The 72,089-nt window shown below is 42.9% G+C and overlaps 1 protein-coding gene across 1 annotated transcript; it reads left to right on the plus strand.

Moving 5' to 3' along the window:
* Nucleotides 1-1,978: 1,978 nt before the first annotated feature.
* On the plus strand, nucleotides 1,979-5,038 carry LOC309830546 (frataxin, mitochondrial-like; the record flags this gene model as incomplete). The annotated part of the gene is given in 4 exon segments (XM_082667136.1): nucleotides 1,979-2,004; nucleotides 4,473-4,525; nucleotides 4,528-4,536; nucleotides 4,539-5,038. Coding segments are annotated over 4 exon segments (588 nt in total).
* Between the last annotated feature and the right edge of the window lie 67,051 nt (nucleotides 5,039-72,089).

The following is a 72,089-nucleotide window of genomic DNA, read 5'->3' on the forward strand; positions in this document are numbered from 1 at the left end:
TTTTTTTTTTTTTTTTTTTTTTTTGCGGTACACGGGCCTCTCACTATTGTGGCCTCTCCCGTTGCAGAGCACAGGCTTCGGATGCGCAGGCTCAGCGGCCATGGCTCACGGGCCCAGCCGCTCCGGGGCATGTGGGATCTTCCCGGACCTGGGCACGAACCTGTGTCCCCTGCATCGGCAGGCGGACTCCCAACCACTGCGCCACCAGGGAAGCCCTCCATCCATATTTTTAAAAATCACTTCCATAAACAAGAAATGGAAAGACAAATGAGAAGCTGGCAAAGGTATTCCTGACGAACTAGAATGAATAGTAATGACGCATAAGAGTTTTTTCTTTTAATGAGCAAATAAGGACACTAGAAACAGGTTAGATGGAAGGTGAGAAAACACAACAGGACAGACTGTTTTCGTAAAGGGAGACGCAGCAATGGCAAAGGCAAATGCAGTCACATAGTTGGCCTCAAACTAAAATGCAAACATTTTCGCTCATTGGGTTGGCTGTGAATTAGCAAGAATAGGGGCACACGGATCCTCTCCCACACTGCTCTTTGTAGTACATGTCGATTCAACCATCTTTGGAAACAATTCAACAGTTATGCTTCAAGAGCCTCCAGATATGTGCGTGTCACTTGGTGCAGTGTTTTGAATCTGTGTTAATTCCACATCAGTAAAGAACGTACATGAGAGCTGGTGGTCCAAGAAACTCTCACAGAACAAGAAAATCTAAACCCCTGGACTGAGCACCAGTGAGGATATGACCACGTACCTTTTGGCATGTCCAGAAAGTGGGATACCAAAAGGCCATTTAAAAATCATGTTTTTGACATGGGAAGAGGTTCACGATTTACCGTTAAGGAGAAACAGCAGAATAGAAAAGTGTGATCCTAGTTTTCCTTTTTTTAAGTGCACATATGAAAAAAATGCACATGAATGATGAGTTATTGCCAAGTCGTAGGATTACATGCGATTTTTATTTCCTCTGTATGCTTGCCTAGATCTTCCAAATATTCTGCAGTGAATGTGTATTATTTTTGTATTTAGAAAAAGAAAAACAATAAATGGTATTATTTTCCAAAAGAAATAACAATGAATAGTTGATGGGGAAGGATTCCAAGTCGCTTGGTTTTGTGAAGGGAAGGGTTAAGATGAATCCGAGCAAAGATGACAAGGCAGAGGGAGGGTTTTAAAGAATGGCTGAATGTCCCAGGTGCAAAGACTTTAAGAAAACAGGCAGTAGGGAGGAAAAAATGAAGAGTCCAGGAAATAATTCTTGGCACAACATCTAAGATGGATAAAGAGAGGATAGAATCAGAAGCACGGCGAAGGGTTAGCCTGAACAGGAGAAAGGGTGGCTCCTCCTCTGAGAGGACAAAGGTGTGGGAAGTGCAAACAGACATTTGTTCGATTGTTCGTTTGTAGACAAGTGGCAACTGGGGTGTGTTCTGGGTGGTGGCAGAAGTGACTACCGGGTGAGGGTGGTCCAGTTTGACCCACTGTTGTCATCACAGAACCGGAAGCCCGGGGGTTCATACTGCATCTGCCTACGTTGAGGTGGCCACGGCCGGCTGCAAGGCAGGTTGGGAGATGTAATCGTCAAGTGCCCAGAAATGTTCCCTGTTCCATGACCGAGGGAAGTGCAGAGAATGGAGGCTGAGGGCCAATGAGCAGATTTGAAAAATGTTTCAGCTGGGAAGCCCACAGAATTTGCTGCTGGGTTTGATACTGGAGTTTGAATGACAAAGAGGATGAAGAACAAAGTAGGTGTTTTAGGGGTTGTGGAAAGAAATATGGTCGGGGATCCAGAAAGAGATCTGAGTATATATTTTCCCAGCAGAGAATCAACTCTTTAGAAGGAATGACACTGATGTGCTCATGACTGTCGCCATAACAGGGTAGCAACACTAAATCCCTAGGGTCACAACCCGTGACACACCTGTTGCTTTCAGTCCAGCCTACAACCAGGGCTGTGCCCACAGGCATGGGTCTGGGGGACCCTGCTGACAGGTCAGCCACAAAGCCACAATCATGACCTCCACTGTTGTTCTAATGAATCCCCAAATTGGTCCAATTTCTCGAAACAAAGGGCACATCGATTCACAGGTGTGGACACAGTTCGTACCTGAGTTCTAAAAACTCCTTGTCTGATGGTTCTTTTTTTTAAATGTAATTTAACTTAATTTAATTTTATTCTATTCTATTTTATTTTTATTGAAGTAGAGTTGATTTACAATGTTTAAGGTGTACAGCAAAGTGATTCTATATATACCTATTCTTTTTCAGATTCTTTTCCATTATAGGTTATTACAAGATATTGAACATAGTGCTATGGGGTAGGACTTTGCTGTTTATCAACTTTATATGTAGTAGTGTGTATCTGTTAATCCCAAACTCCTAACTTATTCCTCCCCACACTTTCCCCTTTGGTAACCACAAGTTTGTTTTCTTTTTCTTTTCTTTTTTTTTTTGGCCACACTGCACAGCTTGTGGGATCCCAGGTCCCCGACCAGGGATTGAACCCAGCCCATGGAATCCTAACAACTAGACCAGCAGGGAACTCCCGTAAGTTTGTTTTCTATGTCTGTGAATCTGTTTCTTTTTATAAGTAAGTTCATTTGTATCATATTTTAAATTCCACATGTAAGTGATATCATATGGTATTTGTCTTTCTCTGTCTGACTTACTTCATTTAGTATGATAATCTCTAGGTCTATCCACGTTGCTGCAGATGGCATCATTTCATTTTTTTATGGCTGAGTAATATTCCATTGTATATATGGACCACATCTTCTTTATCCATTCATCTGCAGATGGACATTTAGGTTGCTTCCATGTCCTGGCTACTGTACTGATGGTTCTTTTCTACTGGAAGACTTAGAGGGAGGAGCTACAGGAGTGCCATCGTTTGCCCGCAGCCCTTTCCGCCCTGGTTAAAAGTGAGTCACACACTCACATGTCCTTAGGTGCTTTCCTTTCTCAGAATTACCTGGTGATGGATGGGGGCTCAGGTCTGGTTTTGGCAGCCCCGGGGCAAAGACTGTGCACCCAGGTGCCATGACTACAGAGGAAGGAGCTCCCCCAAGGCCGTGCCAACACCTTCAGGATGAAACCGGGGCCACTTAGGGGGGTGACGGGCTGCATGTGTCCCTCCCCTCACAACACAGAGGGTTGCCCCAATTCCATCCCTGTCCTCTCTTTCAGGACCACAGTGACCTGCTAACAGGATGAGTGACATTCATTCTGAGATGCGCTGAGACGTAAAGGCAAATCCTGGACCCTGCTTGGAAACATGACCACCGTCTCATTTCCCCCAAATGTTCACTTTTAGAAAGTGACATCTCATGACTAACTTTAGCATTTGGGGATGAACGCTGAGATTTTAAAAGGTTTCCTAGAAAAGCGATGGATTTGTGTGGTAGCACAAGCTCCATCCGTATCAGAAATCAGGTTTAGGTATCTCAGCAGGCAAGTGGGAGGACTTGTGAACATTCCTTGTTTCGGGGGGGGGGGTGAAACTGAATACGTAATTCTGTGCTGTGGGACATTCCAAGAAGGAGCCCAATGACGTGGAGACGTGTCCTTGCCCCAGTCACGGGATGAGGGTGATAATCGCCAGAATTATCACGTGAGCAGGTCACAAACACTAAAGGACACAGATACTCATTTTCAGGGTCTTCCCGAAAGTCCTGATGAGAAAAGCCTCCTGGAAATGAAATACACTTTATTCTGGCCGAAACACCGAATACTTTCCATCTACCTCACGGGAATATATGTTTTACAAGAGAGATGAATGTTATCTCATAACCTGCCACAATACCTAATATCTATCACATTTCAAAATGAACACGATTAGTGCCTAAATCTCAGCATTGGCAATTTTCCTCTCTCTCTGGAAAAGTTTTTTAATTGAAAGCATTTTAAGGGTTGAGAGAAAATGCACCATTTATTTCTGTTAGACACTCTAAGTGTATTTGGTTACTTGGGAATAAAGTAGTTCCCCCTTCAAAGGAAAAAAAAAAATCCTCTAGGCTTATGTGACAATTGTATTTGGTAGAACGATGAACTGGAGTTTCGGTGGCTAGAATTTACAGAATGAATGAGAGCACCATCTATAAAAGAAGATGCAGAATGAAATTCTCCAGTGACAGGAATTTCTTTTACAATTTTGAGAACAAAAGCATCATGTAGAAGAAAATCTACGTGGATGTACTTTGCTATTCATATTGTTATAGCCTTTCAGTGCTAGAAATCTTGAAATACTAATAAAATAAATTTCACCGTTAGCCATTAACTTCCTACATGAGAGCAACATTTCTGTTCAAGATTTAACCCCTGTTTTCTTTGATAAGGTTGGGCTGTTAGTACAGAATTACCCTAGATGCAAATGACAAATGAAGACAAGATCTGCAACAAACATGAAACTAAAGAGTTAACGTTCTGAGCACGTGGACGCTCGGACGCCCCGTGGCTGCCAGCCTCTTGCTCCTCTCGCTCGGCGCCGGGGCCCCGCGGCCAACGAAGGACCCCCGCTGTACGGCTGCCGGGGCTGCACTCTGGGACCGCTGCGGCCCGCGCACGCAGCCAGCCCAGTCTGAACTTCCGCTGCCTCAACCAGACCCTGAATGTCAAAAAGCAGAGCGTCTGCTGGATGAACTTGAAGACAACGGGAGCTTTGGGTGACGCTGGCCCTCAGGACAATACCGCCTGTGAAAGACTGGCCGAGGAGACGCTGGACTCCTTAGCAGAGTTTTTTGAAGACCTTGCAGACAAACCTTACACATTTGAAGGCGATGATGTCTCCTTTGGGAGTGGTGTTTTAGCAATTAAACTGCGCAGAGATCTAGGAACGTACGTGATCAACAAGCAAACCCCAAACAAGCAAATCTGGTTATCTTCACCATCCGGCGGCCTCAAGTGTTACAACTGGCCCGGGAAAAACTGGGTGTCCTCCCGCGATGGTGTGTCCCTCCACGAGCTGCTGGCCACAGAGCTGACTCAAGCCTTAAAACCCGAACTGGGGACTTCGCCGGTGGCCCAGTAGTTAAGAATCCACCTGCCAATGCAGGGCACACGGGTTCGAGCCCTGGTCCAGGAAGATCCCACATGCCGTGGAGCAGTTAAGCCCATGTGCATAACTACTGAGCCTGCGCTCTAGAGCCCATGAGCCACAACTACTGAAGCCCGTGAGCCACAACTACTGAAGCACCTAGAGCCCATGCTCCACAACAAGGGAAGCCACTGCAATGAGAAGTCAGCGCACCGCAACGAAGAGTAACCCCTGCTTGATGCAACTAGAGAAAGCCCACACACAGCAACGAATACCCAACACAGTCAAAAATAAATAAATTAAAACTTAAAAAAAAAAAACAACCCACAGAAATCCCAAACTGGACTTATCTTCTCTGGCCTACCCTGGAAAAGGTACTTGCTGCCCAGCCTAATGCTAAAGACATTAAACAAAGACCCCAGCTTTGTTCTGCAGCTGAATGGCTAGCTTTTTCCATTCATGCTTTTGAGGACAGTTGCGTGGTGTGTAACGGCTCTGTGAAAAGACTGTGTCACCTCCCGCCCTGCCGCTGGGTTCAGACTTTTAATTTCCATAGCTTTCTTTGGATTTATTGTCTGATTTCCTCCCTCACGTGATAGCCCTTATCTTTCGTAATGTCTGTATGCCCATACCTTTATATATAACCTCACGACAAAGAAAAAGAAGAGGACAAATTCCAGGAGGAGAAACGAATTGGCTTCACTATTCATTCTTTGAAAGACTTACTACAAAAACGGCCTGAAGAGCGTCTGGCCAACCTTGCCATCCTGTCTCAAAATGAGACTCATTAAAGGGAAACCTAAAACGTTCCTACTCCCCTTGAAAGTGTAAACACTTCTAAGCCCTTTGGTATTGAAGCATCAGTGGCAACTCGGGAATTCTCAAACCGAAGACCGTTTTCTCTTTGTGCTTTGTGACTGCAGGGTGTGGCCCGCATGGGGTGACACAGGGAGATGTGGTGCTGTGTCTTCCATATGTGCATATAGATGTACACACAGAGTTACACGTGTGTGTACATATATATTTTTAAAATTTAAGAATAAGCTATTGCAACACTGGTCTGAGGATGCAAAAAATCCCCCAAAAGCCACCTCTGTAAGCTCATGGATACGGTACAATAAATGAGGTCACGGAGCTCAGGAGGTGCTTGGCAAACTGTGAAAGGCCACATAAATGAAAAGATGTTGGTGTTAATGGAAGGAACCCGCTCTTACACTTGGCCCAGCCCAAAAGTAGTTGTCTGTCTCTGGGCAAGTTTCTCCAACTCCCTGGACCTCTGTTTTCCCCTGTTAACAGAGAGGGTTAACCTAGATGGAATATAGTTGATTCCCAATTTAGACATTTAGTGTTCCTGTCAGGCAACCTAACAGGCCCACTTTAATTCCCTCCAGTAGAGGAGATGACCGTGAACAGTTTTTTTTAAGCTATAGAGTAAGTATATGGTTTTGGGTTTTGCTTTACTTGAATTTCAGTTGAATTCATGTTCAAATAATCATCCTTTATTGTTCCATTACCGTGCTAAGCGGGGCTGTAGGCTGAATGTTAAGGTGTTAATCCTAACCCCCAATCACAGCCCTCATAAATGAGATCAGTGCCCTTAGAAGAGAGACCCCAGAGAGCTCGCTCATCCCCTTCACCATGTGAGTACACAGCTAGGAGACGGCTGTCCATGAACCAGGAAGCAGGCCTTCACCAGACAACCAGTCTACTGGGGCCTTTATCTTGGACATCCCAGTCTCCAGAACGGTGAGCAATAAATTTCTGTTTATAAGTCAAAAAAAAGGAAAGAGTTCACATCCTAACTCTGTAGATAGCAGTCCGCAGAGAAAACATTTTTATTCCTTTTTTTTTAAAGAGACATAAACAGATATTTAACTGAGGAAGAAAATAGAAATTTATCAATATGTAAAAAAATCCATTTTTTTGGTATACAAAAACGAAAATTAATAGGACATGCTGTTTAAACTTATCAAGTTGGCAAAGATAAGATAAGCTCTCAGCGTGCTTGCAGGGGGGATGGGCACTGCCCCACTTTGCTGCGAGGGGCAGGTCGCTGCTGCCCACCTGGAGATCTCGCTTGCTTGTGTGGTCAGAGCCCTGATGAACTGCACACCTGTGGATCCAGTAATCCCCCTTCTCAGGTACCCACTTCCTTTAGGCCTCTTGGCCACCCCATCAGGAGGAACTCTCTGCTCCATCTGCTGACATACAGCTTCCAGCCCTGTGGAAAGCACCTTCCACCAGCAACTATTCCTTAAAGACCCCGGAAAACCTGCACAAAAGCAAGTAAGAGCCACAGTTACAGTTACCATGGAGACCATAAAGCCTTCACCGTCTCCTGTGCTCAAGGGGCGTCTGGAGCTCTGCTCGCCACTCTTGGGCCTCACCTGCCGATGCGTCATCCACACCAGGCTTACGGTCTCCATGGGCTTCCAGCTCTGACCCTGAGGGGCACAGTGGCATCTGACTCTGGTGGCCCCTCTGTGTCTGGCATCTCCTGGAAGCCCTCCTGGAAACACTCTTCTCTTTTGACCACTGCCTTTCTCTTCTTGGAGGTCAGGGTCAAGTTCATGGGGTCAGGCAGACGGGCATCCTTCCCGGCCCTGTGGACTCCATTCCCAGAAATGTAACAGGGAAAACTTCTTCCTCCCTCTCATCCTCCACCCTGATCTCCTCCAGAAAACTGTTCTGGGGCCCTTGCCCACCTGGTCAGCAGGCTTGCCCACCTGAATCTGAATCTCAGTCCAGGCTCAGGCTCTGATGCCTGCCACGCAGGCCCCTGGTGGTTGGTTACAATGTCAGAAACAACAGATAAACCAAACGGCTGCCGCCATGGCACACGTGTATCCGTGTTCCTAATGCTGCATTTCCTTCTCTCTCCATCCTTCCGCATCTCCTTGCTCCCAGCTGAAGCTCTAGGGCTGAGCTGAGGACCTTGCACATAATGAACGATTACTAACCATCTGTTGACTAACCAGTGCATCCATGAGGAGGAGTGTTACACAGGATTAGGAGAGTGTTTTCAAATGATGTTTAATGATGCTCAAAATGAAATAAGTTTTAAAAGCAGAATAAATGGAAGCCACCTAAGTGTCCATCGACAGATGAATGGATAAAGAAGATGTGGCACATATATACAATGGAATATTACTCAGCCATAAAAAGAAACGAAATTGAGTTATTTGTAGTGAGGTGGATGGACCTAGAGTCTGTCATACAGAGTGAAGTAAGTCAGAAAGAGAAAAACAAATACCATATGCTAACACATATATATGCAATCTAAAAAACAAAAGGTTCTGAAGAACCTAAGGACAGGACAGGAATAAAGGTGCAGATGTAGAGAATGGACTTGAGGACACGGGGAGGGGGAAGGGTAAGCTGGGACGAAGTGAGAGAGTGGCATGGACATGTATACACTACCAAATGTAAAATAGATAGCTAGTGGGAAGCAGCCACATAGCACAGGGAGATCAGCTAGGTGCCTTGTGACCACCTAGAGGGGTGGGATAGGGAGGGTGGGAGGGAGACGCAAGAGGGAGGGGATATGGGGATATATGTGTATGTATAGCTGATTCACTTTGTTATAAAGCAGAAACTAACACACCATTGTAAAGCAATTATACCCTAATAAAGATGTTAAAAAAATTATTAGTAAAAGCAGAATAAAAACTATGTCCGGTGTTACACTAATTTCACGAAGAAAACCAAAAGTTGGTACGTGGAATAAGGACTAGAAGAAAACATACCGAAATGTTAAAAGTAATTATGTGGGGTTTCCCTGGTGGCACAGTGGTTGAGAGTCCGCCTGCCGATGCAGGGGACACGGGTTCGTGCCCCGGTCCGGGAGGATCCCACATGCCACGGAGCGGCTGGGCCTGTGAGCCATGGCCGCTGAGCCTGCGCGTCCGGAGCCTGTGCTCCGCAATGGGAGAGGCCACAACAGTGAGAGGCCTGCGTACCGCAAAAAAAAAAAAAGTAATTATGTGCAGTCAATGAAATTACAGGTTTTTAAATTGTATTGTTTGTAATTTTCTGGATTTCTTATTTAACAAGATGTATTACATTTACAGTTAGAGAGAATTCCATAGATATCTATATAAAGCATATCTATTTGTCAATAGAGTTTAAGGCATGTAGCTATGGTCACAGGTAAGTGGCAGACAAAGATCAGGTTATTCTTAGAGAGTTCTCTTTCTTCTACAAGAGGTGCCTTGTTCTCACTGAATCAGCTTCAGTGCCTCTAGACTCTTTGCCAGATCGGACCACAGTGGGCCTATTGCGCTGTCCTTCGTCTGCCTAAATGCTCCTGATCTGTAAAGAGAATTTTACATTCCTTCCAGGTCAACACTATCAATGATACTTTATTATGAAAGTCATTGTCTTTGTGCCTCAGTTTACTTCATGTTGTTCTCCAGTGCCTGGTACAATGCCGGATAGTCAGAAGCTGGCATGAGGAACCCCTTCTTGTCTTCCAGAGTTTACAATACGGGCAAAAGCACACACTAGAAATAGGCTCGTATATCAAAAGGGAGACATAATCTAGCTTACGATTCCTCCACCTCAGTGGCCTCTTTACATGATGTTTCCATGCCCATTATCTTATTATTTTTTGAGCTTTCCATAAAGTTATCCACACAATGTACATATCATTGTGATTTCATTCTCATCATAAACGGTTATATATTAATTTTGCATCAAATACTCCACACACGCTTTGTCATTCTAAGACTTCTCTTCCCGTGATCTCTCAGATGGTTTTTCTTTGCTCCCTTTGTAATAAACCCCATGATGCTGACATCTGAAATGGGGGGAGGTCTCCCCCTCTTCATCATTCTTCTTATTGAATCATTTTTTATTTCTTACTTTTTGAACAGGAATCTGTTCACCTTCCAAATGCCTCTGCCAATTTTTCTGGCTTCTGAAAAATTAATTTCAGCTGTTAGCATCATGTAAACAGAAAGGATGTCTCTCCCACCTTGCACATCTTGACTCTCCCTTCTGGCACATAAATCCTGTCAATGCCATTGGCTGCTTCCCTCTCTCTCTCACTAGAGTCCCAACTCTTCATCTCTGTATGCAGTTGCTTCTTTCCACCGGCAGCCCTAGAGATGGAGAGGAAAACGTTACAGCTAAGAGCCCACGGGCTGGTTAAGTCATCTTCTGCTAACTAGCTGCATAACCTCAACCACAGGGAGGCGGAATAAGAACCCTCAGCCTGCAAACCTTCCCTCCGATAAAGGAAAGACTTGCCGCCTACGGAGAGACCTGTCTACTGGTCCCCCCTTTATTCTTAGCTACCTGTGTACCCACTGCATTCTTTGTTCATCCACTCACGTGCTCAGCCCCTCTGCAAACATCTCTTGAACCAGGGATTATGGAGGGCACAGATACAGTGGAGAAGGCAGGCTGTACACATAGGCAAGCACAGCCCACGTTGACAATGCTCTAATGGAGTTGTCCTCAGCAGGCTGTGGGGCACAGGACGGAAGAAGGAGGTAATGGCTGAGCTGGATGGGGCCTTAGAGGGATGGGTAGGAGTTCACCATCAGAGAGTAGAAGTGTGTCCTGGTCAAGGAAAGTGTATGTACAAGTCATGCATGAGGGAAGTAGCACAGAACAATCAGTGGTACCCACAGGGTAAGAGGCAAACTCATGATCTCACCCACTTCCGGAACAGCAGACCCCCTTGCTAGAGTGCGTGCCCCATGAGCAAACAGGGTTCAGTGGGTCTCCCGTCCCTCACAATGGTCTGGGGTTCCCTGGTTCTCACCTCCTTTACCTGGAATGCCACTCCCTTTCTTCTCAAATTCCCACTTATCCCTCAAAATGCAGCCAGACATCAGCTGTGCACCGTCCCACCAGCCCAGCTGGGCAGCCAACCCTCACCTGACTCCTCTGTTTCTGCCTGTTCATTCGCCTGTCTGCCCCTCAGGCTGGGAGCCTGAAGAGGGTCCTTATTTCCCTGGCCCTTGGAGAGGGGTCAGTAAGTGCTGTTGAGTCACTAGCAGGTGTGATGGCCCCTGCGTGGAGGAAAGTGGATGGACCGGGAAAGGGCTGCACACGTCGGCCATGGGACAGGGCCACCTGCCAGGGGAGAGGGTTCTGACCAGCTCGTCCCACCTGCCTGTCTGTCCCTCAGATGCCCTTATGGTCAGCCCACTCCCTTTGATGCAAAGCTTCCGTTTCCATGGACACATCCACTTCCTTTTCTGGCCTCACCTGCTGCTTTAGTTTCCCAGAGCTGCTGAAACAAAGCATCATAGACTGGGCGGCTTGAACAACAGAAACGTGTTTCCTCGCATTTCTGGAGGCCAGGAGGCCAAGATCCAGGTGTCAGCGGGTAGTTTCTTCTGAGGTCCCTCTCCTAGGGTTGCAGACAGCTGTCTCCCCCCGTGTCCTCACATGGTCTCTCCTCTCTGTGCGTCCATGCCCTAATCTCCTCTTCTTATCAGAACATATTCAGACTGGATTAGGGTCCACCTGTATGACCTCATTTGACCTTGATTACCTCTTTCAAGACCATCTCTCCAAACGCACACCCTGAGGTCCTGAAAGTTAGGGCTTCTAGATATGGATTTGGCAGGGGGACAAAATTCAGCCTATCAGACCTGCCATTAGTTGGTTTTGCCTGTGCTGTTTCAGTTGTCCCTGTTCCTTGCTTTGTCCCTTTGAGGACTTCGGAGAAAGTAATTTCTTTTAGAGTTGCGCCTCCTTGAACCTCGCCTGTTATTTTGTGACGCCGCCCCGTGCTCGGCCACCGCCATGCTGCTTTTGTTTCTGTGTTTTCGGTCTACAGTCTCTATTTTCTCCTCACATCTCAGAATCCCTGCTTCACTGTTTTCTCTCCTTTTACGGCCCCAGGTGACTTCCTTTCATTTATTTATCTTGGCAGGTGTTACCAGCTTATTTCTTTTATTTCCCCTTTGCCTCTGGTACTTAACACCGGACCATCTGTGCCAATCTTACTTATTATTTATTCACCAAACGTTCCCCAGCCCCTACTATGTGTAAGTACGGCACCGGCAGGGCCCTGGTTCTTAAAGGTGAAGGAGTCCTCGCCACCGTCTTCCAGGGGCTGGAATTCCGCAGAGTGAGACTCAGGGCCGGGCCCACGGGAGGCCGTGCTGAGCGCAGCTCTGCGGCGCTCTTAGCATCTGGTCCTTGGACCTCGTGCATCAGTCTCACCCGGGGTGCTGAGGAAGCACCCGCCTGGCGCATTAGCAGTTCGAGGAGCTCAACCAGGCATCGGTACTCTGCACATGCCCTGCAGGGGTGGCCGTGCACAGTGAACGTTAACTACGGCTTTGCTGCCACAGCAAATGAGGGAACGATGGAGCAGTCGTCGTTACAGTGGTGAGCGGTGTAAGGTGGTGAAGAGAGGATGTGACTTGGAAGCGTGGCCTCGGGGGATGAGAGACGGCTCACCTGGGGGGACTCTGGGAGGAGAGACTCAGCAAGAACACGTGGGTGTGAAAATGCATGCAGGCTCTCGGACCAGTGCTGAGTCTAGAGCTAGAGAAGGCGGGGGGATGAGGAGGCCCTGGACTGAGCAGGCTGGGGGGATGCTGTGTGGTGTGAGCTGGGCGGCCAGTGGTCTCCCAGTTGAGGGGTGGCTGGGACGGGCATCAGGCACGTATTCCTGTGCAGGACTCAGACCCCGGCCTTCCTGCCCACAAGCCCCTCCCACCCACGATAGAATCGTCTGTGATACTTTTCAGAAAGCAGGACACACAGGAAGTTCTGACTCGGTGGGTGTCTGTCCGTGAGCATCCTTCACAGATGATGCTGGCAAGGAGCTGCAGCTGAGGACCACGAATGACGCAAATCCCACCAGCCGCTCCCCCATCTCTACCTCTTTTATCCCAACTGACACACAAGATTGGCCCTCAGAGGGATCTGTCTATTGTCCTCTGTCCTCCATGAAAACTGACCCCATTGTTTCTCTCTCCCTTCTCTCCTTTCCTGCTGCAGCCATGAGGAAGTAGTGTGATATAGTGAAAAACACATGGATGCTTGAATCAGAGAGATTTGGGCGCAAATCCCTGCTCCCCTGTGAAGGAAAGACACTCATCACCCTCCGGAGCCTCTGGTGCGTGGACAGTAACACTCATCTCAGAAGGTGACTGCTTCTCCCCCGCTCTGCTCCCTCTGTCCCCAGTATTCTTCATCGTGTCCCCGTCCTTCGGTATTCCCAGCAAAACTGGCTCATAAGCGCCCCCCTTCCCTGGCCATTCTGTCTTCCCTCCCACCTTCCCCAGGCCAGTTGCTGTTACTGCTGAAACCCCCTCAGTTCACCTCTGAGATCTACACGACAGGATCTCAGGCCATACGCTGCTCCCCCCTCGGCAAGCTTTCCACCCTCGGCTTCTCTGTGTGCTGCTGGCGTGAAGTTTGCAGCTCAGCCCCTGCACAGGAAACGCATGTGATCATCTCCTGCCCAGGAGAGAGGTACAGTAGCCAATACTCCTTCTTTTAACAGTGGAGAGACTGACTCAGTATAGTCAGCGGATCTCTCCAAGGTTGCACCATCCAATTCTCCCACTGTCTTCCCCAGTCTGGGCTTTCAGAGAAAACTTAGTGCTTTTCTGTCTTGTTTATGAATGGATTTCCAGAGCATTTGAGCCACTGGCATTGTTGCCAAAATGGAAATCGTGGCGGGGTGAGTGGGAGGGCTTGAGGGTATGTCTTTTCCTTTCTTGAAAAGAAAACTCACGTGATGAGCAGTGCATGAGAGCAGATGAGAGGCAGCGTTTTGTCAGGGTGGGGTCCGTTCACCCACAGCTAAGTTAGTGAACTCCCCCAGCCCCTCCGTCGGATACCTGGTTTCCTGGTGGTCCTTGCTGAGCCCCAAGAAGAGAGATGACCTCTCGGATGCACCGTTAGCCCACACACCTGACCCCGGCTCATTAGGAGAGAAAATGACTTACGAAGCGGGTGGGATTATCCCGTTGGAGGTGATGCATCTGGAGCTATACATTTCAGAACATCTGGAGAGTAGAGAAAAAAATCACCCAGAAGCAAGGCATTGGGAAAAGTCAGCTGTTTATTGACTTTCCTATTTGGGAGCAAAAGACTAAGCAAAACAACTGGAATTTGACTCTGAAAACCCACGGCTGGTGGCCGGGCGGCGGTGCAGGGGCCCTGTCTTGGGACGGGATGGGCACCACCCAGGAGGCTGAACATCTTCCGACCACTCTTCCTCGCCGTGCGAGCAATATGCATCCTGCCATAATGAACTCACTGCTATTGTTACACTAAACACCAACAGTGCGGGTTATTTTAATGGACATATTGCTTTAAATTGAGCGTTCACCATCTGTTCAGTCCCGCATTTTGAATGCAAAAAGAACATATTTCACAATTACATCTGTAAGTAATGATATAAGTAATTTAAATGCATGTATATGTTCACACAATGCAGGAGACAGCTGGGATATTTTCCCCTCACTCTTCATGTTTCAGGCACACATCAAGGGAGAATATTCACTCGCTCCTTATAGAGTGCATTTTCCCATTGACGCGAAGTGGTTTTTGCAGAAAACAAGGTTTCCTGCCCTCACTGTACCTAGGAGTTCAAGGCAGCTCCATAAACTAGATCACGAAGTCTTTTGTACAATGCTTGCCTTGTCTCCGTCCAAATCCCCCCTGGCTTGAATGACAGCTTGGCACATGCCATGCAGTAGATCCATCAGTTTCAATAGATGTTCACGAGGGACCAGCGTTTCTTTCACTGCCTCCCCTGGAGACAAGGCTGCGGGATGTGTCTCCAAAAAAGGAGGGATCTGAGGGCGGTCGGCATGCCCGCTGCACGGGACGTCCAAGACGGGGTGGCACAGAGACCCTGCCCAGGACAGCAGGTTGCTGAGCAGAGGCTCAACACAACGAAGGGAATGAGTGTTCGCTGGGCCTGGGGAAATGGTGGGAGAGGGGCTGGGGAGAAGGATGCTGGTAGCTGGTGATTAGGAGACATGGTACCAGAGACGGAGAGATAGACGCCCCAAGGCTCAGGAAGGCCATCGCCACATCTCTGGGTCCAAGTTCAGTGGCGGGGTCCAGAGGATGGCACCCCAGATGCCGAGTGACGTAATGTGACAAACACACAGGATTCCGGGGTGACTTCGACGGGGAATCTGCCAGATGGCAACTCTGATATCCACTTTTCTCTTTTGAAAACTCAGTCTTTGAATACCATGTTACAGATAACACAAACTCTGGTTGCTTTTTTGAAAAAAGATTTTTTTTTTAACCCATCACCAGTACAAACAAAAAATATTTGCTTTTGTGATGTCCCACGACCCTGTAAGAAGATAGAATTGTTTAAGGGCTTCTGTATTGTCCACATTCTAAGCAAGGAGAAGCTTATAAATCTTCCAGTGTGACATCATTGCCGTTTTATATCTATATACTCTATATTTACTGTGCCTGCTTTTTTTGGCATCTGTGACACAGCTGACAGCAGTGGATTTGCATGGGGACTTATGTTACCATTTGCAAAGACTCCCTATAGAGATGCTTCCTCGGCTTGCTGTAGTTTTGATTTTTTAACTGCTTGTCGGCAATGCATTTATTATTTTTTTCCTCAGACAAAGGTGCTAGCTTGAACTGATGGAAGGTTTATTTTTGGAACATTATTAGCAGCTTAAAATTTTGGAGATGTTGTGCCAAGGGATAAAACTATAGGAAGAATTCTAAATAATACATTTTTATTGACTGTTCGTCACAAAGACCCAGGAGAGTGGTCAACCCTATTGGCCTCAATTTAACAGATGTTATTGTGGACGGGTATTTAGATTACAAAAGACTATTTACAGTCTTTGACTATTTAAAGGCTACTTGTTTTTCCCCAATATTCGTTTATTTTGAAGAACTTTCCACTCTGATTTCATTCTTAATTTAGTGTCTATTCTAAATTGGATCAAAATTGCCGATGAATTGCGTCTTCAAAGAAATCTGGTTTACTGTCTAATTACACAGTCCACCTAAATGGGTTAAAACAAAATAGAGTCTAGGAAGTGGAAATGCAATCATTGTTCACTGTTCCTAAATCGAGCGGAAATTCAGCCCACAGTCAGGTGTCAGGAGTTTTCAACTCACAGTTGAAACTCACGATGATTAGAGAAATGCAGTAATAAAACACTGCTAAATTTTCAGCCTGTAGGAGGGAGCTGGAAGAACGTGTATTTTGCACAAACCTTAGTGATGTTTGAACTGCTGGTGAGGCCTTTAAAAGTGTAAACTTTTGCACCAGACTCTGGGTTGGTTAACCTCTTCTGCCTCAGTTTCCTTAGCTGCAGAATGGGGAGAAACGAGAACACAGACCTCGTTCATACCAAGTACCTAAAAAAGTACGTGCACGGAATGAGGGCGGCCTTCCTAAAAACTGATCATCTCTGGTTTCACATATTTGTGGTGAGGAGACTTTGATGCTTCCTCATGATTTCAAGGCTGACATTTTAAGGAATTTGCATCAAATCCCGAAGTTTGCCCTCCAGCTCAGACACAAAGAGGAAAAAAGGCTGTGACTCTGGCTTATCTGGGCTGCCATCGGTAACGGGCATAGCAGACACTTCCTGCTGCAGGACATTGGAATTCCATCTGGTTGAATGAGCTGTTGAAACGCAAGGTCCGTACACCGCAGACCCATGGGAGGAAATCACGCGTTTGCGTAGGATGGTTGTAAGGGCTGAGAGATTTGGACACCACGGCCAACATTCTGGAATTGTCACTCAGCATTCCCCAGCAAAAAAAAAAAATAAATAAATAAAAGGGCAAAAGCAATATAATCAAATTAAGGAAATGAGTAAAGCACCAGATGTGAATGGAGGTGGAGGAGAGACACAGAGCACGTTTCCTCTCTATATTTTAGGCAAGGAAAAGGTTTTTAAGACCTCATGAAACATGTCAGAAGGTCAGCGCTCAAGCGAGGCCCAGGCAAATCTAACACTGAACACCTAGAAGGTTTAGTGGTGTGGCCGAGTATTCTTTCAAATGAAACACAGATCAAACATCACATTAGGCCTTCCTGACGTCATGCTTTAGACTTCAAAAAAGGTACCAATGCTTTTAGCAAAGGGAAACAAGTAGGCGTCTTGCTTCATTTAATGGTGACTAGTTTACCAGTCTGTGGAGCAGATAAGCCCTCAACACCAACATAACTCAGAGCAAATGTCTGCCGTGTAGGGGAACTGATTTGTAAATGACACTACCTGTGGTGTATTTCAGGTTCTAGGTGTGAGTTACATGCTCTCTCTATTGTTGAAGTGAGATTTTTTTCCAATTCTAAAACATACAGAGAAGGTGAAAAGATTTTCTAAGCTGTTGGAAGAGGCAAATCCTAGAAATCCTTGCGACCTCTCCTGAAAACACATGGGATTTGTTGCTGGCTTTAGGCCATGCTGGTCGTGAGCAGATAAGAGTTTATCCGGACATTCTAGCTGTCTGGCCTTTTAAGCCAGTGACAACAGAGCACTTGGAGCGGGTGAAGTGTGAGTCCCTGAAGACAGCAGAGCAGCTGTGCTGCTTCCCCAGCGCCTCGCCTACCTACCGAGTGTGTCAGAGCTCGTGTCGAAGTCAGTGTGAGTGATAGATGACCTGCGTGGAGGGGGACCTGCAGAAGAACAGTGGCCTGGGCAAGGGCAAGGGCGAGGGCTCTTGGACCTGGGGAAGATTGGGGGAAAAACAAACCTGAAATAGATGTGGGGAGTTCGGGATTGAAAAGCACACTAAGAAACAGATAAAAACCCTCACTAAGACGCAATAACCCAAAGCTGGGAAGGTGACGGGGTGCCGCGCAGGCAGCAGCAAACCAGATGCGACTTTACCACTACAATGGGATCCTCACTGAGGAACCCCAGAGTCGAGCGTGATTGTCTGAGTTTACTAATTCAGCAGCCGTTAAGAACACCTACATTAAATAGTGGATTCCGTGTGGAAATCTGGAACTGCCTGCTACGGGCCAGCTTCTCATCTCCCATGGACGCATCCCCTCGTTTTCATATGGCAAACGGGAGAAATCCACGGGGCAGGACGCACACAGACACAGAGTTACAACCTACATCACGCTCCGTGTCGGTGCTGGTTTCAACACGAATATTTAGGACCATGGAGGGCCACTTGAATGATCGGCCCAAGGGTTTCAGTAAAGAGCTGTACAGAGAATCTTGGTCAGTTCTCCCCCCATAGACATATATTCAGATTGGACGTAATGACAATTTCACATACATAAAGGGAACAGACAATGGTGGTGATCTGATGGCGTTCTTCTTCTGATGGGGACACCCTACCGGTATCTTAATAATGAATGATTTTAATGATCCCTAAAGATCTCTTGAGTCCCCAATTCTTAACTTATTTAACAATCACTCTTGTAGATATATCGCATTTCATAATTTGAATATTGGTGAAAGAAAGAAAAAAATGACGTCAATAAAGTTTAAAGAATATTTTTTCTTTTAATCAAGGGAACAGTGCCATTTAGAACAGAAAGCGACACAGATGGATTCAAATGTTTATGCTTTAGTTCGTGGTGTAAAGAGATACTTTCAGATAATTTTCATGGTGCAAAAGAGATACTTTTAGATAATTTTGCCTTTATTTTAGGCTTTGGTCAAAAACTAGGTTTTATAGTTCATTCGTCATTCCAAAATGCAGGTATCTAGCTCCTGCCAAATTGAAATCAATTTGAATGTGTGTCCGGGGTGGGGGAGGGCAGAGATCCAGAGAAAAAATATCTTTACAAAAATTCAGTGGAAATTGTTCTGAGATGGAATATTCCCGGGTAGTTTGGGGAGCTCTAAATGCAGGAATATAACTACTTCACCCAAATATGACAAAATAATATTAGCAGGAAATAGAAAAGGAACAGATTGTTCCTGCCAAGGTGAGAAAAGCAAATAATTTTAAAAAATTATTGGTAAAGAGGAGAGCGATTTCAAATAATTCACTTTCTGAGCAACAGAGGGGCAGATGGCATATGCCAACCCCAAGGCCCCGTGTTGAATTCCGGCTCTGCCCTAGAAGAAGGGTTTGGGGAAGTGGACCTCTGAAGGCTTCCTAAATATTGTCTGCGAGTCCCCTTGGGGCTGCACGTACGCCGTCAGCTGTGGAGGTACTTGTTCTCTGATGGACAGCTGGATATCAGAAGGCTGTGATCAGGTTTTGAACATTATATTAGTACATTTTTTAAAATATCTGCTAGCTGCTACTCCAGCTTAAAAACATCACCGAGACCCAAACAGCCTCAGAGAAAGGCATCAAGTCTAGATATCCTTTAAACTCGACATTATCATTATACAGAACATGATGTATAGACACACCAACGTACATACAATATGTATGTGTTAACATTTTATAGATATTTAAAAACTTGCACTATAATTTTTCTGTGGCAGGCATAATTGTGGACGGTTCCCGGAGCACAGTTATGGAGCAAGCTCGCGCGTGAAGGGCCAGCCAGCGCTGGCGGCTTTTCCTCTGTGCACATCACCTGCGGGCCCCGCCCAGCCAGTCGGTACTGCAGGCAGCACTGGTACAAGGACCTTTTACGGATAAGGAAACTGAAGCCCAGAGATCTAAAGGAACTCCCCCAAGCTGAGAGTTGAATCCAGATTTCCGTGCTCGCGATCTGATCAGATTTTGAGGTCGGCCTCTGTCTGATGTGTTTACTATGGAGATGTTTAATCCCCAAGGGTAAGTCTTTAACCTATTGGTCTTGGCCAAGTAGTCAAACAAAGTAAACATTAAATATATTTTTTTGGGGGGTGGTTATTATAATTTGGGTCTTTGAAGGATACACTTGAGTATTTTATTATTATTATTATTTTTATTGGAGTATAGTTGATTTACAATGTTGTGTTGCTTTCTGCTGTATAGCAAAATGCATCAGTTATACATATACCTATAGCCACTCTTTTTTAGATTCTTTTCCCATATAGGTCGTTACAGAGCATTGAGTAGAGTTCTCTGTGCTACGCAGTAGGTCCTTATTAGTTATTTATCTTATATATAATAATGTGTGAGAATTTTAAAAATTGTCTTTACAGGGGACCCTGTACTATGTTCATATTGGCCAAAAAATAAAGAAATAAATAAAAAGTAACAATTTCAAAACAATGAGCAAAACAAACATTGGATAAAACACATTTCTGGCCTCCTGGCTTCCAATAACATATAACATATGTTATAACATAACATATAATATATAACGTAACATATAATCATTTAAAGAATATAAGGTCTGCAAGGGCAGGTTCTGCTTCCTTTCTTCACAAATATATCCCTTTCCATAGAAAAGCACCTGGCACACGGCCAGCCCTCGCTAAGCACTTGGTGAAGGAAGTGGTGGGTGTGAGGTTCCTCACATTCACTACACTATGAGGTGCATGAAGACATTTCCTATTTGTATTCAAAGGACTTCTCCCTCTAAGATGTGACTGGAGAGAATGGTTCCATCTTCTAATTTTTGACCTCTGAAAATCCAAATAGACCTGATGTTTCTTCTGCACCCAACTTACACTCTTAAAAATATTTAATTTTAAGGCATCCCACTATTTTCCAGTCATCACTCATTGAGACCTGCACCCCCTTATTCTATTTTCGGGAGGGGTCTCAAGCAGGCTTGAAGGAGCCCCAATAGGAATAATGGTCCCTGAGTCCTTCTCCAAGTCTCTGAGGTGGATGTAGGGGACATGGAGGATGGGGTGAGTGGAAGGCCTGCCTAGAATAGAAATTGAATCTAGGATCGGGGTCTCCAAGCTGGGACATGTTACGGCACTGGACAGCAGAGAGGGAACAGGCCCAGGACAAGGGAAGTGGCTGGGCTTTGGGGTTGCTTCTGAGCCAGGCTCCCAAGGAGACATAGGTGGCCCTGAGTTTCCCTTCCGTGTAAGTCATCCTAGCCTGTCTGGGTCAGGAAGAAAAGTCAGTCAGGGAATAAGCTTTGTCCAAGGAACATTTAGCAAGGAGATGTCGTGTTGTCATGTCCCCTCCAGACTGACCTTTGTGGTGAGAGCCTGGAAAAGCATGGAACTCTGATAACAGTGCACCCATCTTGCACATCTTTCTTCAGATTTATCCCTAAGTATTTCATATCTTCGATGTTATTGTAATTTTTTTCATTTTAATTTCCAATATCTATTGCTTGTACATAAAAATGCAAGCGATTTTGGTATATTTATTTTGTATCTTACAATCTAACTAAACTGACTTATTCTAGTAGTCTCTTTTTTTCGTTTTTCTTTTTTAGATTCTATAGAATTTTCTATATATACTGTCAATGTCATCTGCAACTAATGACATTCTTTCCAATTTGGTTGCCTTCTATTTCTTTCCATTGCTTTCTGACTACAATTTCCAGTATAATATTGAGTGGAAGTGATGAGAGTGGACATTCTTCCCTTGTTACTGATATTAAGGGGAAAGCATTCAGTCACTCCTGTTGTTAAGTCTAAGATTAGCTGTACTTTTTTTTTTTTTAGCTGTACTTTTTAAATAGATGTATTTATTAGTTTGAGGAAGTTCTCTTCTGTTCCTATTTTGTTTTATGTACCAGAATTTGGTCTCTCAGTAAATGTTTGTGTGTACTAGAAAGAATGTGTACTCTACTCTTGTTAATACCAATTAAGTCAACTTAATTGATAGTATTGGTCAAGTCTTCTATATATTTACTAATTTTTTGTCTACTTGTCCTATCAATTCATGAGATAGTGGTGTTGAAATCTCCAGCTATAATTGCAAATTTATCTATTTCTCCTTGAAGTTCTGTTAGTGTTTGTTTCATGTATTTGAAGCTGCGTTGCTACATATATAAACATTTAGGATTGTTATTTCTTCCTGATGAATTGATCCCTTTATTATAAAATGACTATCCCTGAGAACTCTTTTTTCTGACACCTACTTGTATCTGAAATCTGATATTAATATAGTCACTTGAGGTTTTAAGAAATAATGTTGTTATGGTGTATCTTTCTCCATTTTAAAACTTTTTTCCAATTTGTGTGTCTTTATATTTAAACTGTGCTACTTGTTGGCAGAATATAGTTTTTTTTTTAACATCCAATTTGACAATCTCTGTCTTTTCATTGGAGTGTTAAGATCATTTATATTTAATGTAATTATTGATATGTTTGAGCTTTAATCTACCAAGTTGCTATTTGTTTTCTATTACACCATCCATTCTTTTTTCCATTTTTGTCTTTTTCTGTATTCTTTTGGACCATTCCAGCATTTTTATCATTTTATTTTATCTCTTTTATTGGCTTATTAGTTATAACACTTTGTTATGTTTTAGTGGTTGCTGTAGAGTTTATGGTATCCGTCTTTAACTTATAAAAGTCTATTTTTATTCCTTCACATATAGCATAAGAATCTTATAAAAGTATAGTTTTATTTCTCCCCTCCTGGCCTTGTGCTATTGCTGTCATATATTATTTGAACACATGTTATAAATCTCTGACTACATTATTATTTTTGCCTAAACAGTCAATTATCTTTTAAAGAGATTTAAATAATAAGAAAACTGTCTTTTATATTTACCCACATACTTACCATTTCCAGTAGTCTTCATTTTTTGAGTTGATTAGTGACTCTTAACCAGAAAAATTTTGCTCCCTCCAGGGGACTATTGGCTATGTGTAGAGACTTTGGTGGTGACATCTGGGGTAGGGGGAGTATCCTAACGTCTAGTGGGTAGAGGCAAGGGATGCTGCAAAACATCCCACAGGGCACAGGAATCCCTCCACAACAGACTATTATCTAGCCCAAATATAAATAGTGCCACAGTTGAGCAACCCTAGGATATATCCAGATTTCCATCTGGAATTATTTTCCTTCTGCTTGAAGGACTCCCTTTAACATTATTGTATGCAGTTGAACTGAAGACGAATTCTTTCAGTTTATGCATGTCTGAAAAAGTCTTTCTTTCATCACTGTTTTTGAAAGCTATTTTCATTGGTACAGAGTGTAGGTTGACAGTTATTTATTTCTTTACTTTCCTCTTTAAAAAAATTTGGTTTGCTTTTCTATACTTTAAAGATGCTCTTCCACTACCTTCTGCCTGTATTGTTTCTGACAAGAAGTTACCTGTAGTTCTTATCTTTGTTCCTTGTACATCTGCGGTCCTGCAGCGCACCAATACTGTTCTCATTTTTTAAATAATTCTATTCTCTTTATGCATTTTATTTTGGATTTTTCTATTACTATGCCTTCAGGTTCACTCTTCTTTTCTTCTGCAATGTCTAATCTGCTGTTAATCCCATCCAATGTATTTTAATTTCAGACACTGTGCTTCTTATGCCTGGAAGTTTTATTTGGGCTTGTAATGTAATCTCAATGTCTCTATTTAATATGCCCAGTCTTTACCTAGCTTCTTAAGCATATGTGAAAATAAGCATACCCAGCTTCTTAAGCATAATATCTCTATCCACTAATTGTTTTTATCATTTATGCTGTTTTGAGTAAGTTTTGATCGAATGAAATTTCATCTTAATATTGGCCACATTATCCTGCTGTTTTGCTTGATTGGTAACTTTTCTATTGGATACGATATATTGTGAATTTCACTCTGTTGGGTGCTGGATAATACTGCATCCCTATAAACATTCTTTTTTTTTTTTTTTTTTGCTGTACGCGGGCCTCTCACCATTGTGGCCTCTCCCGCTGCGGAGCACAGGCTCCAGACGTGCAGGCTCAGCAGCCATGGCTCACGGGCCCAGCCGCTCCACGGCATGTGGGATCCTCCCGGACCGGGGCACGAACCCATGTACCCTGCATCGGCAGGCAGACTCGCAACCACTGCGTCACCAAGGAAGCCCCCCTATAAACATTCATGAGCTTTGTTCTTAATGCAGTAAAGTTATGTGGAAATAGTCTAATTCCTGCCTTTTTTGCATTTTATCTTTGTTAGGAAGGCTTAGATTAGCCTTTAGTCTACATTTTCCCCAATACTAATAAAAAATCCTTCTGAGAACTCTCCCAATGCACATCTGAAATCATGGATGCCAAGAGAAAGTAGAATAAAACTTTCCAACTGCTGAAAGAAGAGAACTGTGAAGCCAGAATCTTATATCCAGGAAAACCATCCTTTAGGAATGAGGGGAAAATAAAGACATTCTTAGAGAATAGAAAAACCAAAAGAATTTGTTGCTAGCAAGGCTACCCTTAAATATTGATGAAAAGAAGTTCTTCAAACAAAAAGGAAATAAAAAAAGAAGGGCTTGGACCATGTATAAGGAGGAATGAGCAACAGAAAGCAGAAATATGAACATACACAATAGATTACCCTTTTCCTTAAAGTTTTAAAAATCTTATTTTGTGGTTGAAACAAAAATTTTAAGACCATCTGTTACTCAACACAATGATATTTTAAAGTGTGGAAGGTTAAAGGGAACTTGGAGGTAAGATTTCCACACTTAAGGTGGTAAGATGTTGATACCAGTAGACTCTGGTAAGTCACATATGTATATTTTAATACCCAGAGCAACCCCTACAAAAACTAAACAAAGAGATAAAAAACAGTATAAATAAATCAATATAGATTTCTAAAAAAATGTATAACTTATAGGAAGTCAAGAAAAGAGAGGAACCAGAACCAGAGGAAGTAAATAGAAAACAAATAATAAAATGGCAGAGTTAAGTTCTAACATATCAATAATTACCTTAATGTATATGGATTGACTATTGTAATCAAAAGTCAGAAATTGATAGAGTGGATATGGAGTGTTATTCAAAGCTGGTTCATTTTTTGAAAACCAATCAAAGTATTCCACCATACTAATAAACTAAAAAAGAAAAATTGTGATTATTCAGTTGTCAATGGATGCAAAAAGAATATTTGACAAAATCTAGTACCATTCATGATTTAGAAGATACCCTCAGCAAGCTAGGAATAGAAGGGAATGTATAAAGAACATCTATAAAACCCCTACAGCTACCATAATACTTAATGGTGCCTTCACGCTTTCCCCCTAAGATCAGAAACAAGGCAAGGATGTTTGCTCTCACCACTCTCATTCTACCTAGTGCTGGCAGTACTCCCCATTGTGATAAGGCAAGAAAGAGAAACAATGCATACAGATTGGTAGAGAAGAAATTAAAGTGTCTCTATTTGGAGGTGAAATGATTGCCTATGTAGAAAATCTCAAGGAATTCATGCATGCATGTAAACATCTATAATAAGTGAATTCAGCAGGTTTGTAGGACACAAGATCAACACACATTTCTATATAATAGCAATAAACATGTGGCAACCTAAATTTAACACATAATACCAATTATAATTGCCCCAAAGACAATGAAATGCTAACGTTTCCACTTAACAAAACATGTACATGGTCTGTATGCTGCATATTAAAAAATGCTGATGAAAGAAATCAAAGAAGATCTAAATAAATGGAGAATTATACCATGTTGATGGATTAGTGGAGTCAACATAGTAAGATGTCATTTCTCTCTAAATTGATCCATAGGTTAATGCAATTCCTATTGAAATCTCAGCAAGATTCTTGAAGATATAGACAAAATTATTCTAAAATTTATGTGAAAAGACACAGGCTGGAGAATAGCCAAAATAATATTGACAAAGAAGAATAACATAAGAGGAATAGCTAGCTGATATCAAGGCTTACGGTGAATGGATAGACACATAGATACATGGAACAGAATAGAGAACCCAGTACAAGAACCTCAAACATATGCTCAACTTACTTTTGACAAGGTCAAAAAGCAATTCAGTGGAGGAACAATAGATTTTTCAAAACATTACTTGAGCAACTGGACAACCATAGGCCACATTTTTAAAAATAGACCTCAACCTAAGTCTCACACCCTATAAACAATTAACTCAAAAAGGATTCTAGAATTAAATGTAATACATAAAATTATAGACCGTTTAGAAAAAAAAGAGACAATCTTTAGAATCTAGATATAGGCAAAGAGTTCATAGACTTGACACTAAAAAGAAAAATTAATCGGACCTTATCAAAATAAAAACCTTTTCCTCTTCAAAAGCTCATGTGAAGAAGAGAAAAAAGCTACGGGCTGTTCGAAAATATTTGCAAACCACATATCCGACAAAGGACTAGCATCTAAAATGTATAAAGAACTTTCACAACTCAACAGGAAAAATGCAAACAACACAACTAGAAAATGGACAAAAGACATGAATAGACATTTCACTGCAGAGGAGATACAAATGGCAGATGAGCATATTAAATGATGTTTAACATTATTAGCCATCAGGTAAATGCAAATTAAAGCCACACCTAGCAATCACTGCCGGCCTGTGAGAAAGACCAACATGAAAAATAGTGACGGCGTCAAACCTGGTGAGGCTGTGACTCACTCAGGCATCGGTGGTGGGAATGGAATTGCAGTATTTTTAAGCTCCACATACAGTTTCCATGCAAATCAACAGTTGAAAATCTCAGCAGTTATCTCAGAGGCATGAAAAGATGTTCATCTAAAACATGTACAAAAATACTCATATTCCCTTTTTTTCAAAACTAGCCCCAACCTGGAAACAGCCCAGATATCCTCCAACAAGTTTACGGTTAAACAAAAAGTAGAACATCCGTACCATGGACTGTTACACCCCAATGAAATAAAAACTACTGATACACACAAGAACTTGGATGACGTCCAGGTAACTATGTGGAAAAAACATCCAACACCACAATTCAAAAGGCTCCGTACTGAGTGATTCCATCTACATAACATTCTTTAAAGTTCATTTAAATTATAATTTCTTATACATCTAATTCATGATAGTTAGCATAGTGTGTGTGTGTGTGTGTGTGTGTGTGTGTGTGTTTGGCCACGCTGCTTGATTTATGGGATCTTAGTTCCCTGACCAGGGATTGAACCCAGGCCCTTGGCAGTGAGACTGCAGAGTCCTAACCAGTGGACCACCAGGGAATTCTCCTACATAACATTTTTAAAAAGACAAAATTTTATAAAAGGATAACAGGTTAGTGGTTCTAGGGGTTTGATATTGGGGAAGGGCTGGGAGGAAGGTGGAAATAGGCACCTATACATGTGGTAAAAGTGTATAGAACTTAACATACACACAGAAATGAGTACAAGTAAAATTAGCTACGTTTGTGGTCATTTGTTATGAAAGAAACAGAAAACTAACACTATGCTACATGATTCTGCAAGAAGTTAAGAACAGGCAAAATGTTCGGACAGAAATCAGAACAGTAGTTGCCTGTGTGGATGGGCAGGGAGTGACCAGAATGTTTGGTGTGATGGACATTTTCTTTTTTAAATCTTGATAGAGCCTTGGGTTACACAGATGTATGCATTTGTCAAAACGTATCAAACTGTTCATATAAGATCTGTGCATTTCAGAAAATGTAAATTATACTTGAGCAAGAAATAATGGTATCTGATTATGATTTGAAAATTGGACGAAATTTTCTGAATATTTTGTAAATGAAGCTAAATGAAGTCTGGAAGAATGATTTCTCTAGCTCATCATGGATGTTAAGTTCAAATTTAAGGGCTTTCAGTCAATTGTTAATATTTGTGTAACAATCTCAGAGTACCAAACTATTAAAAATATAAATGAGAAATAGATCGTGGTAAAGACCAAATCCCTGCTCTCATTTGCTTTGTGATCCTTCAACTTATTGGCTCTTGGTTTTCAGCAATTTACTTAGTTTCTCTGAGACTCAGTTTCTGCCTTGACAAACAGGATATTAGTGTGAACTTTGCAAATTTATTATGAGGATACATGAGAATATATATATATATATAGTCAAAGCACTTAGTATATAGAAGCTGTTCAATAAGCTTGATGGCTCCTGCGTTTTCAAATTGCAGATATTTGTGATATGACATAAACATTGGTCGTAATCTAATGGAAATTTAGTGGGAAATAATAGTGGGAAAAAACCCTCTTGATTTTAGGGTTATATTCACCCTTCATTTTAAGATAGCACCTAATAGCAGGGATGGCTTCTCGCCAGCTATACCTTTCCATAGCCAATGGGATGCCTACTCAATCCATTTGGGGAGTTTGAAGCAGCTATGAAACCAAAGTGTTGGTGAATGCCAAAGTGACTTGCGGAAGTAAAGATGGGGTAGTTCAAATTCAGCATGTTACCCCTGCTGCGAACAACAGAATGGTTGCTGGGACTCCGATAGGAGACAGTAGGAAGCCCACAGCTGTTGTCAAGCAACTTGGAAGTAACAGTCGGGAGGATTTCAGCCATAGCCTTTGATATGAGAAAAGAAGCAGCTGTATTTTGCTGCTAGAGACTCTGCCTGGGTGCAGAGTGGCTGGGTCCTCCTAAGCTGGGCCTGCAAAAATGACCCCTCAGCATCCTCCCCATGGAATTGGGCCAAGCGTGATCGGAAAGCCAGGCCACGAGGAATTACCTTCCCTATTTCTTTGCCATCACGGTGTAATCATCAAACAGAACCATGGCGTACTAATTTTAATCTATATTTTATTCCAATTGTGTAGAAATGTGTCCTAATGTCTAAAACACCTGACTTATTTAGATGGGTTAGTCACGTCCCTCAAACAGGGCTGGTGCTTTCATGAATATCTTGGAGTTTCAAAAAGCCCACCAGCCTCACGGAAGAACAGCTTTTCTCGGTGGAAATTCGTTTGCAAACTCCCTGCTTTGCTGAGCCTGCGTGGACAGTGAATAAATATGCTGAAATGGAGAATTAAAATAAAAGGATTGGGGTAGAGAATTTTTTCCCCTCTATGTGAAATTAGGACTATAAAAGAATAAACAATGGCTATTTCTTGTACCATTAATTATCTATAGAATGGAGCGTCTCCAGCAGATGTGCCTGCAGGTCTAGCTCAACTTCGGTTTCGAGACTTCAATCAGAGTGTGACTCACAGTTAGTGAAAGAAAAACTGTTCGGGCCATTCAAGAGGAGCATAAATATTATGTGTCACTTGTTATCATAATTAACTGCATGCTTCAGATATTTCTTTCATGTCTGCTTTCACAATAGGTAATATAAGTTACCGTTAATAGGATTAAAATGTCTTTTTTTTAAATAAAAAAGGTAAATACTCCAGTGGTTTAAACTGTTTTCTCTTTGTTTTGTACTGATACATATTTTACCACAGGCAGTCTCTTTATACCCTGCAGAAGAAAATAATGAGGAAAATTGGACATAATTTATGCAGTCCAGAAGCAAAAGCTTTTCATGATTATTATTTTTGCTTTCACTCAATAATAAAGCAGTCTCTTTCTGTGAGGCATCAGGGGGAAAACATCCTGACTTCTAGGCTGTTGTACAATTTTAAAGATCTAAGGTAAAATAAGAAAAAAAAACCCAAACCATCACTGCATGAAGACAGGAAATTTACCCTGGAGAATTAATGCGAGCGGATCAGAAACCCCCAAACAGAAGAGCGCCCACGTTCAGGCTACTTTTCGAAACTGATAATTGAGAGAAAGGGAGGTTTGCTTAGATTCCTTTTTTAAAGGATGTTCCATTTTCTATCTCCCGTGGCGTACTCAACACACTGTCATGCAGGCTGACACAAACCAACGCGGGTTAGGAAACTCATTACAACTCTGAACTTGTGCAATGTTCAAACAGGTCAGAAATGAAAACCCATAACCTGTGGCATGATAACTCCTGAGAAGCTAAGTTTTAATTTTATCCACAAAGAGTGAGCCATGGTTGAACTAGGCAGATGTCTAAATAGAAGACGCCGTGCACTTTGATGTAGGTAAACACGGAGAGCTCTTAGGAGGGGACCGCTGTGCTGGGGGAGGGGAAGAGCATCGCATCACAGATCCAGAGAGAACATTCTGGTGAGCTAGCCTGCTCTCCTCTTCCTGCAGAAGACTTTCTCAAGGTCACTCAGCCGCCACGTGGCAGAGCCAGGGGCAGGTTTCCCATCTGCAGACACCCACGCTGGTGCTCTTCCTTTATCTGGTGCTGCGTCCAAGTGTCTCTCTGGAAGTGATCTCGTCTTTCCAGTCATTACAGCCAAGCGGAATTTGGCATCATCCACTGGGTGTGCTCACTTCACTGCCGATCTATCTATTGACGTTTCATTAGGGAGCCATGTGTATTTGCCAAGGATGAATGAGTTCATTAGCACTGAGACTAATAAACTTTAAAAAGTTAATAATGTGAATATGTTTGATTTGGAATTATGCACACAGGCTTGCAGAGTCACCAAAAATGGCTAGCTTCACATGCCCAGCTTTCTCTATAATTTCACTGGCGTGACAGGCTTGGATTTTCTGAAATCTCAGCGTAACACTCATTCTCCAGAAATACACATCACCTCCGCCCTCCATTTCCGCGGCAGTTTCTCCAATTAGCGCATGTCTTAAAACAACCAAAATTAACAACAAAAATAAATAATAGCAGCAACAAAACAATGCGATTATCTCAACTGTGATTTTCTTTCCGCATTTTTTGGGTACATATTCTTATTGGTTTCTACCCCTTCTTCTGTTTATTGATTCATTTAGTGAGGGAATGGGGCTAGAGGCGACGGGGTCTGCATCTAAATGGTCCTGTTGGTCTTTGCATGGTTAGGCGCTTTATAATACTGACTTGGATTCACCAGGACTCTTCTTCTGAAAGAGAGATCTAAAACATGGCACACTTTCCCCACCTCCAGTGAGAGCTCTGTACCGTTTCCCAGTGGATATGGCATTGGATTGATGATGTGCACTAAATATTCCGGATCTTCTGTGCTCTGCTTCCCGTACCTGGGTGGCAGGAGTGGCCCAGTGGGGAATCCAGGTGAAGCCCATGGCATTTGGTGTGGGGAGAAAAGAGGGGATCCTTGGGCCACAGGACTATCTTCTTGTGGATCCCAAAGAGATAACAAGTTTCATTTCCATAAACATAAATATCCCCTGCAACCAGTAATCTATTATAAAAAAGCTCTTTTTGCCCCCCTCTAGAATTGTTCTACCCATGTCGCCCTCTATAAGTAAAGGATCTGTGGATGTTCCTTCTAGAGTGGTTCTTGGGTATTGGGAAAACACATGCATTGATTGGAGAGGATTTAATAGAATCCCCAATTTTGTTTTTTTCTTGACATTCATCTTCCTCAACTGACTCACAGCTTCAACAGAAGGCAGACCTTGAAAGGGGAGAGATTAAGGAAACACAGGAGACACCCAACAGAGAAACGCAAATTATGATGGTTCAAGTGAAGATTATGATTAAGCAGGAGGCAAAGGGGACACAGGCTGCCTGAAAATCTATAGGGTAATGGAGACGGAGTGAGCGCCCCAAGACCAGGGCAGTTGTGCTGCTGGCCTTACAGGGTCTCCTGACACTGTGCCCATCACTTTTAACTGAGAGGCGGCTCTGTCTAGGGGCTCTGAGCGTGGGCTCTGATGTCAAGTTGAATCTGAGCTCTACCAGTTACTGGCTCTAGAAAAGAGGCAATTTCTTAACTTCTCAGAGACTGTGTGATGCTTTCTGAAGCAAGACTGAGATGTTGGTGGCCTGGCCAATGGTGGTGAGGTTGGAGCCAAGTGGATGGAGCCCAGATGTACATCCAAGGGGGAAGAAATCAGTCTGACTCCATGAACGACTGATTGATCAGACCTGGAGCGGGAAGGGGAGGGCGGTTCAGAAGCAATCCAAGGTTTGCAGCTTGGGCAACTGTGTGGCAGTGCCATGTAATGGCATATGGAACCCTGGGAAAGAACGTTTCAGGAAGGAAATGGTTAGTTCCATTTGTGGAAGTGTTGAATCTGTGGTGCCTATGAGACTTCCAAGTGTAGGTAACCAGCGGGCAGATGGATAAATGCACGTGAAGCCCAGTAGAGCGGTCTGAAGTAGGATTTATCAGCATAGATTCAATGATGTAGAAAATGTCACTGTTTTAACAGCTGTCCCCATAAGGCTTCTAAGCAAGGCACTGGGTTTATTTAGAAAGGTGTCTACCACAGAAGGGTAAAAACAAGTAAATAAAGAGCAAAATGTAATATTTCAGGTAGTGTAGGAGGCAAGGAGCAAACAAAGAGGGAAAGAGCTATGGGAGCAGCAGCTGGGGCGGTGGTCTCCTAGAAGACTCCTGAATGAAGCGAGGAAGTGACTTTTTCTGGGGATAGCAGAGCAGAGCCTTCCAGGAAGAAGAAGGAGTGCAAAAGCAATAGAGTGGGGGCCACTTGCAGATGTAACTGAAGCTGATGACATCATCACTCAGGAAGCATATAGGGGATGAGAAGCTTAGAAGGTCTCTAAGGTCAGAGAAGCTCTAAAATTAAAGAATGTGGAGAGGACTAAGAGGCATGAGAACATTACGTGGTGGTCCAGACAAGCAGAGAACACATGTGCTGGACATCTGGAGGCCACGGGAAGATGTGTGTGGAGCAGGGGGCAGACGAGGCATCAGTTGCAGAGCAGGCATCCCATAGAATAAGACAGGAAAAATGCCTCTCAGTCTTGGGAGCCTTCAAGCCATTTATTCTTCCCAAGAACACTGAATGGCAGGATAAGTTGAAATGTGTGACCAGAGGGTTGCAGGAACCTAACTCTGTATTTCCTTTAGGAGCAATGGCTCAGTGTTTGCTAATTCTGTGTTCAAGGTGACTTAGAGAACTCTGTGTAGATGTTGTAGGACCACCATGGATAATGAGTGTCAACTATATTTTGCTGTGTCCTCTATATTGTCTAATAGGTGCCCCATACAGGTGCTCAGGAAAGAGTTTCCATCAAGTAACGGAAGCGTGGGCAGGCACTGGCATCTACACGTGGCCCACAGGCCACGTACAACGTTGAGAAACGCAGATACGAATTGAAGCGGGAGAGAGAGGAGGACAGTGAGGGTAGCAGGTGCCAGCCCTGATGACCAACCTTCCAGTCCCCCCTCTGTCACTTACTCTGCTTGATCTCTGGCACAATAACCAAGCTTTCTGTGACACTGTTTCCTTGTCTGTGATACGGGCGGTGTATGTAACCAAAGCTGAGGACGTGATCCAGGAACTGAGACGCTCAGAAGAAGAACCTGCACCTCAGCTGGGGAATGAGGGCTTAGGAGAGAAGAGGTACTTGCACACTTAGCTCAGTGCCTGCCACGTAGCAAGGATGAACAAAAGCTAATGCCATTTAGGCCAGGTTCTCAGAAGGAGGGAGAGACAGGGTCAGCAGAAAAAGGAAAGAGAGTCTCTGGGTTTCTTTAGGGGAAAAATTCAGTTTAACGATGTGGGAAGGAGACCAAGACTCAGAGCAGATGCCAGTGCAAGATGAAGATCAAATAATTAGCTTGTGCTTCACCTTCCTGGATCTCCTAGGATCCAGGAAACCACCAGACAGATGGGGATGGAGCAACTCTTGAAACTTACTTTCAGTCATTAAAAACATCATGGCCCCCAGCCTCACTTTCCTGCAAGACAGTGTGTAATAAAGGATCTTAACTCCACGGTTTCTGAGCCTCGAATATTGTCTTTCCTGCCTGGAAACATTATCTTACCTGGGAACTCAGAACCATCAACTTTATATCGATCTATTGCCAATGAAGAGAACAAGGGGCATCATTTCTTTCTGTGTTGACCGGCAGTTCTCCTCGAATAAAACCATTTCTTCTGCAATCGACTATGTGCTCAGCATATAATCAGGTTTTTTCCTTTTAAAGAATAACTGTAATGTGATCAGAGATTGACAAAAAATTTTGTTTTACTGGGTCCCTTCCTTGTGGAAATGTAAGCTAACAGGAGCTGCACAAATCTTTAGTAGAGATGTATAGCCGATATTATTACAGTATTAAAAAAAACACATTTTTTCATATTGTCTGGGATCCTTTGTTGATTTAATTTCAGAAAACGGAACCATAGCTTAACTCCCCTATAGAAATGGCTAAGCCTTCAGAATCTACAAAGCTCAAAGTGTTGTTACAAACAACTGGATTTCCATCACATTCACTCCATTTACCAAATCGGACCTGCCAATGTTATTAAAATATTAGTGTTATGGTCCCAGTACTTACCAATCTTACTGTTAATACTTGTGGAAAGACTAAAAAAGGAATAATTTGAATCAGTGAGCTTGGGATGCAGTCAGCCAAGAAGCCTAGACCAGAAGGACTGACTGTCACTCTTGTTGTTGCTGTTTTATGTGTCTGTTCTCTGCCTTACTGCGTGCAGGTATGTGCGTTTGCATGTACACACATGTGTGGGTGTGTGCCTGTGCATGCCCGTTTGCACGTGCACACCTGTGCATGTCCGTTTGCACGTGCACACCTGTGCATGCGTGTGCAAAGGTTACTGGAGTTGGCAGAGCCAGTAAGGCAGAAATTGGATGTTGGCAACCTTAAAATCTCTGAATCACTGATTTTGCTGTGTTTCCCCTTCTATTTTTCAGTTCATTTGGGGCCTCTTATACAGTAAACACTGTTATAGGTTTCAAAGCTCAGTGCCTGACATGTTAATTTATAAATTACCAGCACTTTCCTAAGAATAACGTTTGCAAGCTTCATGCGTGTAGCTGGGAGATAATTTGCATATTTCGTTTTTGCTGTTTAATAGGCTTGGGTCCCGGAGGAATACTATAGGGCCTATCTCAAGGCAGGAAAGGGAAACCGAGATGGAAGCCTTACAAAACAGCATGGTAAATTGACTTCAAGCCAGAAAATTTACTTGCCAGTGGGAAGAAGCTGGTTTCCTTTCAGGACAGCTTGGGATGAAACGACTTTTCTAAGAGTCACAACCGGTTATAAAGTGAGACTACAGAGAAATCTATTTCCCTTAATCTCTGTGTACCTCGTGGGCGTAGCATCATAAGGAATCTTGCCAAATGAATTGGGAGGGAAATTTGGGGGGAAATAAGGCCAATGGTTAGAGATAACCTAATGGGTGTTCTTTGCCTCCCTTTTTCTACAACGTCAGACATGGCTTAGTTGTGACCGAACATTTCCATCCTTATCTACCCAAGTGTGGGATTCCCGTTTTGATGTTTCTTCTGTGGTGTAGACATCCTGGCTGCTTATTGACTGTGTTTTGTATTGTAAAATACAGATCTGATCTAAGCGCAGCCAAGTGCAAAAGCAGTGTTGATGTAAGTAATTTAAGAGATTCCTCGTGAGTACTGACATTAACGACACACAGACCTCCCCCACCGGGAAGCACTCGGTCCAGCACAACCCTTTCTGCTCATTTTACAAACAGAAACCTGGTGATCAGAGACAGTTAGCGAGCTGCTGGTCGCTTAAGTCTTGTCTACCCCGAAAAAGAGTTTTCAACCTTTGCCCTAAGAGTTGGGTGCAAATGGCCTCTTTCTCCCTCAGCCTGTTCATAGCCTCAGTTTAGAACGTGCGCTAGGAAATCCTGGTGGCAGTAAATATACTGTGATGATGAAAAGCATAGCTCTGAGTCAGAAAGACTTGGATGTGAATCTTTGCTTCTTCTGCTCAGTTTACTCATCTATAAATGGAAACTCTCTGTGTTTCAAAGAATACTAATGTATTTTAAATGGCATTTATAACAAGGATTCTGAGATTCCTCCTGAAACCAAGATACAGGATGCTCTCAATTTTCAGAAGCAAATGGGAGCAGGGCCTAGGATTTGGCTGGATCTGTCTTTTGTTGTGTTGAGCCGGCATTCTTCCTCACTCTATCTTACCTTTATCATCCCTTCTTAGCTCCGCCGAACAGAAGATAGGATGTCTTCCTGAGCTTTACATATTTCAGTCCAGATACCTAAAGACAGACAGATTTGACTCTCTCCAGCCAAAATCAAACATGTTTCTGAGAAGAACTCATTGGTCAGATTCCAACTTGCCCTGATCCACTATAGCTGGTGTCTCGCCATGTTGTAATATGGCTTCTTCCACTGCAACCAAGTGGATGGGGACCAGAGATGCAATTCTTGATCCTGGGGTTCTGTACAAACCGTGTCAGAGCTGCCTGTGGGTTTTCAATGAGATTATACATATAACGTCCAGATGTTTAAAACAGCTCAATGAATAGTGTCCATTGTTTAAAAGACTGGGTATCTGGAGGGAAAAGGAGAAGTGATCAATAACCAAGCATAGAGCCACATCTATGATTTTAAAACCTGCAGACAGATATCTTTAATCTTCAACTTGATCTATATCTTCACTGTATCTTTAGTCTTTCACTTTATGATTTTGAGCTATCTCATTTGCAGAGAAATTATAAAGAGGTAGATGTCAAGGTTGGCTGAAAATTAAATATTTTCCCGAGATTACCCAATCCCATTGTTAATAAATTTTCTGCCTGTGTCTGAATGTGAGAGTTTGTGGCTGAAACGTTCACTGATCACACGCAAGCCAGGGCAGAGTTGGTACATTCAACTCCATCCTTCCTCATCATCCCTCCCGTTTTCTCTTCTCTCCATCTCCCTCTCCTGCCTGGAAATGGACAGGCCAGTGAGAAGAGGATTCGTTGTTTAAGAGGGTCCAAGGACCTCTAACTAGGAATAATGGGATGGAATTCAGCAAGGGACAAGTTATGCTGAATTATAAGAGAAATTTCCTAACAGCGAGATCTATTAGACAAGAGAATATGCTCCCCAGGGAAGTAAGTGTCATTGCTGGAGTCATGTAAACTCTGGCTCAGGTCCATAAGTAAAAATAAATTTGGTTGTCTTGTTTTATTCTCCATGTGTGTGGAAACTGCATCACCACTAAAAAGTTAGGTAGAAAAACGTCAAGTAATTAGCATAAGGGAGGTCTGGGAAACTGGGAAACCCTTTATCCGTCACTTTCTGAAGTACTATTTATTTTTGTGTCCTTTGTCAAGTCCAACCAACTAATTTTAGGTTTTCAGCAGATGTTTCAGAATGTCTCCAATATGTGGGCCATAAGACTCTGTTTTCCCAGACCGCACCGCCACCCATGCTGCCTGAAAGGCAATTAGCTACCTGCCTTGGGGGCGGTCACGCCTTTGAAGTGGAGCCCAGACCCCGGGTGGTGATGTCCCACCAGTAGCACTGCCACTCAGAAAGACACGGTCAGAACCTCGTGCCTGTCTCTCCGAAGGCCGTGACCTGTGCCTCCCTCTTTCTGACATGGGTACAGACATTGCATCCACAATTTTGGTTCAGAAAAAGTCCTTCATTATCATCCAGGTCATCATTCTCTATGAAGTGACACATACTTACCTTGGAAGCATTTGAACATCATGGGAAATGTTTTCCGAGCTTCTGCACGTTAGCAAAGCTCCGAGATAATTTAAGGTAGTCGTCCGTTAACCAGCTAAATGTACTGGGCACCCAAAAGGTAAAAGAATTTATCAGCGCAAAGAGATGGAGACAGGTCTGTATTGTTCACTCACTGGGGGCCACGATACAGTATTTGCAGCTTGTTAAACTTTTAACCAATTTTTACCTAAGAAATTAAAACAAGCCCATGTAAACACATTCTTAAATATTGGAAAACTGCTTCGGTAGGATTTTTAGCCATTTGTTACTTAGGATTCCTGAAAGTGTTAGAAACACAGTGAGATGGAGGAAAAAACATCTATCTTTTCATCCCATCAGAATGAAAAATAATCAATTTCTCCAGAATCATACTTTCGATATGTGTTCTTCTGGGCTAGGAGACAGGTTTGTAAAGATGGTGCAGAAATCCATAATAACAGTGGGTTAAGCTGGACAGAAAGGTATTTCTCTCATGTCAGATTCCATGCTGATGTGGTGGCTCTAATTATGGAATTGCCAGGAGCAGGCTCTTCCTTGCTGCCCCACTGCCCCTAGAGTGGCCTGCGTGGTCCCCCCTCCGTGGCCCTGGTCTACGTGGTCCACCCCTCCTGGCCACCACGTCTCCCTTTAAGAACTGGAAGCGGGGACAACCAGAAGGTCACACACTTTGCTTCTGCCACAAGCCCTTAGCGAGAACTTCTAGCTGAAAGCGAAACTGGTAGCATAATGTTTATTCTGGATAACCGAATACCCAGCTAAAAATCCAGCTACTGTAAAATAAAGGGGCCCTGCCCAGTCTTCCATCCGCTTATAGAGGTGTCATTTTTTGGTGTTTGTTCTCCGGAGCCATCGGTTGGCGGGGCGGCTGAAACTACACTTTGCAATTCTTCTAATATAACTTAGAGGGGAGTGGTATCTTTTCTCCCTGAGGGCAAGTGGGTATTAAATCAGTAATTGTCGCTATTTGTAACATGACATACAGTAGTTTTACACCCCAAAACCCTGGAGTTCTTCATGCTTATGGATTGCCAGACCAATTCTTTCAGTCTTTTATAATTTTATTCTCAGATAAAAATATGTTATCCAGTTTCTTGGCCATTGGAGTGTAGCTTTCCTTCCCCTATTTCACCACTTCTGATTCAGGAGTGAGAGCTGGGATTTAACCAAGGAGGCACGGATATAACAGGTAGTACAAATCTGGCTTCCTAATAGTGGCTCTTCAGCTGCCGGAACTGTAAATACATCTGTTTCCAAGCTGGTTGGAACAGCAAAGTATCCATTATGATGATTCGACATAAAGCCTAGCATGTCCTTCTGGGGCTGGCAGAGTATTTACAAAATCGCAGGTATCTGATGTTATGCATTGGCTGGGCTGCAGTTAAATCAAACACTATTTAAAAATATAGTTTCTTGATTTTTTGTTTTGTTTTGTTTAAACAAGTGTACAGAAACCAACAATATCTTAACTACAGGGGTAAGTGGTCGGTGTACTGGTGACATGGGTTCCTGATGGATTCACTGCAAGATACCCAACATTATTTCCCAATAATCACATAGTAAGAGCCTGGTAATTCCATTAAGCACACTGGTAACTGTGGGGTAAGTTGCACGTAGGAAAACATGGTTAAGTGGCGTGAGTCATCGCTCTAGACTTCTCGCAAAAAAGAATGCATTCCCCACGCTTGGCGGTGACAGGAGAACAGGTAAGAGGAAATGGTGACTAAGGGGAGAGCAGAAGGGGCCTCAGAGGGTGCTCGATGGCTCTCATCAACCCGTTAAAAATTTTAGTAAAGTACAAATTGGTGGTGTTGCATAGAAGAGACTGGCTTCCAAAAGACTGCAATTAAAGGACTGTTATTAATCCCCAAGGGCACTAGTTCCATGTTGGGGTCAATCTCAGAAGCAAGGAATCGTACAAAACTGGATTCAGATTCCCAGTTCCCACTTGGGAAATGGGGGTATAACTCCTCGAGTTGCCATTAAGATTCAACAGATAAATGTGAGGGATCTGTCACGTGGCAATCATTTCATGATCATTAATTCCCTTTCCTAATTTCTTGGACTTGAGGGGTGGATCACGTGACTGATATCGAGGGTTTTCCAATAACCCAGCACATACATAAAATTTTGGTTGGGTTTAGAAGTGGTTTAGCTCTGGTTAGAGTCAGAAGGAAATGCTTAGCTTCGTTCATTTGTTTGTTAATTTGTTCACTCATTCAGTGAGTATTCATTCCACTTCTAACACATGTGAACATATCCTAAACCTTGTTGACCATCAGCTAACATTAAGCCATGATATCTTTTTTTTTTTTTTTTTTGCGGTACACGGGCCTCTCACCGTTGTGGCCTCTCCCGTTGCGGAGCACAGGCTCCGGACGCGCAGGCTCAGTGGCCATGGCTCACGGGCGCAGCCGCTCCGCGGCATGTGGGACCCTCCCGGACCGGGGCACGAACCCGTGGCCCCACATCGGCAGGCGGACTCTCAACCACTGCGCCACCAGGGAAGCCCAAGCCATGATGTCTTTAATGCCCACCCCCAAGGAAGTATCCACGGGTGTCACATAAGAATTGTTATGGTTTTGCCTGATCAAAGGGTGAACAGGACTGAATCCTTCCCACCAAAAGGCATTGAAAATATTGCTCCATTACCACAGTATTTGGATTCTGGGGGAAAACAAAGCAGGGAGAATTAGCAGAACCAAGTGCTGAGGGAGAGCTTCAGGGTTGACCAGATGGAGGGACGAGTGGTACAGTCAGCAGAGGCTGTATTACAGGGAACTTTGAACGTCTGCAGATGCGGAGGCCTCCACTGTTGACAAACAGCAAGAAGGAAGAGGCAACGCAAGGCCGGAGCTGGGATTAGGGTACACTGATGGTACTGGCTGGAGTGGGACGATTAAGGATGGGAAACATTCTCCTGGTCCTAGTTAGCTGGCCTGGGATTTTCACAATTACTCTATGGGGAGTATAATATTAGAATCTCATTGGATTTTTGTTTTCAATAGTTTGTTGGTTTCAATTATAATGGAATCTTATGCGTAAAAAATATATGTGGTTCTAGTTAATGCGGTGCAGTAAGTGTTTATGGGAGAGGGGAAGAGGCTCGAGATCTGGGTGCTGTGGAATACCTAAGTGCACCGGGTGGGAGGGAGAGGGTGCAGAAGGGAAGACGGAAGTGGTGAGCCAGGAGGAAGAGGAGTTGTGTGCGCAGGCTGAAGCCAGGGGAAGAGGGACGGCCGAGAATTAGGCATCGCTGAGCAGCGCTGCCTGGGTACCCGAGCAGGACCCCGTGCGTCCTTCCCAGGACAGGCCCTCCCCCATAGCCTCTGCTTTAGCTCCTCTCTGAAGGACCTGGGTAATCATATTTGATGCACACTTCCTGGTTGTTTTTCAGATGTAACTCTGCCCAAACCCCCAGTCCCAACAAACGGAAGTTGTTACCGTGAACACATCGCCCCAGGCCTCCTGGAGCCTAAGAACCGACGAGGTGAATCCCTGCGACACCAGCCTGGTACCTCACCGTCCGCCAGTCAGAGAACTGTGCCCAAGCTGAGCACACACCCCGCGACGCCCCTCCCTCACCTGGCTTGTAAAAATGCTTTGCCGAAACCCTCAGGGAGCTCGGGGCTTCTTAGGGCAGGAGCCGGCTTGCAGAGCCCTGCGATAAGCCTTCCTCTGCTCCAAACTCCAACGTTTCGGTTTGTTTAGCCTCACTGTGCGTCGGGCACACGAATTTGCGTTAACACGTGGAGGATGAAGGCTGGGGGAACGGATCAGAGTACTAGGAGGTCAGTGATCACTTCAACCCACTGTGTCGGTAGAGTGGTCAGAAAATATAGGAAGGGGAGAGAGAAAGAGAGACAGAGAAGGGAGAGCACGCAAGCAGACTCTGACTGGTAACCTGGGGAGACTTGAAGGGTGTGGTGTGAGGAAGCCCTGGACCCAGAAAGAGCAAATTAAAGGAAACGAGGGCCGGCCGGGAGTGGGTGGAAAAGGAGGGCGTCCTGGGTACCCCTGAGGGGGAGGAGAAGAGACACCTCGCTCTTGGAGATGAGATGGAGAGAAATGCAGAAGCATTCCAAGCTGGAGAGAAGGAGGGTCGAGCCCATTAGCCGCACACCTTGTCTTTTCTGCAAAGTAGGAGGCAAAACTCTTTGACAACAGTTCAGGTCCAGGGCTCACGATTCTGAGAAGTCACTGGAAGGGTTGATTGGAGGGGCTTGGGGCGTAATCTCACGCTGACGGTCTGCAGTAGATGCCACGAAGGTGGATCGTGTGGGATGCAGAGGAGGCAGGCCCAGCCCTGCAGGGGAGAGGAACAGCCCTGGGGTGGGCATCACGGGCGGGGCTACGAGGTCAGGCTGGTGCCAGGGGACTTGGCTCAGGAACCAGTTTCCACCGCATGGTGTCAGTGGGTGAGGACAAAGGGTGTTAGAGAACAGCATTGCTTAATGTTTAAACAAAATAACGGGGTGCTTTTCTATCTTTCACACCTTTTATGAATGTGGCTTGGTTCTCTTCCATCTTAGAGAAAAGCATCCTTTCCCGTGGGCTGCCTTCTTCCGGCTGGTTTGCCTCTGTCTGCCTGTCTCTGTTATCAACACGTGGTGATAATGTGCATTTTATAGGTCATTCAACAATGTATGTTGGTGCTTTTGGTCTCCAAGATATTATACCTAAACGTGTTGTGTTAGCTATGCAGCTCGATTTTATTCCTGTGGAAAACACGTTCAATGTACATTTCCTTTGCAACTGAACGTTCTCAAAGCATATTTGCGACCCAGCGTGCTTCTTTATGTTGACATATTGTTCATTGGGTTTCGTGAGTTAGATGATATGTCACATCACATATGGAACATGAGGAAAAGTGACACTAATGACAATCTGGTGACATTCAGTCCTCTGCAATACATCAGGTTAAAAATAAAACAGGAAAAAAAGGGTCTTCCTTATTTTCAGTAAGGTCTTTTCTTTTCTTTTTCTTTCTACACCAGAAGGAACTGCTCTGTGTTTGGATCAGGAGGTAATTATTACTGGCAAGGTTTTGTGGGGAGCTAGTGATGCAGACACCAGCCCTCCCACGGCATTCGTAGGTGAAGGGGACGAAAAGGAGGGTGTCTGCTGATGTGCTCGTGGCATCTCACGTCTCAAATTGTCCAAACCGTTCAATTATAACACTTCATCCCGTGTGTGTCAGCTTGTCTGGCACTCGACTTAACAAGGGGGGTGGATCTAGCGAGAGGTGGAGGGGTCCTCCGGAGCAGAGCCCTTCACTTCCACCAAGGAGCAGAGGAGGGCGCAAGGGTGAGTCCAAAACGGAACCACTAGCACACAATTCTTTAATTCATGGGCCGTGTTCTCTGGCATCAGGTGAAGAAAGTTAACATAATATTGAGACTTGATGGGGTCCCCCAGTCACAGAGGGCAAAGGGCTGCGAAGTAAAAGGGCCCTGTCAGCACTGATGGACTCTGGAACCTCTTCCGTCCAGTCCCAGAGACCCCAGCCCCCCTCCACATTCCCTCTGGGGACCCCACCAGGAAGAACTGCCCCTGGATGAAGACACCACCATCCTAAGCAGCGCTGCTTGAAGATAGGACGCCTGACTAACGGGAGATCGGAAAGTGAGTGAGAAGAATGATAGAACACCACCCTCTGAGTGTCAGTCAACCCCTTAATCTTCAGGCTCTGTTTTTTAAAAATGCAGAAATAAATCGAGCTCTTCCTTTGAAAGGTAGGAATACTGTAATTTTCTACTTTTTAAAATCCATGTCCCTCATTCGGATACTATATTTACATTCATCACAGTGCAGCTTGGACAGCGTTTAAACAACCGGCTCTTGGATTTCTGAACACAGCTTGGAAGAAGTGGATTCCCGTTCTGTTGTACATCTCCCGCCCGATGCTGAGGAAAATCTCACAATAGTCCTCACACCTCCTTCTGCTCCTTTGGAGAGCTGTATTTTAACATCTTTTCTTCTATTTTTTTCTCAGGAGACCAAGATGAATAAATACCTTGGAGTTTTCTTAATTGGCCATGTGTACCAGGAGTATCCACCTTGCAAATTCTGTTGTAGGTGCCAACCTCTGTTTTCCTCTTTCCTTAGAGAGTCGCTATTGGAATTAAGAGGGACAGGAATCGAATGATAACCTGTTGGTCTCTAGACCTTCTTGGAATTGGTGGACGTGCCGGGGCCACGGTGGTTTGATGTTTTGGTTCTGTTTTTGAATTTCTATCATCACATGCAGCAGTAATTTGTGTGGCGTTTGTTCCGAATTACGCTTGTCTCCTTACATTTTTTTTTGTTGTTGTTTAACATCTGCTTCCTATTTACAGCTTCTTTTACTTTCAATACTGCAAGAACAATAAAAATGATTTTTAGGGAAAAATTTTCAGGCAGGAGCAATGTATAATTTAATTGATTATAAGCAGAGAAAGTATACGATCAAAACAAAAATTAAGCTTGAAAAAATAATATTGTCTAATTCCGTGTTTTCCCTATCGTGTATTTGAATTCATGTACTATGTTAACAGAAGTTCTTACATATCCTAGTTTGGGTGTGTTTGGTTTCTTGGGCTACCGTAACAAATTACCACAAACTAGGTGGCTTAAAAAGTCAGAAGTGTGTTCTCTCAGGAGGCTAGAAGTCTGAAATCAAGCGTCACGAGGGCCAGGCTCCCTCTGAAACCCGCAGGAGAGCGTCCTGGCTTCTTCCTAGTTTCCGGTGCTTGCTGTCCATTCCTGGCATGCCTTGGCTTGTGGCCGCATCACTTCGGTTTCTGCCTTCCTTGTCACATGGCATGCTGTCCCTGTGTATCTCTGTCTTCCTGTAAGGACACTAGTCATATTGTATTGAGGGTCCATCCTACTCTAGAACGACCTCATTTTAACTAATTATATCTGCAATGATTCTATTTCCAAAGAGTCACATAGTCACTGGAGGGTTAGGACTGCAAAATACCTTTTTGCGGGGGGAGCCGCAATTCAGCCCACAGGACTGGGTGTTCAGCTCACCGATCCTAGTGACCATAACCATCGGCAATAAACCTTGGCGGGCACCGCTTCCTTTACGACCTGCCAACTCTGTGCATGGCACAATTCTCCTGCCATAGTCTCTGATGGACGCTAGGGTCCACTAGAGCCAAGATATTTCTATGTCCAAAATGATTGAAATTATTGAGTTCGGAAGAGTTTATGGAGAACCAGGAAATGTACAGTGGATAGACTTGTATGTGAATTTACAGAACAGTGGGATTAGAGGTGTGGGCAAGGACTCTCTTATCCTCAAGACTTGGGGACGAGTCCTATTTTCATCGCTGCTCCTTCCTGATCCTTCTCCCCTCCAGGCGGATGCTGTGTTTCCCCAGCTGCAGCTGCCCCACGTTTCCTGCCTCTTTGTCCTTCTCGGCACCAACTCTGCAGCCTTGCCTGCCTCTGTCTGCTGGAATAGGAGGGACATTTCGACTCAGGTTGGGGGCAGCGTCCCCCATCCTAACCGCCTCTTCCTCTTGCTGTCTTGGTCCCTTTCCCTGTCATCCATCTGTACTTTTGTGCTTTAAGCAACATCAAGACCATGCAGACTGAACAGGAAACATGTTCTCAGCTCCCCTTTGGTGGGTGTTGATCTTTTCCGGACTGGAACCTCAGGTTCTGTTCACTTAGGACTAGATCTCAGGGTGTTTGTCAAGAAAACTCAACAAAACTCAAGACAGAGCCTAAAACCAAACAACAACCAGAGAAATTTAAATGCGATCGTTTCTCTTGTTTATTCACTTTAAAATCGCTCTATTGCACCTGCATTGTAAGAGCTACAGGACCCCAGGGGATGGGTTTGGAGCTGTGTGTGACCTGAGCCAGGTCTTTTAAGACTTTTGTCCTTGGTGAGTGAGCTCTACCTGCTACGTGGAGGACCCCTGTCCTCCAGATGCTCTGGGACACAGAGGTGAACCGGCAGCTGTCTCAGGAACCGTGGGTCATGGGCATTGCTTGCCTAAGACGGGGGCAGAGTTGGAGGCCAACAGTCACCGCAGACGTGAGTTAGAACTGGCCAAGGAGTGTCAGTGACCTCAGAGTGCAGCCACAGTGGCCAGCACTGACCAGAATGAGGACAAGGGGTCCAGTAAGTGAGAAGAACCCAGTAAGGAGAATCCACCCCAGATGACCAGAAAGGCCGGGGTCATGCAGTACTTCTACCCTGCACTGGCAGAGAGGGCAGGGTTTTACTTCTGGGGCTGGCAAGGGCCCAGAAGAGACCCCAGTGTCCCCAGAGAACCGTGTGAAGCATGGGCAGTGATGGGGGTGTGGTAGAGAGTTCTAGTATTATTCTAGGCCTTGAAGGGTCAGAGTTCCTTAAAAAGGGACTTTTTTAAAAAAATTGGAGTGTAGCTGCCTTACACTGCTGTGTCAGTTTCTGCTGTGCAGCAAAGTGAATCAGCTCTACGTACACATATATCCCCTCTTTTCTGGATTTCCTTCCCATTTAGGTCACCACAGAGCAGTGAGTAGAGTTCCCCGTGCTCTACAGCAGGTTCTCGTTAGGTATCTATTTCATACATGGTATCAATAGTGTATAAATGTCAATCCCAATCTCCCAGTACATCCCCCTCCCCCTCCCCCTTGGTATCCATACATTTGTTCCCTACTCCGGTGTCTCTCTTTCTGCTTTGCAAATAATAAAAAAGGACTCTTAAAAGGGACAAGGTGATTGGCAGACTCACTGGGAGCGCCATAGAGCCGGCCTTGGAGTATGTAGCCAGGAGTAAGGTCCGAGCTCACTGCAGAGACGGCCACCGTCTCTCATCTTCAGAGATCTCAGGAACAGAGGGCAGACACGCCCCCCACACCAAGCACCCCTTCAAACTGCTTCCTCCACTCCTGCCAGGTAATGGGTTCCTGTGCTTTGCTCCCTCTCACTGGCGCCCTTTCTATGCTGATCGGTGGAGCCCAGGTCACCTGCATACAGAGAAGCTAGGCTGTGAGTGATTCCAGCTTCTGCCTTGGAAACATGGAAGGTGAAATCATGATGTAACTAAAATGAAGGAAGAGTTGCCAAAGATATTGGGTACTGGGTAAGGAGCGTCCTCTACAGGGCCCTCGCCCTACCCATCCCACTGGCTGGATGCCCATCTAATACTGCTGGCATCCACTCAGGTTGGTTTCGGAATGATATCCTAATTCATGGGAACCTTTAACAGAAGAGACAGAGGGAACGAGGTGTGAGTACCTTAACACCTCATCACTAACGCCAGGACAGTACAAGTAATCCCTGATTTACTTGGTTGCCACGGTGAACTTGTGATTGAATTGTTTACGACCTAAATTTATTTTCTTATAGGAACAAAAATATACATGGTGCTTACCTCCTTAGTTAGCCAGAAGTATCCATTTCACCCACACACTGATGACAAGGAGTTATTAATACTGATAAGATTATAAGATCTATATTTAAATTATATATACATATATTATATAGTTATACTATTCTCTGTTTAAATTATGGGTCAACCCCAACCACTAGCTTAAATTTCTTTTTTTTTGTAAATTTTATTTATTTTTTATTAAAGTATAGCTGGTTTACAATATTGTGTTAATTACAGCTGTACAGCAAAGTGACTCAGTTATACATATATATACATTCTTTTTCATATTCTTTTCCATTCTGGTTTATCACAGGATATTGAATATAATTCCCTGGGCTATACAGTAGGACCTTGCTGTTTATACATTCTATATATAATAGTTTGCATCTGCTAATCCCAAACTCCCTCTCCATCCCTCCCCCAAACCCCACCCCCTTGGCAACCACGAGTCTGGTCTCTATGTCGCTGATTCTGTTTCTGTTTCATAGATAGTTTCATTTGTGTCATATTTTAGATCTCACATATAGAGTAGCTTAAATTTCTATGGAAGCTTGTTGCTCAGTGAAAGTGATGAGGGGCCCTGGTGTCCACCTGTCCCCTCCCCCTGATCCTCTGGATACGGTGGTCCCTCTATGCTGGGTTTCCACGGATCTCCTGTGTGAGAAGCTGCTACGTGAAGTCGGTAGGAAGTACCACAGTCGTCACGAGATGGAGTATTTGCAAGGCCTGGAATCTCGGGGAGACTTCACAGATTCATGCCTGAAGAGAGCTCCGGGGGTCTCCCGATGAGACAAGCGGAGAAAAGGTGACAAGGAATGCTCTGAGGAGTGGGGTACGCCAGAGGCACAAAGCGCCCTCTCTCCAGGACAGAACCGTCTGCCCTGCTCACCGCTACCTTCCAACACCAGCAACAGGGCCTCACACCTGGTCAGCCCTCTCTCCAGGACGGAACCGTCTGCCCAGCTCACCGCTACCTTCCAACACCAGCAACAGGGCCTCACACCTGGTCAGCCCTCTCTCCAGGACAGAACCGTCTGCCCAGCTCACCGCTACCTTCCAACACCTGCAGCAGGGCCTCACACCTGGTCAGCCCTCTCTCCAGGACAGAACCGTCTGCCCAGCTCACCGCTACCTTCCAACACCTGCAGCAGGGCCTCACACCTGGTCAGCCCTCTCTCCAGGACAGAACCGTCTGCCCAGCTCACCGCTACCTTCCAACACCAGCAACAGGGCCTCACACCTGGTCAGCCCTCTCTCCAGGACGGAACCGTCTGCCCTGCTCACCGCTACCTTCCAACACCTGCAGCAGGGCCTCACACCTGGTCAGCACTCCGTAATATTTTTTGAATGAATACACAGTAAAATCAGTGTTTTCCTTTTGGCATATTCTTATTTTGTATATTTGGGATAATTTCATAGGCATCTGTGAAGCCAGCTGCATCCCTAGTGTCTGCCAATTGTTTTCTCTAGAGCAACATCTTAGGTATTTTGGCCCAGACAGGGTCTTTCCCAGGAAACAGAGTAGGGGACAACTGAAAGGACAAGCAAAAAGTTTGAATCTATTTGGTATTATTCAAATTTGAAATGTAAAACTAGTGAAGGGAAAACTAGTGAAACAATTCTCATGGGGGCAAAGAGCTGTCCCAGTACAAGCAGGTGATGCATTTGAGTTATGGGACCAGCTGCAGCCATGGGAGCTCTAGGTCACCTCACCAACCCTCTACTGTATGTTCCTCCCAGAAACGGTGACTCACCACCATGCTGAAGATATCATGACGGTATATAAGCTTACTGTTAATATGTTTGAATGACACAAGGGGTGAACTGTAATTGACAATGTCCGTTTTTCTCCCAGATTCCCTTGAATCCCTTTCCTGTATAGCCTTGCTCCAGAATCTGGATGTGTGTGCATTCAGAGACCACTGTCTGCAAGGTTTCTTGGGAGAACTGCCCTTGGGAAACTGGGGTCATTTTGATTACATGTGCAGAGAGCAGGAAGTACCTAGGATTTGATGTTGCCTTGATGCAAACCTTAGCCAATGACTGAGATGTTCGAGTATGAAAACCCAGCTCCTTTGCCTTAGGTCAAGACAACCATTAGAAATCATTTATCCTTCACAATTATCCTAAGGGTCAGGCTCCCTGCTTTGGGATGTTGCCTGAAATCACATCCTTGCCTGGCCTTTCCTCCAGCTGGCCCTGCTTCCTTCACTCCCTCAACAGTTTCTCTTTCGCAACTAGATTACGGCTCAGGAATCCTTATCTCAAGCTCTGCTTCTGGTAAACCTGATCCATGATGTTGTTTGCCTTTTCTTCTTAACTGGAATGTAAGATCGTGGGGCACTGAGATGGTTTCTTATAATCCTTGATAATCATTGTATTTAGCACAGGCATAGGTATAACGGGCAACCTGTAGAGTCTCAACAAAACTATTGAATCACTTTAACAAAATGCAGATGATTATATAAGTATATACAATTTATAGAAAATGAACTATTTGCTTATTGAGATATGATTTGAGATGTGATTTGCCCCCCTCTTTTTTTTTTTGCAAAATTATAGGAAGCTCTTCTCTTTTGAAATCTTCATTTTATTTTGACATCTTCCAGCATGATTCAGATACTACTCATTATAAAGGGTCCATCACATTCTCACTGAGGTGAGGAATGACACAAAAGGAATACCTTATGGCAATAAAATTTATTTTTAAAGTAAAGTTTGATTTTCAAAGATCTCAGAGCATACAGATGAATTTCCCTTTCCTCTTGGCTATCATAATATTCACAGAAAATTACAATAAGATGAATCACTCGCATCAGTCAGGTATTCATAATTTTAAGATCCCATACAATGCCTCTGATAAGATAATGTATGAGGAAGGAACAGAACTGAAGTAGCAGACAAGACTGCCTCTTTGATAAAGATGACAAAGCCCTCCCACAAATAGGGGGCCCAGCGTTAGTCATGTTCTTTCTTATTCCAAATATGTTTAAAAGATATGTTCTTCACTTACTTTGGTCGTATGGTACATGTGTATAATGGAAGAGTAGCTGAACTTCAGAAAAAAATAACTGTTTTAGAAAGTGACATGAAGAGCAAATGAACCTAAATGCTTTGGGGAAGACAGATGTGCCAATGAGTGTGAGGGGTGTCATCGAATCTGGAGCACAGTGGGAAGTAGGAAAATGTTGAGAGACACTCCTTCCCAGAATATTCTCTAGTGCAGTTGTGACACTTTCTGGCTCCTCCCTCCACCATCTGTGCACACGGTAGGTTGGCACTCCTGGCCCCTGTGGAGTGGTCAATGAAATCATTAGCTCGTTAGTTCATTGACCAGTGATTAGTTTTGGTCAGTGAAGTGGGAGCAGAATGCTGTGTTACATCTACGTTGGGGCATTCAATTGCCGGGGTGAAACCACCACCCTTAAAGGTATTTTTCCTTCGGCCTTGTTTGAGATGGTGGCTACTTTTTCAACCTGGATCTGTAAGTGAGGGACTAAAATGAGCAGGGCTCTCCCTTATACCCTGAAAAGGAAGCTAATGTGAGTAAGATATAAAATTGTGTTGCGTTAGTTACTGTGATTGATTCTGCAGAGTACCAGCCCATCTGGCCTGACCGGAAAGAGGGTGTTTCTTTTCCGTTTCCTTCCTCCTGTCCGTCCAAAGCTTTTCCTCCACAGCTTCTTACCCCTCTACAGCCCCTCCAATTAGTCTCCTAGCCTCCCATGGTTCTCTTTCTCACTTCTCCAACCAAAAGCCATTGAGAAATTAATTCACACTAAGCCACGATGAGACAATTTATTACACCTTTCTGTGGTATTTTTTTTAAGTAAGGAAAAATAGGCAAATAAATATCGAATAATAAAGATTCAAGACACAAAAATATTGTGGGAAAAGTCTGGTGTTGGTGTAAAATTCTCTGCAGAACCATCCTTAGAACATGTTCAGAAGCCTCTACAGAGCACTAGGATGTAAAGCACGGGCTCTGGATTAGACAAACTAGGTTCAAATCCTCTGTCAGTTTTGTGATGTTAGGAAGGTTATACAAATTACCAAGGCCTCGGTTTTCCCATCTATAACATGGGGCAAATACATGCAACCTGTAATTGATAGAAAGCTGTAATGGGGATAGCACAAAGACTTTGCTGAATGTCTAATAGTAAGCTATGAGTAAGTCTTTTCATGACTAATTTCACTGTTATTCTCCACATAACAAGCTTTCTGCTCCTTTGTATGGCCAGAAACTTTAAGGGTATTACCATAGATATTTTGATTTATGATCACTTTAGAAAGGTCCCCCTACTCCCCATTGTAAGCTGCATTTGTATTGAATTCTCTTAATCTTCATTTCTTGGAGGTATCCTACTCCTGTCCTGTTTAAGAGAATGAATCCCGCTTTTATATCTATAGTCTATGTGTCTTAAGTCTATGCTGTTATTATTTTTCCTATAGAGAGGATTAAAGGCATAGTCTGTAGAGTCCTTGGCCATTTCTTTTTTTTTTCTTTTTTTTTTTTGCGGTACGCGGGCCTCTCACTGTCGTGGCCTCTCCCGTTGCGGAGCACAGGCTCCGGACGCGCAGGCTCAGCGGCCATGGCTCACGGGCCCAGCCGCTCCGCGGCATGTGGGATCTTCCCGGACCGGGTCACGAGCCCGTGTCCCCTGCATCGGCAGGTGGTCTCTCAACCACTGCGCCACCAGGGAAGCCCCTGGCCATTTCTAATAATCTAGTCAATTATGAAATTTCCCTGGGTCACAGGATGGTTCACTGCAGTGCTACTCAGTTTTATGCCGTCCACTAGCCAGAGAATAAATTGACCCAAGAACCTGATAGGGAAGAAGGCTTCAATTTCATTATAAATACACATATTTTTTATGTCTGCTCTGTTTGACCATGGATGTGAATCTACAGCATGGAAGAGTAAATAAAATCAGGTCAGATTTCCGTGGAGATCCAAAGTGAGTCTGACTTTTCTTTGCAATTAAGATTTTAACCAAGGGGGCATAAAGTAGAGGGTTTCACATTTTCGAGACTAGATTGATGAGTTATAACAATCCAAGTTTTCTCTTTCTTACTTGCATTGTAACCTTGGGTTAGTTCAGTTCTCTGAGTATTAGTTCCTTTACATATGAAAATGAGGTAATATCTGTCTTACGAATATTATAGGTTTTCCTAGGTATCAAGTGATACAACATTCGTAGAACACTATACAAATTAGTCAGTTACAAGGATGCTTACTACCCAGAGAAAGGCCCACATTACACAAGCAGCAAGTAGATTGGCTGGGTGGGATGAGAGTCGTAGGGATTTTAAGACTAATAGTTCCATTCTGGTTTATTCAAGTCAGAACTTTAGTTATGGTTTTTTAAATTTCTTTACTTAATTTAATGACTTTCTGTTAAAATACTTCAGTGACACAGCTTAACAATGTGCATGGAAAATGTTTCTCAGTCGTTCATACTTTTAGATGTAAGTATTGCCCTTGACAGTAGACAGAGAGTCCGTATGATGTTGGGGAGATCCACCATAAAGAGTGGACCTCTGTACACTTGAGAGGTGTTTTCAAATTAAAATGTCACTGACATGTATTTTGCAAAGCCGCAGATGAGCTTGTTGGCCTCTTCACTGAGGGTTATCACACTCTAAAATGACTTTTCTTTGAGAAGAAAAGCTTTTAATTTTCCGTGTGTGTGTTTGTGTGTGTGTGTGTGTGTGTGTGTGCGTGTGTACGTCTAGAATGTTGGCCAAACCACAGTTTCAATCCATGAGAGACTGTTCTTTTATTATGACCTAATTCAACACAGGTTTTGTTACTCTAAAAGTTTCTTTGTTTTGTTTATCAGCGTAATTCTAATAAATCTGCACCCACTTCTGTGTTTTTAGCTGAGTGTGAATGGCAGTGGCGAAATAATCTCTCCAAACTGAAAAGGGCCAATGGTGATAAGAAAGACTCCCGAATATGTGGACCTTGGCAGTGCCCTTGGAAATCTCATCTTTCATATGACTAGTGTGGAAGCAGAGGGTTTCTCAGCCATGTCTTCTTGTTTAAGACTAGATGGTGACCCTCACTGTGACAATGTAGGACTGATGAGGAAAACTTGGTAAACCTCAGCTTCATGCCCACGCTCTCGAGAGAAGACAGACCGTGCTGGGCAAACCTCACCTGAGGTCTGTGGATGCAGCACGCAGGCCATGTGGCCCCCCAGAGTCTCCACGCTTGGTAGGAGGGAGCTTCAGAGATGCCAATGGACTCCTAGCATATTTTACAGTATTTTTGAAACGTTTCCCCCTTTCATTCCCAATCAGTCTGAGTTTTCTTTATATATATTTTTCCTTTTCCACAAAATCTTTCTGAAAGGGCTGATGGATGAGAATTCACGGGTCCATTCCTTTCCTGATTTTCCTTTCATTCCCATGCATCTGGAGAGCCTTTCTAGGTTCCAGTTTGAATGGAAATAGAGTTGAGCAATTTGGGATTTTCCTATTGCCCACAAGAATCCCCAAACCAGTATTTGCTCTGTCAGACCCTGCACATCACAGCAGCCTCAAACCTATAGAGGGAAACTAGTTCCCAAACGAAAATCCTTCAAAATTCATTGTGGTGGGTAAACTTAAAAGGTTCGGTGGCCCCTGCCACACATCCTAGAAGGGTTTACATACTTGAAAACATACCTCACCCCCAATCAGAAACAGAAAACGCTCAAGAGCTGTAAGACACAAAGTGATCAAAATCATGGCCCCGTTATTCACTCCAAGAAAATATCATCTTTAGTTAAAAAATGTAAGTTGCTGGTCAGTTTAATCTTCTAAGCATGAAGGCATACACGGTTGTCAGGCTGAGTTAGAGAGATGAACTTGGACTCTGACATAACTGTGGCTTCGCCAGCTCGTGGTTAGGGTCAGTCCGACTTCCAGTGGCTCCGGGAAGACACAGTCACTGACATTCCTTTCCAACTGTCTGACTCTGAATTCCTGATTCTCAGTTTATTTTCTCTTCATACAGCTCAAGAAACGCAGCATTTGTGTATAATCGCAAAGAGGTGGCAGGGTTGTTCACAGACGTTTTTATTTGTGTTCGTTCACCCCGGTATTTGTTCTTTTCCTATTCCTACCAGGCCACTTGTGTCATTTCTCATTCCAGGGCTTTCGCAGGGGCAGAAGCCGACAGTGCTGGCAGACAGCTACGCTTTCTGTCTTTCAAGAACCTGAACTCGGAACTGAGTAGAGATGGTGGATAGAGGCGACAGAGGGGGGAACTTGAGGGTAGCATGAGGGAAGAAGAAAACATCGTTTTAGATGTAAAATGGAACACATTCCCATTTGCGTGAGCCACGCCCACTCCAGGCAAGTGCCCGCAGGTGGAAAGGCTTGAGGACAAGGATACTTGACTTGCTTTGGGAGACGGGGCCCTGCCCCAGAGCTTCAGCTCTGAAAGCAGCTCCTGCACCCCAGGCTGGACACGGGAGCCGCAGAGGGCCACTCAGGAGACGTGCGACTAGCAGGGCCCAGACCCTGGAGCACCCCAGGTGGTTAGCCCTGCTCAGGGCCCCCCCAAGCCCCAGTCCTGGGAGGCGTGCCGGTGGGGAGACTGAGGAAAAATGGCCGAGACTACGTGTCCTGCCCACTCGCCTCAGAGTCCTGTGCGATTTGACATTGGGAACATAAATGATGGGATCTTTTTTACACACTCTATTTTTCCTGATTGAAAATATGTACACAGTATAGGAGTTACAAAACTCATTATACTGAAAAAGTTGAAAGTTAGAGAACCATTAAAAATCACCCTTTGTCTTGCCTCTAAGACAACAGTGATTGCTAATGTTTGGGTGTATTTCTCCCTCGTCCATTTTCTATGCTATATCTATTATATATTATATTAAATATATTCTCTCTGGTGACAACCCAGCTGCCTTCCAATTCCTGTTTGTCCGTTTGGATAGTCTCTGGTGTAGAACGCAGCCTGGCAGACCGTTTTGACTGTAAATGGAGGGAAGTGACCAGTATCTTCACTGTTGGTTGCAGGCATTTTTTTTGTTTGTTTTTTAGGCATTTTTCACTCCATGCTGCTGAGGCGCATTTTGACTTTCACTGCCACTTCAGCAGGGATCTGTGCTTAGACTGGGGAGGGGTTTTCTCCTACCTCTGTCTTTCACTCCTTCCCCACCTCCACCCTCCTTGTGTTTTTACTTGCAAATTTCACCGAGCTGCTAACTACCCTAGATGCAGAAGAGCAAGATGAGGGGGTCCTAGGCCAGTGCTGGCACAACCTAACAACTTGCTTACGCATCTATCTGGCTCCCAGCACCAAGCAGGGCCGTGCGCCCGGGAGCATCACAGCGGGCTCTGATGGAGGCAGCCTGCTGCGGTGTCCATACCAGACCCCGTGCTCCCTCCCAGCAAGGAGGGTGCTGGCTCACTTTAAAAAGAGTGGTATGTTCCAGGGCGAACCATCTTTATGCTGAACTGTCCCAGAGCTGAGTTGCTGCATCATGGAAAAATACAGACAGGGATTTGTTTTTTCTGGGTGCCCACATCAGTGTGCATAATTGAATTGAGGTCTTTAAAAGTGGACACAGAATGCAATTTGGTCAGATGAGCATTTTAGATTTTAGTAATTAGTACTTAGGTGCTTGAGGAAGGATAGGAGGTATAGGAGGGAGGAAAGTCTGTCTCAGGAGATTAGAGTGATAAGACCTTTGCGTATTTTTATCAGTTCATGTAGAATTTGACATATGGTAAATGGGAAAAGATAGTATTTAAAAACCCCATAAATATACAGGGTTGAAAAAAAATACCAAAGAAAAGAAGGGGAATGCCTGCCAACCCCACTCCCCTCGGCCTCAATAGTAGGACAGCATAAAAGGGCTGCGTATCCTTGCGAGAACCAGATCCAGTAACAAAGAAAGTCAGCAGTCAGGGCGAGCAGACTGGAGGCTCCCAGCGGCACGTTAATTAATTCCAGCCCATCCCGCCCAAGCTCCCGGGTCTCCTTTTGCATCGCCGGCTGGTCCCTATATTTAGAACCAAGAACTTCGATCACACCACCCACCCTAAGAGAAGCCAAACTCCAGGTTGACTTGGTCTGGCACACTCCTTTGTTTTATGGCTTTCTGTCAAAACCCCAAATTAACGCGATGTTATGTTGACTGTTTTGTTCCTTAATGCAATGAAGCTGTCTTGAAATTACAGTTGGATAGCGCTCTTCAGAAATATGCATTGACATCGTAATCATATCATAATAAAAATGTAATGGAGCCTCAGAGCTTTGTATGGACGTGTCTATTGTCAAGGTATGGCATTAAAAGACTCTTTTGTGGGATTTTTCATGTAATTTTTTACTGAAGTATTTTTTTAAAGCGTCAAGGCAAACATAGTCATCATAAACAAATAAAAGTTGCTTCTGTCACTTAAAAAATGCAACAGATGTTTGGTGAGCTATGTGATGAAACTGTTTTATTTGATTTTTGATACTTTTTTTCCCCAAAATGTATGGAACTAACAGTAGGGAAATGCAGATTATAATCGTAATTCTGTCACTATTCACCACCACTTCTTGTAATCCTGACATTAGACAATAGTAGTATTTGCCCTGACTCTGAGTCTTATTGTGAGGTCAGTAGACATATTTAATAAGAAAGTGCTTAGAAAACTTAAAAGTATTAAGAAAATACTAAACCCAGAACAAAGTATTTTGGTAAATGAGTAATAATGGCAGTGTAAAATAGTTCATTTTGACTGGAGCTAATTCAGTATTACAGGAAATTCTAACTATATATCTTCCAAGTAAAAGTTTCCATCTTTCTTTAAGACAGGAAATTGTATCACAATGAAATATGGGGGAAAAGATTTTATTTTTAGTATTAACCAAGGCATGCTAAATCACAGTGTTAACACTCAACAGTGTCTTCAGGTATGTGTGTATATGGGAAAGGCTACCCTGAACAGGCAGTAGAAGCAAACACATCGTCATCATTTCTTTACCCGACATGACCACAGCCCGAGGGATCTTCTTTCATTAGTTCCATTTTCCTTTTTCTAACCTGGAAGGAGTTAACCATGTTTTCTTCGGTGCAAAGGGAAAAGAGCCTTCTTGGAAAGTCTTTGGAAGGGGGTGTCTAATATTCAGTGCCTTTTGCCTGATGGCAGCTGAGAGATGGCTAGTGATGTCTGTACCAGTGGACCTCCACCTTGGGCCAGTGTGGGAAACTTCTAGACAATTCCATGGGTCTCTGCCTGGGTACATGCCTCTAGCATGCTCTGGCTGTGGCCCTTTACCCAGGCAGTCATATCTATTGTACTTGCAGGTAGAACATGTGATTCTGTTTTTCTAATTTCTACATGTTTTGTATCATCATACTTAAGTGTAAATTATACGTTGCATGTATGTTGGTTTTCAACAGTTTGTAAAAATTAGTGCTATAGTTTTCTTGAACAAATGATTTGGATCTTGAATGATCAAAAGAAATCCCAGATAATTCTGTAGGCCGTGTAAGCCTCCACAGAGAAGAGAGAAGGAAAGTGATTCTGATGCCATAGAAGCTGCAGACAAACTGCTCAGGAAAATAATAGGACGTTACCATGGCAAGAGTAGAAAGTGACAGAGCTAGAAAAGAAGTGATCGTTCTGGGTGGAAGTGGGCAGAAGACAGGCTTCAGGAGGTAGCCTAGGCAGAGATTACAGGGCAAGATTTATCTCCTGTGTTGAGCCAGGCCAGCTCTTTATTGCATACCTGGTATAGTATGGAGTCGAATACGGTATCATAATTGGGAACAAAGTACTGTTGTTCAGTCAAAACAATTGGCTGGAGAGGTAAAAATGGGTGGAGTTGTAACCACAATAAAGAACGCTAACCTCTGAATGTTTTGCTGGGCTAAATACAGAAGTATATATTTAAATGAAAAAAAGCAGTTGATTTAATTTAAGATGGACACGTTTTTAAATCCCAAAATTATATGAATTGATCAGCATTGAAGTCTTAGATTATGCATTAAATTTTCAGATCCTATCTACATGATACCTAAGCACCGGATTAATCCCACACATTCAAATTGATTTGGTAGCTACAATTAGATCAACAACTTATTTTGACTAGTTTGTCAATTGGTTTTAAGCACAAATTTGTTTCTTTTTTAAATCAGTTAATTGGTTCAAAACACTTAAAGCCATTGTGATCTCACTCTTCAAGAGGAAATAACACATTCCCTAAAATTAACAGTACTCATTTATTCACAAGACTCCTGTAAGTTTTAGGACAAAACACACATATTGGAGCATTTGTTAATTCAGAAAGCAATATTTATTGAGAGTCTGCTGTACAGGACACTGAGATAAGCCTTGGATAATTTTAATGCATCTATGCTTATGCCTCCATTTCTAAAATCAATATTCACTTGGCAACTACGCCAATCATCTTGCACTTTTAAATTTAATTCTGAGGCATTGTCAAATAATGCCATTGGAAAAAATAGCCTATCAAGCCACAAATAAAATTATTTTAAAATCATAGCCTATGGAACTTTTTCCAAGGAACTATCCTTGATTATTACGTCAACAAGAATCCACAAAAGTCACTGATTCCTTGATACATTTTTAAAGTTTTATATATATATATATATATATATATATATATATATATATATATATAATGGGCATATTAATAGAAATGAAAAGAATAATGCAAAGAAACTCCTGTGTACCTATCATCCTTCTTCAACAATTATCAACCTCTGACCCATCTCATTTCATCCATATCTTCTACCTACACCCTTTCCAGATTCTTTAAACTATATTTTGTCTTGTAGAGAAAATATAATATTCACTGCTTACTATTCTCTAGTACTTTTATTTGTAGTAAAATACACATAACATAAAAATTGCCATTGGGGCATTTAGTATATTCACAGTGTTTTGCAATAATCACTACTATCTAGTTTCAGAATACTTTCATCACCCTAAAAGGAAGCCCTGTATCCATTAACCAGTTATTCCCCAGTCCTGCCTGCCTAAACCCCTAGAAACCACAAATCTGTTTTCTGTCTATGAACTTGCTAATTCTGGACATTTTATGTAAATCGAATCATAAAATATGTGGCCTTTTGTGTCTGGCTTCTCTCACTTAACATCATGGTTTCAAGGTTGATCTATGTTGCAGCCTGTGTCAGTACTTCATTTCTTTTTACGGCTGAGTAATATTCCACTGTGTCGATTGGCCACATTTTGTTTATTCATCAGCTGATGGACATTGGTTTGTTTCCTACTTTGGGCTATTTTAATTAGTGCTGCTATTACATTTGTGTGTAAGTTTTTGTTTGAAGACCTGTTTTCAGTTCTTTTGGATATATACTCATAAGAGAAACTGTTGGATTATATGGCATTTCTATGTTTAATTTATCAGGAACTATTCTCCACAGTGGCTACACAATTCTACACTCCCACCAACAATATAGAAGGGTTCTAATTTCTCCACATCCTCACCAACTCTTGTCTAGTTCTCATTATTTATTATTATTATTATAATCATCCCAGTGGGTGTGAAGTGGTATATCATTGTGGTTATGATTTACAGTCTCTGATGGCTAATGATGTTGAATCTCTTTTCATGTCATTACTGGCTGTTTATATATTTTCTTTGGAGAATTGTACAAAGACAATTTAGATCCTTTTGCCCATTTGTTAATTGTTAAAAAGGGCAAAACATGTCATTTATTATTGTTAATTAATTATTAAAATGGGCAAAATGAGCCGTTTATTATGGCTCATCTATTTAGATATTTTGCCCATTTATTATTTGGATTATCTTTTTATTGTTGAGCTGTAAGAGTTCTTTATATATTCTGGTTACTGGGTCTTTACTGGATATATAATTTGTAAATATTTTCTCTCATTCTGTGAGTTATCTTTTCACTTTCCTGGTGTGTCCTTTAAAGCACAAAATTTTTATTTTGATGTAGTCCAATTTATCTATTTTTTCTTTGGTTGCTTGTGCTTTTGGTGTCATATCTAAGAAACCACTGACTAATATAAGGTCATGCAGCTTTATGCCTATGTGCTCTTCTAACAGTTGTAAGTTTTAGCTCTTAAGTTGAGGTCTTAGATCCATTTTGATATTTTAATTTTTGTATATTTTGGAAGGTAAGAGTCCAACTTCATTCTTTTGCATGTGGATATCAAGTTGTCCCAGCACCATTTCTTTCCCCATTGGATGGTATTATCACCATTGCTGAAAATCAATTTAGTATAAATTATTTCTGGGCTCTCAACTGTATTTCATTGACCTAAGACTTTTTATTGAATACAGTAATAATTATGTATTTTCCTAAGCAAAATATATCCTGAGCTCTTATTAATATTTCGCATTCAAATTCAGCACAACAAGATTTTTACTCAACTTCATCTGTAACATCTGTATCCCAGCTCCAATGCTGACAGCTCTGATTCTTAATGATACCAACATAATGACTTACCTGCTTTATTTGACTATTCATATACAAACGCTTTAGAATAACAATATAAAAATTACCACCAACAATATAATTACTAAAAATAGTTTTTGAAATATATTTTCACTCGTAAATAATTTCAGCCTGATGCATTTTACTTTCAGTACTTTATTTAGTTTTTTGAGGTACACGGGCCTCTTACTGTTGCGCCCTCTCCCGTTGCGGAGCACAGGCTCCGGACGCGCAGGCTCAGCGGCCATGGCTCACGGACCCAGCCGCTCCGCGGCATGTGGGATTTTCCTGGACCGGGGCACGAACCCGCATCCCCTGCATCGGCAGGCAGTCTCTCAACCACTGAGCCACCAGGGAAGCCCACTTTCAGTACTTTAGAGATGTTGCTACATTGTCTCCCAGCCTGCATTGTTTCCAGGGAGAAATCTACCATCATCTTTATTTTTTTTCTGCTGCTCATGTAATGTGACTTTTTCTAATCTCTGGTTTTAATAGTTTCTATTTATCCCTCCAGTTTGATTATGATGTGTCTTGGTGTAGTTGTTTTTATGCTTCTTGCACTTTCACTTGCTCAGCTTCTCAGATCTATAGGTTTATAGTTTCAATCAAATTTGGAAAATTTGCAGCCATTATTTTTTAAAATTAATTTTTTTTAATTTTTGGCAGTGTTGGGTCTTTGTTGCTGCGTGCGGGCTTTCTCTAGCTGCAGCCAGCGGGGGCTACTCTTCGTTACGGTGCACGGACTTCTCACTGCAGTGGCTTCTCTTGTTGCGGAGCACAGGCTCTAGGCACATGGGCCTCAGTAGTTGTGGCACTCGGACTCAGTAGTTGTGGCTTGCGGGCTCTAGAGCACAGCCTCAGTAGTTGTGGCCTACGGGCTTAGTTGCTCTGTGGCATGTGGCATCTTCCCGGGCCAGGGATCGAACCCGTGTCCCCTGCATTGGCAGGTGGATTCTTAACCACTGCACCACCAGGGAAGCCCCAGCCATTATTTTTTCAAATACCTTTTCTTTATCTCTCCACATCTCCTTTGGAAACTCAAATGACATGCAAATAAGGCCACTTGAGGCTGTTCCACAGCTCACTGCTACTTTTTATGTTTTAAAGTTATTTTTTCTTTGTGTGTTTCACTTTGGAACTATGTTGCTATGTCTTCAAATTTGCTAAAATCTTTGCTAACTTTTCTTCTGCATGTCTAAGATGCTGCTAATCCCATTCAGTGCATTTTTCATCTCAGATAATATGTTTTCATCTCTAGAAGTTTAATTTGAGTCTTATAAAAATATCTTTCCTGTCTCAATTTCAGATGTTTCATTTTTCCTCTAGGTTCTTGAACACATGGAATAAAATTATAATTGTTTCAATGTTCTTGTCTACTGACTCTATCATCGGAATCATTTCTGGGTCAGTTTTGATGGATTGGTTTTTTTCCCTAATTATGGGTTGAATTTTCCTTCTTCTCTGCACACCTGGCAATTTTTGATTAAATGCATTTCCCTGTGAGTTTTTAATTTTTGGGTGCTGAGTGTTTTGTATTCCTGAAAATCTTCTTGAGCTTTGTTCTGGGATGCGGTTAAGTTACTTGGAAATACTTTAATCCTTTTGAATCTTGCTTTTAAACTTTGATTTGGAGGACTAGAGTGATATTTAATCCAGGGCTTATTTTGCTTTACTCCTGAGGCAAAAATCCTGACTGAATACTCGGTATCCATAAATTATGAAATTTTCTACTCAGGTGATGGAAACAGACACTAACCGTCCTGAGTGAGCCCAAAATCCTAGGATTTTTTCTGCTCATCTTGTTGAGATGTCTCCCCCTCAACCCTAGTTTCCTCACATGCATGCAATGATCAACACTTAGCTGAATACCCAGAAGGAGCCTCTGCTGAAGACGTAAGGGGCCCCTCTCTAGACCTGTAGGGTTCTCACTCTGTGCACCTGTCCTCTCTTCTTCTCTGTGATGCAAACTCTAGCTGCTTTGGTTTTTGTGGTAGATGAAATAATGACTGTTCACCCTTCAAAGACATCTGCATCCTAAGCCCCAGGATTTGTGAAGATGTTACCTTGTATTGCAAAAGGGACTTTGTAGATGAAATTAAACTAAGGATCTTGAGATAGGCAGATTATTCTGAATTTTCCAGGTGGGCCCAGTGCAATTGCATGGATCCTAAGAAAGGGAAGCTGGAGGACCTGAGGTACAGAAAGAGAGACTGGAAGATGCTACACTGGTGACTTCGAAGATGGAAGAATGGACCAACAGCCAAGGGATTCAGGAGGCTTCTTGGAGACGGAAAAGGCAAGGAAACAGATGCTTTCCTAGAGATCCCAGAAAGAACACAGCTGTGCATGTCCATCTGGGACTTCTGACCTCCAGAATTGTAGATAAATATTTTTTTTTGTTTTAAGCCTGTAAATTTGTAGTAATTTGCTGCCAGAGCAGCAGAAAACTGATTTAGTCTCCTGGAACTCCCTGCCCCATCTCCTCGGCTCAGGGGGACAGCTGAGCTCTCAGTGTTTCTCCTTGCACTATGGCCTGGAGGCGCGTAAGCTGGGGTGACTGTACTGCTCACCTCGCTGGTTTCTCATCTCTCAGGGGTCACTATCTTTCACTACCTGATGTCCAATATCTTGAGAATCATTGTTTCCTACACTGCATCCAGGGTTCCAGTTGTTTCAGATGGGAAAGTCTGGTCCCTTTTAGGTCATCATGGCCAGATGTGTGAATTCACCTGTACGAGTTCCTGTCTATATGGCTATGCCACCAATTTGACAGACACTGAGATTCATTAAAAAAAATTAGTTTCTTTCTATGTTTCTGTTGCTTCTTTATTGAATTTGACTTAATATTGTAAAATATTTAAAAAGTTATTTTAGTTTCTGGCTTATCTTTCCTTGTACAGGATAATCTTTTTGAATGCAGGAAAGATATTCACACTTTGTCTTATGTCTAAATTCCTAGATCAAAGAAGAGTAATTTTCGATTGCTGAAAAACATCAACACTGTAATATTGTGCTAAAATCTGAAATTATGGACATAGATTATATCACTTTATAGGAGGGTTGTCATCTAGATTATATCACTTTATAAGAAGGTTGTCATCATTACAGCTGCTTAGAAATATATATATTTGAAACATTTCCATGCCCCATGGACAAAATATTTCTACATTAGGAATAGCAAACCCTACTCTCTTTAGTAAAAATGCCATCTTAATGTCTTTTTAAATGCTTGTCACAGCTACAGCATCAGCGGTTAGTATGTTTTTCCTTTTATTGATCAGTCTACCTCTATATGTCCAAGAATGCTTCAACCACTTTGATGGAATTACCCAGTGGGTTCACTCCTGTGGTCATCCCCTTGGATGTGTCACTAAATAGACCAAAACACTCACGTCACTTAGCAGTTGACCTATTTGTGAAGGTGGCCACAGTCATCTTGGTTAGCGCATTGAGCCTATTAAGGGAATATCAGAGCATGTGAATACCTGGTGCATTTCTACACAGAGATGCTGAACTTTATTAACTTCATTAACATCATCTTTTATTGAAAAGGATGATGGTAAAAACCATGATTGAATGAGGGAATAAGGACCAATTTAGAAACAAAATAAGCGCTAATCTCTATGTGATTTCACAAGTTACGTTATTTCATTCATAAACCCTCATTGGTATTCCTATTCCCCAGGTAGTTTTTTTTTTAAGTTTTGAATATTTTCTGATAAAATACATACCTATCTGTCCTTTATGCTCCAACTGCTAACTTTTTTTTGAAGAATGTACAGGATGCTTTTCAAGGTACTCTATCTGGAATGATGTGTAAAGGGGAATGAAGAGTTAATGCCATTTTTAGTACACTAAGATGGTTAAAATGTTCTAAACGATGCTCAAATGCACGTTCTGTAAGTACATGGCAGAAAGCAGTAAAATGCATTGTTGATGTTGATGTAACAGAATTTGCTTCCTGTCCATTTAAAACCATGGGCTCTTCATTTGTGTTTTAGGAAAAATGAAGAATATTGTCTTTGGGAAAGAATAGAAAAAGGGAGGTACAACCTCTCTGCCAGATGTGATATACGCAGTTAGCCATTAAAGTTACATTCGCTTGTGGTCTGCAAACTCCTGTGTAACCAGTTTGGAGACGCCTCTCATTACTGTGCATTTCGTGTATAATCTGATGGAATCCTTAGAAATTAGCTGTTCATGCTTCCGTCTTATCTTGTGGCTCAGCCTCTCATCTTGTTTGAAAGTCAAAGTCAGACCTTCATGGCACCGAGGCAAATCTCTGATCCATGCAGCTCTTAACTGATGCTGAGTTGCATGATATTAATTTCTTTCTCACATGGGTTTTAATGTTCTTGGGAATTTGTTTGACAAATTGTTCTAAGTGTAATTTTCAACCAATAAGCTGAAGCTATTGGATCAGTCTACATGCACTGAATTTTTGCAAGATCTCACTGAATATTGGCAAATATAACTTTTGAATGCATATTAAAAAGTGCACTTAACCTTTTGTACTCTGATTTGGAAAAGAACCCAAGATGAGTACTCTCCTTTTCCTTAAACATATATTTAAAACTATTCATTACCTTTATGTTTTTCTCCTCCGTGATACATTGGCTGTATTGCTTTAAGAAAAAAGTGATTTTTTAGTTTTGTGCGTGATAACCTCTTGTGCCTACCCACAAACTGTAAAAAAAATTATAACACTTTAAGTTTTTCTCCAGTGATTTCTGCAAGCTACTTACATCAGCTTCTATCTGTATTACTTTGGTTATCAAAATAGAACTTGGTATAAATTGTATGTATATCTTTAGCGTTATTCAACTCATTTATTATTATTTAACACCATGGTCTTTTGGAATTTCTCGATTTTTGTTTTTATGCTACAATACGGAGTTTGGAGTTCCATAAAAAAAATGAGAGAGAGAGAGAAATTGGAGAGTTCCAAGTAGAACTGTCACTACTATTTGGTGATTAGGACTTATGTAATCAAGAATAAAATATTATTTAGTGTATTTAAGAGAAGGGTATTGTGACACCAAAGTAATTTCCATCAGTACAGGGATTGGAGCCCCCTTTTTAGTTCACTCTCCCCCAAATCCATTCATGTGTCATGGTGCACATGGTATAAGTGATATCTACATGTTCCCTCTTGCATATGCACGTAAATGTATACATCCAGAGCCTGCTTTGGGTAGAACAGTGGTGATTTTGACAGTCTATCTGCTTTAATTTTGAGTTCCTTCCTGCTGTTTTGTTTTTTTTTCTTCCATGATTTCCTCCTCATGCTCTTTTTGAGGGATTATTTTAATTACCCCCTGACTAATTACATACTGGGTGCATAGATAAAAAAGAGATATTGACTGGTTTCTGTGAAGAAAGGGGGTCAGGTTTAAATAACTAAATGAAAAATCTAAGTTAATGGCAAAGAAAACGTTCCACCTCCAGAAGTGTTTTCTTCCATTCAGATTGGCATTTTACCATCTATTCTATTCTGCCGTGATACCACATCATCACCAATGGAGAATAAGGATAAAAAGTGTTCTGCCTCACCATAAAAAATAAATGCTGTCTTACTTACTTTCATATCATTAATTTATTAAATCACTTATTTCGCTCTTGAAATGTTCTGGAAATGGGAGAAACAAGGCCACTGGCTCCCAAGTTACCTGTAGGAAAATTAGAAAGTGATAGATTCTCCCAGTGATGAGAATTGGGGAGAAGTAATCTCCTGTCCATCCAGTGGGGACATCGTCACACCAGGGAACACGGCTTGCTGAGGACAGCGGGGCCAGATCTCATCACTCTTCCGTCCCCTCCCCAGAGGAACCTCCTGCAGAGCAAAGCCTGGGGAGGTCACATGCAGGCAGGAGTCATCGATGGGTCACACATACTATCTCCTTGTTCTTACTGAGCTTCTATTTGGTCCCATTTTGCCGTATTACAAACAGGGACTACATCTGTCTGTGCCCCAACTTAGAGTGGCCTTGTTGCTGTGGCTTCCCCAGTATTTCCTTTGTTCTCGTCTCCTTTCACCACTCGCCTCTCTTCTACGAGTCATCATCGACAGCTTGAATCTGAGGACCCTTGGAGAGTTACATGGACATAACCGAGATGTGGTCACACAGCTACCTGGGGGATACAATGGGGAGGGGCCACACCCGTTGACTCTTGTTCACTTCGAGGGCTAAGAGGCGCCCGTCACACGTTACGATAAATTAATCCTGGGCCAACGCTGGGAACAGTACATGCAGGTCACACTAGTAAAGCTATGAAGTTTTATTGGTGCATGAGCCTCGAGTTGAGTTATGAAGGGCGTCCCCCAGTCCAGCTCAGGTCTCTGAAGGGCCTGAAGCAACGATGGAAGTAGGGTGAGAGCAAGAGCTGAATCCAGTATCTGGACTTGGGAGCTTATGTGTGACATCTCACGAGGATCCTTTTGTTGACTTTTGTTTTTCCTTCCTTTGAAAATAGTCTTAATAGGTTTCTTAAAAATATACGTTCCTGGTTAAAAATTCAAACAGCACAGAGAAGCAGAAAGCAAACACTATCACAGGTGACACTCCGCTACCACGAGATGACCACTGTGGACCCCAGATGGACACTGTTCCTGACCTCTCTGTGAACACACCCACAGGTACACACACTTACCTAAGTGGACGCATACTGTACACGCAGAGCACCTGGTGGCAACTTTAAGTTTCTGTGTCAATAATTAGCTACCCCCTTGGGTTAAAACAGTAACATATTTACAGATTTTTGAAAATAAAAATTATTGGTCTCTATTTCTATGTCACTATTATGGTAATCTTTTAATTGCTAAAGCTTTACTACTCATTTCATTAGCTCCTTTTTTCAAGGCTCTTGATAATGTGAGTTCTGAGAATGCACACAGCAGAACTGTAAGTAGAATGTCTACTTCACTTGTCACACATAAGGCACTTGATATATGCTTGTTTATATAAAGATATATAGAAACTCCAAGGGGTTACGCTGAATGAACGCTGCAAGTCCCTAATCTTCAGGAGAAAAAACAAGAAACAGAAGCAGTTGACTGTGACCCATCACATAGAAATGGGGACCAAGAAAGTCGGTCGGTCGCATTAGTTGATTGAGGACTAAATTTGGGGGAAACTTGGTAGCCGATTCACTCCATCATCTCTTCCTCCTGAGACCTCAGTGAGGCCATTTTGGTACCCTCTCCTTATTGGTACTCCTTTCTCTGCCCCAGGACCCCTGCATGTCTCTGTATCCATGATACAACCGTCAGGCTACCTGGAGGTTGTACTTGAGATAGGGAAATTGTATTTGGAGTTACTCTTATTATAATGTTTGATTTCTTCCAATTCTCCATAGCCCTGGTACGGGAACAGAGAAAGTAGATGGTTGGATTGATCTAGAATTGGGTTTTTATCTGTCTGTTTGCTTGTCTTCCTGGAAGATGCAATGGAAGGACAAGTAGACAAGAGATGTATGCCTACTAGCAAAAACGGTCAAACAGATGACTCCTCGGTGTAGGCTACCCTGGAGAGAAAGTGAGGGAAGAACAGAAGTCAGAGGAGTGGAGATTTTGGAGTTGTTAAGAACAGATAAAGCAGAAATAGAGACCGTGGTCTACAAGGAGAGGAGGTTGCAGTCAGAGGGTGGAACATGTAACTTAAGGATTTCAGGAGTGGACTTGTCCTGGATGTGGACAGGGCTGCACGTGGACATTGGGGTGTGAACGGTGCCTGTTAAGTCTTGGGAACTGATGGAGCATTTGGAGGGAGACCTTGATCTCGAAGTGGCAGTTTTCTGTGAATGCAGAAGACTTTCAGTGAAGTTGAGATGGCAGGGAGCCTCCCACATGCAAAACAAGTCCCTGCCGACCCCAGGGCCCGTGGAAGTCTAAATGCATCCTGGCCTTAGGCTTGAGGTCTACCGCTGGTACAGATTCAGGACCTCTGTATCTAGTGACCTGCAAAGACAAGGTCTAACACAAAACAGTCCAACACAAGACGGTAACTAGAAACAGGATGTCATAAGAACCCTTGTAGGCAAATGGGGCGAGTTGGTCTTTAGTAAGTCAGTCATTCTTGATGGTGCTCAGCTCATCATCTGAGAGTGGTTCTTGCTCAGAATGCATGTTCACACTCTGAATTCTTGCAGACATCTCAAATCAGAATATTGCGATTGAAAAATGCCATAACCTCTGGGGAAATCTTTCACTTTAAAAAAAACAATGGTATTCGATCATTGCAAAGAAAATAATGGGCCCAGAAGGACCCTGGAAAGTCAGCTGACAGTATGTCTAGTGTTGTGACTGTCACATAAGACTTTTGTGAGTGAACTACCTCGAGCATCACATACCACCGATTTCCCTGAATTTGAGACATGTTTCAAAAAAGAGTGATGTTTATATACAAATATTGAATCCGTAAGTTGTACACCTGAAATGAATATAAATTTCTATGTCAATCATACCTCAATTTAAAAAAGAGTGATTGGAAGTTATAAGAAAAACAAATTCCACATGTCACAGTGGTTTGGCAAATGCCATTCCAGCTCTCCCAGTGGAAAAACCAATACTTGCGGCTTTCTCCCCTAGGGAAATCACCCCAGTATCTATTTTTTGTTCATGCTAGAGAAATACACACAAACATTTTTATACTCCTGGATATGATAAAATTATATTATGATACAGTAACTGTATTGTATTTTAGCAGGTATCTTTATAATTTAGTTTAAATATTTCATATCAACCCACTCTTGGCTGGTTGAAACCTGTCATTTACTTCCAGTGGTAGAATGATCATTGCTTGGGAGTAAACCAAGTTTGTAGTATGTTGGTAAGTGGTCAGGCAGAGAATGGGTCATGGTGAGAGAGTATATTCCCCGTTCTGCTTGCCTTTTACTTTTCCTCCTATTCCCCCTGAGCCTCCCAAATCTGTATGTATGTGCGTGCAGGGAGGGCTTGAATTGGCGCTCAGGGTAAGAAAGTCATTATAGGGAATGGAAAAAAAAACACGATAAAGCAAATCTTGTCTTTATCAGACTTACTTATTTCGAGTCACCTGCTTTGCTAGTAAGTCTTGGCAAAGTTTCGAAGCTCTCCCTTTGTAAAAGTTCTTTAATCTCTCCTGGAAATTGGAAACTCATGAAAGTTGTACAAGAGTCATGGAGGGGAGAAGCCCAGTGGAAGAGAGGGATTTAGAAAGATGACATAAACAATTGTTAGTGACCAAGAATGACAGTAGCTTTGGGATGAGGTTGGATAATGGTTTCACCCTGTTGGAACATCCCTCTACAGTGTGTTTTTGGGGTGGGTGCCAGGAGAGAGAGCCTGGGGAGGGAAGTGTTCGGGGTTGAGCCCCAAGCCTCTAAGTGGATAAGAGAATGGCGAATCTGCTCAGCAGTGTTATTCCCTGGAAGCGGCAATGTGCCCTTGGAGATCCGCTGCAGAGCTGAGGTTTACAAACAGGGTAAGGAAAGTCACTAAAGAGTGTAGCTCCCTCACTACAAATAACTCAATTTCGTTTCTTTTTATGGCTGAGTAATATTCCATCGTATATATGTGCCACATCTTCTTTACCCATTCATCTGTTGTCATCTCTTTGTAGTGAGGCGGATAGACCTAGAGTCTGTCATACAGAGTGAAGTAAGTCAGAAAGAGAAAAACAAATACTGTATGCTAACACATATATATGGAATCTAAGAAAAAAACAAAAAGGTCATGAAGAACCTAGGAGTAAGACGGGAATAAAGACGCAGACTTACTAGAGAATGGACTTGAGCATACAGGGAGGGGGAATGGTAAGCTGGGACAAAGTGAGAGAGTGGCATGGACATATATACACTACCAAACGTAAAATAGCTAGTGGGAAGCAGCCGCATAGCACAGGGAGATCAGCTCGGTGCTTTGTGACCACCTAGAGGGGTGGGATAGGGAGGGTGAGAGGGAGGGAGACGCAAGAGGGAGGGGATATGGGAACATATGTATAACTGAGTCACTGTGTTATAAAGCAGAAACTAACATACCATTGTAAAGCAATTATACTCCAATAAAAATGTTAAAAAAAAAAAAAAAAAGAGTGTAGCTCCCACCCTGGTGGTGAAGTAATTGGGCCCAAAGGTGACTGGAGGAGGGTTTTTAGGGAATGTGGGCTTTCTAGGCCATGAAATATAATCCTAATTAAAAGAATTGTGTTGGAAGTTGGCCATGATACAGAGAGGAGGAGGCTTAAAAAAGTGATCACTTTTTAGCCTCACTGTCTACAAATGGCTTGTCTTCAAGAGGAATAAAAGTGAGTAATAGATCCCAGCTCTCAAATGCAGCACCGCATCATTTGCAGATAGTGATCTGTAAAAAACAACAGCCTGTTTTTCTTTTTCCTTCAAACCAAACTTTCTATCCTAAAAACGTTTTCCAAAACAGGTTTCTACTTGTGCTGGTAAGGACCTTCTTTCTGCCCTGCCCCACCTTGACTCCTGGTTAGTTTGTGTGCAAGGAGGACAGAGCAATGAAGAAACAGCTATATCCCAACCTACACAGAGCTGGGGGAGTGAACTTGTGTCCTGAGCCAGGTCTGGCGCTCTCAGCTTCTCTCGTCCTCTGTTTTCCCATCCTCATTCCTGACTCCAAGCACTGTGTTCTAAGAACTGTAATGGTATTTACATGGATTACAATGTGTATGATGCCTCCCATGGCTGTTCAGTGCACAACTTGTACAACTGTACTGTGACTGCCCTGAGAGGGGAATTTAGGAATCTCCCAACTCCATCCACTCTCCAGAGATAAGTGAGGCTGAACTGAAAAAAAAAAAAAGTTTTAAATAAGATTATTCTAATTATAATAGATACACATCTACTCATTCTTTAAGTAAATATTTATTAAATGAGCCTCCCTTTGACCAGGGAAGATTTAAGCCCTGGAGGGAGAGATGAACTAGTGTAGGGGAAGATCTGTATTATAGTGGAAAACTTTGGATTGTCTAGACTCTAGAGGAGTCTAGAGGAGAATCCTCTGAATTATAAGATTTTAATTCTGTGGGAATTATTTTACAACCTTCCAAATTGTATAGGTGATAGAATGCAAAATAATTCTTGTCTATAGACATGGAAATTCTGCCTATAGTGGTTCAGTTGAAACCCTCTTCTCCCCTTGGAAAACCCAATTTTGCACACTTATTTCAACATTCTGTTACTCCATAAATCTTCGTGTTTTTAAAATTTCTTTTTTGAACTACTTATAACATCTGCTTGACTCCCTCATTGATTGAGTTAAATAAAATATTTAACACATGTTCATTTCACATCTGTAATCACGATTTTACCTTTTTTGAAAGGTATAGGAAATGTCCTCAACCTCATAGAGCAGAAAACTTACCAAAGAAAAGCAAAAGAAGTGAAAAACACGTATCGCTTTTAACCTTGTCATCCAGAGGAAAACATTCCTGACAAACATTCATGACAAACTTTCATAGCAAACATTCGTAACAACGCTCTCATAGGCTTCTATTATATTTTAAGGAGTATGCAAACACAGAATTTTCTTTTTGTAAAAGTAGACTTACTCTGCACACAGGGGTCCCTGACATGTTTTTATTTTTATTTATAGCAATATACTGGGTAGTAAGCTTTCTTAATATATCCACAAGCGAGTCTAAGTATCTGAGCTCCAGTTTGCTTTAGGAATCAGCTAAAATAATCATGATTCATTCTGAAACACAAATGTGGTGTGGGCATTATGGCAGCGAAGGGAGATTGGACACAGAGTAGAAAGGATCTAACCGGATGCAGTGAACACAGGGGTCTGTAGATATGTGGTCTTGGAAAAGATATCAACACTAAGCCAGTACACGACTGGGCTTGTCGCAGGGACCTTATTTTCTCTTTTGGTTTTTACACAACTTGCTGATTTAGTTCATTCAGAAGAGGGGCTTACTCTTTCGCTTTACTTTGGGGAAGAACCTTAATGAGTACTGTATGCAGAAGTGTGTTATGTGTGCAGTGTACGTGCATAGGCACAGTTGAGATGTGCATGTACCATACTGAATGTGCCGCATGGAGTGGTTTTCTGTCAATATTGGACATCTTTGCTTTGCATGTGACATCCAGTTGCTTTGGTGTTTGTTCTAGTAACTA

This window comes from Grampus griseus, assembly GCF_964374135.1.
Source record: "Grampus griseus genome assembly, chromosome: 12".
Classification (NCBI taxonomy): Eukaryota; Metazoa; Chordata; class Mammalia; order Artiodactyla; family Delphinidae; genus Grampus; species Grampus griseus.